This window comes from Talpa europaea (genome assembly GCF_964194135.1).
Source record: "Talpa europaea genome assembly, chromosome: 4".
NCBI classification, from domain to species: Eukaryota; Metazoa; Chordata; class Mammalia; order Eulipotyphla; family Talpidae; genus Talpa; species Talpa europaea.
In genome coordinates, this window is record NC_140070.1 from 120,358,809 (window position 1) to 120,430,897 (window position 72,089).

Consider the following 72,089-nt stretch of genomic DNA (forward strand, 5'->3'; position numbering starts at 1 on the left):
CGGGATTTGATCTGGGACACTGAATACCCAGAAATGGTTGTATGATCATTGACCTGAAACACGATCTCCTTCACCCCATGAGCATTCAATTCAGTTTTTGGTTCCTTGCTTTCTGAGTATTGCCTATCCATTTGTCCCTTACTTTTTAAGGTAGTTTCCATAAACTCTGCTTCAATTTGTTTAAATTTTACTTTGCTTCTAATTAAATCACTATCTATATTCTTATGAAATAATAAAATAATTCAAACAATTAATTTGGCTGTGATAACTCTTGAAAATAAATGTAAATGATGAAATAAGCTTGTGGTTTGTGTTTTAATGGTGGAGAGGTCCCATGGGAAGGGTGGGGACAAATCTCTCTGGACTGAGGTGAAAAATATAAAAATTGTATAAATTTTGTGCAAGGAAGTGCAAGGCTTTTTTGGCACTTGGATAAAACACAGTTCTCTGTAAAATCTCTTTGTCCTCCATCAAAGTTTCATATTTGTGTACCATTTCACTGAGTTGTCTTGTAATCAATCAATCCCTGTTACAAAGACTGGGACAGTGTGTATTAACTGAATATATCTAAAAGACCCAACATGTTAATCATGAAGTTTTAATAAATCTTCTGAAATCTTCTGTATCTGCAAAAGAATCTTTCTGGTTTCCCACTTAAAATGGAGTTTAACTCTTCTTACTTATTCCAAGACAGTTTACAGAAATAAGTTCCTTTAATCTTCAAATTTATTTTTCTTGTCGGCAATATTATATACATGCTTTAGTGAAGTACCTAAATCTCCAATAATGATGCCCTTTAAGGGTCCTAAAATAGTCAAATACTAAGAGTATCTGTATTAGAGTCCCCTGTTCACAATTCAAGACTTCTACAATAGGTAACTGATTTCATTAATGGATAGTTTTTAAAGTGATGCTGTTTTACTAGAGTATACAATGTGCACTTTTATAAAGTATTCCAATAATATGCCTAATCTAGAAAACTGTCAGTAAATTATTGCACTTTTCTGGTGTGGCACCTGGACATTTGCTAAAGCTATTTACTAGGACATTAATCATTCATTTCAAATACTGAGTAAAATATCAGATTCTATAATGATGACTAGCATTAGCCCCTATGTCTTGGGTTAATGTTTTCAAAATGTTTAAGAATGTATCCTGTGCTTAAATGCAATTTAATAAAGTTGGAGAGTGAGTCCTGACCACTTGGAAATGGAACATGATCTTAAAACAGTTTAAAGGTTCTACTTTTATTATTGAGCTATTGGATAAATAGCCTAACAAGGTAAAAAGTTCATGTTTTCTATTCCCCCATATTATAAAGTATTATTCATGAGCAAACCTCGGTAGAGGGGTTTAAGCAATCAGGAAGATACTCTAAGTTGTGTTAATTTTGGTAACTATTTCATATGATTGACACATTCTCAACTATAAAACAGGATGGAAGATGGTGGATTTATGTGAAAACATAAAGAAATAAATGGAAAGGAGATAAACTTTAATCTGTTCTCCTTAAGTAGTTAGTTATACACTAGTCATTGGTATAAATGGGATGGTGCCTGAGCCTCACCCACAGACCAAGGGAAAAGCTGACCATGCTGCTATGAACAATAAAAATTTTGGGGTGCAAAACAATGCATGACTATGGGACAGATCATGTAAATAAAGAATATATATTAATGATAGTTTCTATAATATAAATAGCCTTTAATAAAAAAAATAATCTTTTTAATAACATTAATACTCACTTCTATTTTCTGGAAAACATGCATGAAAAATGTATTCAATTGCAAAAGGAGAGAAAAAAAATCATCAACCTAATGTGACTATTGTACAATTCTGGAGCAAGAACTGTTCCTGCTCATTTTTTCTCTATGATGATGATTTCACTTTGTGGGAGCCCAGAATTTCCCTGGGAAATAAGAATCAGATTCTTGTAAATACTGTCCAGAAAAAAACCCCCAAAACACCATTTTATAATAGGTCTCATTTGTGACTGCTTCCAAAACTTTGCAGATAAGACCCCAAATCATCAAAAGGTTTGATTTATTAAAAAGGAAAGTCTCTGGTGTAATCTCAAGAGTCCCTTCCACCCCAAGCATTTTTCTTCATTAAACAAGGAGTCAAAAAACCCACTTCAAACTATAAATTGAACAGCAATGGAAAAATAAGAAATTTCATTATTTTCCAATCTTAATGTAATTTAACATCAAACTCCAGTTTGGTTGGACCTAATGCAGTAATAGACTTTGTATGTGTTGTGTCCACATTTCAAAACATAGAACACTTGCAGGACAAAAAGAGAACATCATTTTTTTTCCTTCTCCGTCATTTCTATATATTTTGGGTATTTTTTGTTTTGTTTTTTAAAAAAAGATACAAATAATCTTCAAAGTTTACCTTTTTGGACTTAAGGCATAACATGAAAATTGCGCATTATTCTAAAGCTTAATTTTGAAATGAACTAGTTTAGTGCTATCAAACCCTGTTTGCGTTTTATTTAAATTATATAGTATTTTATTTCTGTTCTTGCTGTAAATTCTAATGCTGTTCATGGATTGTGCAATTCCTATGCAATCAGTCTTTGCCTGTTGACAGTTATTAACAGTGCAGTATAGAATCCAGATATCGAGATTTCAGTTTCTCAGTTATCACTTCAGTTCAAAGCATGCTGCTTAATTGTGTGGAAGATCCAATCCATTTTTGTTGTCCAGCCACCATGATGTGCATCATTCATTTGTTTCATGAAATATTCCAAAGCCTCTTGCTCAGTTTTATCTAAAGCTAGGGTCTTTCGAATGTATGCAATATCATCAAAAGATTGTAGTTCTGGCATTCCAGAGCCAAGCATCATTGAGAAAAGATTTATGAAGAGATTGGCGTGCTGCCGAATAGCTAGATAAGCCTTGTAACACATTTCCTGAAACCTACAATTAATAAGAACAGTTTGGTCAGTATGGAGCAACTGGCATTAACACCTTCAGGTCTCTGCTCAGTAGTCACATCATTACAGGCCTTCTTGGACAAACTTAGAAAAACAGTAGTCTTCTCATTCCCCTTAGCAATACTTCTATTCCTTTTGCCCCGCACTACCAAGTTGTTCTGGGAGTCAGTAAGGACTTTATTTACTGCTTTATCACCAGCACCTGAAACAATGCCTGATATAAAAGGAATTTAGTAAGGATTTATTGAAAATACAAATTGCTCCATATTAAAGCCTTTAGGGTTTAGGCTGGGGCCAAGATACTGAGTCACAGATGAAACAAGACTTATGACAGGTTTCAAAAATACTTTAAGGTTTAGGATGCACTAATGATAAAGCATAGTGGTAAGAGAAATTATGTTTGAAAATGGTAATTATAGCTCATTGAATTCCTTAAATCGTAAAAGCAAGAAGTACTGCTTTAAGTGCTACATATTATTTGTTATTATTGTAAAGTGGTGAAGGTGGAGTCCAATTATTTAAAAACCAGTAAATAAAAACTTTTAAAGTATTATGAAGTTTAAGGATAACGTTTTAGGCCCTAGTTCACTCAATGAATTAAATTTGGTTTTGTTTCTATTTTCCTTCATAGTATTACACAATAAATAAAATAAAAATATTTAAATATTTAGTTGATGCTAACAAGTTAATATGACATCTATTATTGTAAATTGCTTCATAAATATCAATTGTCTTTGAAGAGCAGCGAGAATTCTTTATTTTGTGCCTTTGCTTTCTTAAGCTTACCTCTCAAATTCTCTAGTCTTTGTGCATTCCTGGGCTCCTTTACTAATCACTATTAAGAAATCTTGTGTCAAAACAAATGGCACACGTTCTCGTTTGTAACCAAATTTTTTCTTCTTGTGATCCAGAAAGTGTCCGAAATCTATATGAAACAGCTTTCAAAAATATGAAATTATGTCAGTTTGACAATGCAGAAATACAATAAATTAAAAAATGCAAACATTTAAAAAGGAGAAAACTATTACTTGTCCATCATCTTTAACCATGATGTTACTATTGTGACGATCTCCAATTCCCAAAATGAAGGTAGCGACACAATATCCAGCACATGAACGTGTAAATAGGTCAATGGCAGCATCATATCTACGAAGAAGAAACAAACACCATAGCCAGAGTGAACTACAGAGTGATCCAGCTTCAACTGGGACAAGATCGTCAGTTTTTATTTAAACAATGAAAACAACCACTGGATTAGAGCAGGGTGTAATTATGTTAAAAAATCTGAGGAAACTTGTGACTCTGAAGTTTCCAAGGTTTCTAAGGAAATTTCAAATATTCTCTAACCAAAGCATAATTCTTATAGTGAAAAAATTACTTATGTCATTAAAATGAATTTTTTATAATCATTTCAACAATGAATTAGAAGTAAAGTTCTGTATGTGCAATGCTAATTTTGAGAAAAAGAATAGCAATAGGAGAAAACACATTTTAGATACAAAAGTTGGAGGTACAGATTTTTCCAAGTTATAAGCAATTCTGATCATTTAAACACAATAATCTCATTTCAAAGTTGACATTTTTCGAAGCAAAGTACAATTGTTTTCTGTGATCTAACTCACAGAAGTATATATAACCATTCAAAGATTTTTCTAACAAAAATTTAGATTAACATGGGAAGTAAAGAACAATAAACTCACATTTCTCCTTTGTTCTTGTCTTTGAGCCATTGATGTAGTGTGTGGCTGTTGAACTGCAGTGCGCCTTTGAGGCCGCCTTTGCACTGAATTTGCATAATAGTGTGAGAATTTCTCACCACCTCAATAAGTCCCACACAGTCTCCAATTGACAGACAACCATAAGGTAACATTCTAAAAAAGGATCAGGACATTTGCAATTAAATAATAGGATCCTAAAATAGTAAATATTTTAATAGGCTAACATGGGGATATTCTATGTGTAAATTTGTCATCATGACCTTTACTCTCAATTTTAATTTTCTTTTATTACAGTATAACAAACATTCCTAGAAAAATCCTCAAATTATTTGCCATCATTTGCCATAACCTTCAATTAAGAAAGCACTTAATTGTACATCAGAAAACCATTAAGAAAATTATAAATTAATTATAAAATTAAAATTTTATAAACATTTTTGACTGGGTAAATTTAAAGATGCTTAATTAAAATTTAAAAAATACTTGAGGGCAGTAAATCTAAATTTTTGTTCTCAGGTCTCCTTTAGACTCCTAAAATAAAAGGATTCCAAAAACTTTTATTTATGTGAGTTGCATCTTCTGATAGTAGAAATTAAAATGGAGAAAAATATTTATCAATTCATCTTAAGATCACAAAATACATAGCATTATAAATAACACCTTTTATGAAGCAAAAATTCTAAAAGAAAACTTAGTGAGAACAGTGACATGTTTCCAGTCTTTCAAATTTCTTTAATGTCTCATTCAATACTACTGAGCTGGATTTTCATATATACTTGTTTATTCAGGGAAATGCAATGCTTTAATTGAAGTACATGAGAAAATCTGGCTTCACACAGATACGTAGTTGGAAAAAGATAGCTGCAGTTATTTTTCTTTGATATTATTCAAAAACTTGATGAGATAGTTTCTCAAGTTGCAATATGGACTCTGAAACCGTGTCAATAAACTTTTCATACTGTTACTTTAAAATTCTTTTGTCTGTCTTGCCTCTGAATGGAATTTGTGTCCATATGTGACTTTATAATATTCTGCTTTGGTCATTTGGAAGATATTAGCAATGAGTTATGGAGACTTCATTATACCAAATAAATTCGATCATAATTATTAATATCACGACTGATCTCATCAGAAATATTTAAATTTGGGGTAAGCTATTATGCTCACAGCAGTAAATATAAGGCTTTCAAAAATTTAAGTTTTTCTTTAAAGCTCAAATTTGATCACTGACAACAAATACTATCAGTTGTTTATTCTGTAAGTAAATATGGTGTTTCATGAAAAAAGCAGTAGTTCGGTTTACAACTCAAATAACCTAGAAATGCTTTTCCTTGACACAACCATCATACTTTGGTAAGCAGCAGGCAAATTTTATGGGTACTTCCCATAAAATTATCACATAGAATAGTAGAAAGGTACTCAAGGGTGGAGATGTAAGGATTTAGAGACAATGAAAAAAACCACCCAACATTCCAATTGGTACCTTAGAACCACAGAATGCTATTTTTTGCTGTTCTCTTAAGTGACTGTCCATTTTGTCACCATTCCTTTAAGTTCCTACAAGAATAATAGCCTGTACTAATTTTCATTTTCTCACTTAATTCCTAGTAACCTAACTTAGTAGCCTACCAATCTACTAAGTTACCTCTTCTTAAAGCTAACCAATGACTCATCAAATCCAAGGGCTTCCCCATAGTCTCTATGGTCTCAAACATAGCCAGAAGCACCTGAGAATTTGAACTGTGACTCTTTCCCTGTTTTGGGTTCTGTGAGTACTTATTCTGGTCCTCCTAACTCATTTTGACAATTTCTCTATTGTAATCCTTTTTCCTATCCCTTGGTAATTACAGGAATTTTTTAAGGTTGTACTCCTGCTCATTCTTACTTTACATTTTAATTTTATTGTTTAACGTTGAACATCTTCATAAAGAGTCACCCAGTCACTCAGTTCTACAAGTTATGTTGTAAAACAATAACATCCACCACCAAACATAGCTATAATAATGAATCTAAGTTTTGACAGGTGTAAATAAAAATGCTATGGTTTTAATGAAATTTACTTATTAACCTTTTAATAATTTTTTTACTTAAATTTACTTAAGTTCAAAGAAAAATATTTAGAAAATATTATAAGACTTAAAAATTTTCCAAAGATCTAACTACTTTTCTGTGACCTAACTGTGCTTTTTTTGTAGTTGCAAATTTACAATTTAAATATTTATGACTAGCAGCAATACAGTTAAATCCTTTTCTTTCCTCAGTCTAGTTCTGCATTCCTCTTATGTACTTTACTTCCCTAGGGGTTGTCGTAGTAATGGCTTGTGGGTATCTCATGAACAGGAATTACACCAAAAAAGGTGACTGACTCACATTACACTGTTTCTGGAAAGCAGTGGGGATTAAGCAAAGAATCAGAAATTAAGAACTGAAGCTGATGACTTAATTTTATGCCTTTGCAGGTTACTTAACACTCCATTTTTCTTCTTTGCAATTAAAGAACACTACTATTTGTTACCAAAACAATCTTATACATTAGCTACTCTTTTTTTTTTTTTAAATATTTATTTATTTATTTATTTATACAAGCACTGGGTAGTCAGAAGCGTGGGAGGGTGAGAGAATTCGCCAGAGCCAGAGGGGAGAGCAGAGCAGGCAGACTGACGAAATATACTGCTGAGGGGAGCAGCGGATGGCAGGAGAGGTCTGTGCGCCATGTGGGACCCTGGCCTGGCAGCCGGGGATCGAACTGGAGCTGCAGAGGCTGCGGGCAGCTTCGCAGCCCAGTGCTCAACCACTGCGCTACCAGGGAGGCCCTACATTAGCTACTCTTAATATATGAAAAGCATTCAAATAACCCCTATCTACCCTGTTATTTCAGCCAGAGTTGACTCCTAGGCCCACTTATAGATGCAAGTATTTATAGAGAGGGTGGCCTTTGTCTGAATGACTCTGGATTAGCAAAGAGATGAGTAAATCCAGGAAACACTATTAGAAAGAATGACTAGGAGAAAACAAAGCATAAAAGAAAACTTGAAGGTAATACTGATAATTGTAGAAAGTTGGGCAGAAACCAATGGGATGGCAAAAACTTTAAGATTAAAAGCTTTTATAAATTTTGTGGTAAAGTGGATTAGAAATAAAAGGATTGATTTATAAACTTTTTAAATTATTTTTTACATCATTGTTCATTTTAAACAATATTTGCCGCCCCCCCTTGCCCAGGTGTAGTCCCCATAGAATTTTCATCACCAATGCACCCATGCACCATCATCAATGAAACTTTCTTTTAAACTCTTAATTTCTGAGTGAAAACAGAGGCCTTCTGTGTGTCTTAGGTCCTGTTTCTAATAGTGACACTCCAGTTGCTGAGTCTATTAGCTTATTAGAGATAGCTCTTCTTCCCTAGCTGAATCTCATTAGCTATTCTTTTCCTTTTTAATTGAAGTAATGTTGGTTAACTTTATTGTCTATAGGTTGGAAGTATATGTCATTAGCTATACTAAGCCAAGAAAAAAGACTAATGAAAGTACCACAGTGTAATCAACTAATGTTAACTAATAGTCCATATATTTCTTCATAGGTATAAGTGGCTATATGCTTTATGTAAGTAATGTTTACTAATAGTTTACTTTTTCAGAATGATTTTCAATATACATGTTGCTTTACTGGTTACTTACCGAAGATCAAGACCTTGGTTTTGCCAGATGTTTTCCATAATGCGAATAATCTGAAGAGTTAGCATATCTTGCCGTAAATCTGAAATTCAAAAAGTATCCACCACTTAATGCCACAAATGCAAATTTTGGGTATCATGTCATCACACTGTTTTAAAATGGAAAATAAAATAAAGCTATAGTCTTTAAACCATTTCTAAAATAGCTGCATAAACAAATCTGTATATCAATGTAGATAAACTAGCATATATTTTACAAATGTTTCAAATCAAAATATTTAAAGTACAGATGGTCCCTGACTTATGGTTTGGCTTGAAATTTTTTTGACTTTGTATATTGCGAAAGTGGTCCGTGTTCAATAGAAATTGTAACTTTGAATTTTGATCATTTGCTGGCCTAGCAATAATTAGTATGATACTTTCTTTTAATGCTGGGCAGGAGCAGTTCACAGTTCCTGGTCAGCTATGCCATGTAATTCAAAAAATTACATAAGATATTTAATACTTTATTATAAAATAGACTTTGTTAAAATGATTTTGTCCAACTATAGGATAATGTAATGTTCCAAACATGTTTAAGATAGGTTAGGTTAAGCTATGATGTTTAGTATGTTAGGTCTATTAAATACATTTTCTATTTATGACAATTTTGATTTATAATAGGCTTTTAGGGGTGTAGCCCTACTGTAAGTTGCAAAAGATCTGTACTTAATTTTCTGAATCTTTGAATTTGAACGTTTATATCATAATACTAGGATAAACAGAATTCAGTGCTGAAATGTCATTTCCTAGTGGGAACCCATCTATGATCCTCCCACGTTCCCCAAGTCTGTTTTCCAGTGTGTTGGGACTTTTTCTACATGGTTCCTTTGTAGACTACATTTTTCCTTTGAACCATCATTATAATTTTATTTTTGTAAGTATCTGCTTAGGGTCTCCTTTTTTCCTTACTAGACTATAAGCTTTAAGAGTACAAAGGTTTGGTTTTACTGATTCTTAAAGCCCCATGGGCTAGCACATCAGTTATGTATGGAATGAAAGGATACTTCCACAGCTAAACAAATGATAGAACTGATTCAGGTTTTCTGATTCTAAACCTACTACTTCTTTTCTTTTTAATAATTATATGTGCACGTCGTAAAGACAGACATTTACTAAATATTATATATTTTACCACATGTATATTCCTTAAATGGTTTTCAAAGTTCATAAATATTCAGCATATAAAAAGACACCTAAATTCATGCATCACAAGTTCATTAATACTCTTCCTTACCATCACCATTTTTAAAGATGATCTCATTGTTCTGAAAGAGTAACTCTGACATGATGTCTGGGTTCTCCCAGTTCAACCACAATGGCCTTTTTGCAGAGGACATAATTCGACACTCTTCAAGCCTTTAAGACAGTTAAAAACTTTACTAGGCACCTTAGCTTTGTGAATCCTTTTACCCTCAAATTTATTAAAAATACATACAGTGTAGTTGTTTGAAGTTTTATAAAATTTAAAACTTTCTTTTCAATTATAAATCATAATTCATTTCTAAGAGAATAAAGAAAAATTAAACATTAAGCTTAAAATTTTTTTATATAACTACATGAACCTTCAATACAGTGACACATTATTAGTTTTACAGATATTATATTCCATTTCTTATCCTTTATACAGAAATTCTGGCCATAGAAAGTTTTAAAGGCTATCATTAAAGTAGTAAAAATTGATTCTGAATAAATGCAGATCTGAATTGAAAATCTAATACTCTTACTTTTCAGGTAGGAGAATGGGAGAGGTGAGCATTTATAAATGAGTATTTTAACTATAACGGACATTTTCACTTTTCCTAAGATTTTCTCCAGAAAGGTACTTGCTTAAATACATCAGTAAAACTTCCAATTAGGTACTTTACCTGAGATTTCCAAGTTGGTGAGCAGGATTCAGAGGAGACAGAAAGCCCTGCAGAGCATCCATGAAATCTGGTCGCCTCATTTGCTCAACTAAAAACTTCATTTGTACCTGATAAATAAACATACTCATGGTTAGAAACTGATTTCATAAAAGGTAAAAAAACTAACTGCTAATCTTGTTTAGACACTAGAACTTCAGTGCTGCAGAATCTTTGAATCCATACCCTGGATTGGCTGCATTCTAATTAGAGTAATACATTTCATGTTGCAAATTAATCTACTGGATCCTACCCAAACTGATACGAAAATTCCAGCTTACAAGGAATGCCTTTATTTACAAATTTAATGTCAATTTCTTTCTTACCTCAGTTATACTATAATATATGCTGTTCTTTTGAGACAGTTTAGTCTCTTATTCACAATTCTAGCATCAGAAAAAGTACAATTATTTTCTTTTTTTTTTTATTTTATTTATTTATTTTTTTATTTTATTTTTTTTTATAAATTTTATTGTTATATTCCCCATACAATTGCAGCCCCCCATTCTGACCCCAATCCCTCCCCTCCCGCCCCCGCCCCCCTAAAAGTGTCTCTGGTTCATAGTTTTTTGTTGATTTTGATTTTCACTTTCTTATAGTTATTCATTTTCCTGGTCCCTTATTTAAGTTTTCTAGATTCCTGCTATGAGTGAGACCATCCGGTATTTTTCTTTTTCTTTTTGGCTTATTTCGCTGAGCATGATCCCTTCCAGCGCCATCCATGTTGCAGCAAATTAAACTGGTCCAACCACTGTGGAAAGCTGTGTGGAGATTTCTGGACCTACTAAACATAGAGCTTCCATATGACCCAGCAATTCCACTCCTAGGTATTTACCCAAAGGACACAGAAACATCAATTCCAAAGAACACCTGCACCCCTATGTTTATAGCAGTACTGTTTACAATAGCTAAGCTTTGGAAACAACCCAAATGCCCAAAAATAGATGACTGGATCAAGAAGATGTGGTACATATATACCATGGAATATTACTCAGCATTCAAAAAAGATAAACACAATTATTTTCTATTAATCTATATTTGGATTTATATACTACCACTTCAAGAAAATCAAATCAGTCACATACAGTAAGACATTTAGATTAATACAGTAATTTTAATTTTTTTTCTTCAAGTTATATTAATGAAGATGTTGGAAAATTCATTCAGTACTGTTAATTTATAATGTACATTCTTTGGGATACCTAATAAACTTGGATTTTTTTTTCCATTTCACTATATGAAAAGAATGATCTCACTTTTTACTATTGGATGGGTGGACTGAATAAAGAATATAAAGTAGGAAAAGGTCATGAAAAATCTTTACTCATATTCTTCAGTTAGACTAAGCTGGCCTGCTATACTGCAACAATTATACTGTAGCTTAGGATGTATGATATATATTCATTGTCTAAGAGTCCATTTTAAACTTAGAAATGCAAAAACATTTCTTTCCACTTATTTTCAGGGTCATCATAAAATGATAAATGACAGAGTAAGGAAAAAATTCATTAAAAAATTTATGTTTATCTAAAACAGAAAGGAAGGGGATGAAGAGGGAACTAATATTTACTGTGTACCCTCCAAGTTGTAATGACTGTGACAGGTGCATATCTCATGTAATTTAATCCTCACAACAATCCAATGAAGAAATTCTTACTTCCATAATACAGATGAGGAAAATATCAAGAGACTAAATAATGTGTCTAAATTTACAGTGCTAAGTAGCAGTCAACGCTTTCTCAGATCCAAATCCTGATCTTGATTTTAAGGCCCATGATGTACATATGTACTGCGCTCTCAAAGAATCCACCACTGTTGCAATGAAATGTCTCAAAAACAAACTAAAGAGTCACAAACCTTTTGTGTTTCATCCTTTTTCTCTTGTTTGAGAATGTCAGTTAAGTTAATGAGCTTTTCCATAGCTTCAACTTGTCTGTTCAGGTGCTTCAGGTACATCCCACATGCACGACAATAAGACTCCAAAAGCAGGCCAAATCTCTGACTAACTGTCTTATTATGCATCTCAGATCTAAAGGAACATTGAAAGATAAAAAAATAAGTGTGCATGTACACATGTGTGTGTATGTGAGTGTGTGTATAAAATCATTTTTAAGAAAATTGTTTTCGGGCCTCCCCTGGTGGCGCAGCGCTTGAGTGCTGGGCTGCGAAGCTGCCCACAGCCTCTGCAGCGCCAGTTCTATCCTCAGCTGCTGGCAAGGGTCCCACATGGTGCGCAGACCTCTCCTGCCGCGCCCGCTGCTCCCCTCAGCAGTGTATTTTGTCAGTCTGCTTGTTCTGTTCCCCGCTCTGGCTCTGGTGAATTCTCTCACCCTCCCGCACTTCTGACTGTCCCCAGTGCTTATATAAATAAATAAATCTTTAAAAAAAAAAAAAAGAAAAGAAAATTGTTTTCTAATTCAGTGAATGTTAGAATCATGCTACTAATAAAATGATTTAAAACCTATCATTTAGAAGTAAAACAAGCAGGAGTTTAGGTACGTCCTGGAAATATCAATTTAATAAAATAGCTTTTAGGTTTATTTCAAGTACTTTTCATTTACTAAAATGAAATGTGAAAAAAAGGAAATTAGGTACAAAAACAATAAGATAAAGAGGGAGGGACTGAAGAGCTCAGTGAGTACTATTTTACTTTTCTGGCATCCTAGCCCCTTTTCTATATTCTTTCTCTTTGAATTATAGCAATTTTAAACCAAGTTTCAAGATCCAGTTTCAACTGAGTTTAACATTTAAAAATAAGATTAATTAAAAATCTGTTTCTGTGCTTCCCCTGGTGGCGCAGGCGGTTGAGTGCCGCACTGTGAAGCTGTCCACAGTCTCTGCAGCACTGGTTCGATCCCCGCTGATTGGCGAAGGTCCCACATGGCGCGCAGACCTCTCCTGACACACCCGCTGCTCCTCTCAGCAGTGTATTTCGTCAGTCTGCCTGTTCTGTTCCCCACTCTGTCTCTGGTGAATCCGCTCACCCTCCTACACATCTGGACTGTACCCCGGTTCTTGTATAAATAAATAAATCTTTAAAAAAAAAATCTGTTTCTACACATAGAAAAATGTGTATGACTTGTTGACCTCTAACATTGAGTATGAGATAGAGCATATTATTCTTTTGGCTTGTTTTCTAGCAAGAAACTTGGGATTTTGTGTTTATTGCTCTGAATTCCAAAGTAAAGACTTTTTTCTCTTTTATTTTGGCACATTTTAATCCCTTTATAGAGTAAAGCCAATGATAACATTATTTGGACCTAAAAAACTTTATTTAAGGTAGAATCAAAAAATCTTTAAAAATAATTTGGTATCACTCTTGTGTATATTTAGTTAGAATTTTACTGCTTATTTAATATTAAAGAGAAGTAGTTGAGGGGAAGCTTGTCACTGGTAGACTATACTTCTAGTATGGAAAACTTTCAGAAAGACAACAGTGTGTAAGTAATGCATATTTACCCATATGCTAAAAAAACCCAAGTAATATATAGCTGAAGAATATAACAGGAAAATAATTTGACTTACTTTAAATGCCAAAAGAAAAAGTGTCCAATCCTTTGATTAGTCAATGCTTTCTTAAGTAAAAATCTCACAAGCAGGTTATCCAAATACTGTTCATATTTCAGGACCTATGCGATTAAAAACAAATAAACATTAAAAAAAAATCCTCTATCTTAGAGTCAGTTTCTGCATGGCTGGATTTAAAGAAAGTTTCTAAGAAAGAAAGTAGATACTGATAATAAAACTAATTTGTAAAAAGAGAACATAGCCAGTAAAGTAGTATATTTTGAATTTAGAATATAACACTATTTTCTCATTACACATTACTTTACCTGTACTAGTTGAATTAGGTACTGAGAAAGTTTGTCATCTGTTAAATATTTTTCCAAGCATCGAACAGCAAAACCTCGAACCATAGGATCTGGGTAATTGCAGTCCAGCAGTTCCATAGCCTGTTCAGGTTTGATTGGAGGCCAATCCTTTACCAAGCAGTACATCTGTAAATAATAAAGAAATAAATCATATTTAAAAAGCAAAGAGTACTAAACTAACCCTTCAAGATAGCATGTCTTAATTTTTTATTTTAAAATTTGTTTAGGTAAAAGTACCCTCACCCTTATGAATTCAGTTCTTAAAATTGTCAGTTCTAATTAGTTAATCAGAGGAAGTGGTGTGAATGGTATTTTTCTTCACTATAGTACGATTATTAATCACTTTAAAACACAGTCTATTTTAGCTTTTGTATTTAGATAGACTTTGAGAGGAAACAACTTGAGCAACATTCCCAACTCTGTGCAACAGTTATTCAGTAATCTCAAACATGCATTTACCTGAGCTACTTCATCTCTAGAATTCCACTTAACGGACAAAAGCAATTTGGGTAGAATTTCAGGGATAGTTACACAATAGTGCCTGTGTGGAAAAGACAAAATAAAAAACATTCTTGCATGTTATCCAAAAGGCCCAGATATCTAAAAATTCAATTATGCAATCTTCAGAAATTTTGAAACACTTTTAAAATTTCTTACCATAACTAGCTGCCTTTAAAATCAAATGAAATCAGTGTTTAATATTATAGTGTGTAACACTATAGTTGTACATATAAATAAATATATACTCACACAATTATAATGGCAAGGAAGACAAAAGGAAAATCCAAATGGAGGACAGGTACTTAGGAAAAATACTGAACTTATTTTATAACAGTACACAACTCCCATTACTCACCTATTTATGCAACATGAATCATAAGAAGACTCACCAATTTTACTGGACAAAATTGGTGCTAATGGACAGCAACTGCTTTGTTAATAAATCAGTGTACATTTACCTAGTGATAGGCTAATGTCTTCTTATGAGAAATAAGTCATTATACTATTACTTTGAGGAAGGTCAGAAAAAATGAAAAATCAGAAGGAACTCCTAAAAATATATAGACCAACCAAAATGATCTAAAACCACTGAGGGTTTTTTTGACCTTTAACTTATTTAAAGAAATATTTTAGATTAGAAAAATGTGGACTATGTACATAATGGAATACTACTCAGCTGTAAGAAAGAAGAACTCTCGCCATGCATGACAACATGAATGGAACAGGAGGGGATTATGCTAAGCAAAATAAAGTAAGTCAGAAGGAGAAAGACATATACCCTACGGCTTTACTTATATGTGGAATCCAGGGAAACAAAACAAATGGTGAGATAAAACCAAACCAATAACAAATCCTAAAAAATTGACCGGAACTGAGGCTACAAGAGGGCACGGTGGAGGGAGGGTGGAACACAGGGCATAAGGGGCTATGGTGGAAGACTCTGTGGGTGCCTTGGTGGTGGCTGTGGAGGGAGGACTTGCCTCTGAAGAGTTTCCTATGCCTCTGGATCACACATAATATTGTAAACCAACGTTATCTCAATTATAAAAAGAAAACCCCTTTAAAAAGTCATATCAGTGATCTAAAAAAAGTGTTCAGTGTTCAAAGTTAGAACCAATGCAACATGATTTTCCAGAGATATTGATTTAAAGTTAGTTTTAAAAAGGATAATATAATAAAAAGTCATGTAAATTATGCTTTATTTAATTTAATAGATATGATAGAAATAAGACAAAACAGCCCAAGTCAGTTTTTTCTTCTATAACAGAAGAAACAGAATTTCTCTGTTAAAACTTACCTGTGGCTCCACAGAAAATCTTTCTCTTGCTCAGTGATTTCAGATAGAGGATCTCGTGTACAAATTGCTCGGAGTTGTTCTTTATCGTTTTCTCTTAATTCATTGTCTCTAGCTAGTCTGTTACTCTGTAAAATACAGTAATATTTTACATAGTTTTCTTTGCCAATATTTCCCCCCTTGTATTCATGAATGATCTACAAAAAAAGAACATTGTCAATAAATTTTACACTGCTTGTTAACCATTGTGAAACAGCTTATTCTCATAGTAAGCTTTTATTTTAAGTCAGTACTTCTAGGTCAAATACAATAACTTACTTGCTTAATATTGTTACCAATCAGAGAATGTAACTACCAAGGCAAAGGAACACACCTCTGCAGCTGCAATGTCAGGGATAAGACCAGATTGGAACCAAACAAAGACAATACAAATAAAGAAAATGTAGACCAATCTCTCTAAAGAACACAGAGGCAAGATCAGACTGGGAATCTAATAAGTATTAGTGCATAATTAACTTCTACACCTAATGAGATCTACCTAGTGTTAATAGGCCAATGTTTCTGGAATAACAAAATAATAAAGTAAAAATGCAAATTCTTTGCCTGAATATATCTATATAATCACTACAGGGCTTTCAAATTTAAGAAGTGAAAATAAATAAGGGGAAAAAAAGAGGCAAAACAGTCCCATTGAAACATCGTGCATTCAAACATTAGGAAACTAAAAAGAAACACCATAACTTTTTGTATAACTTCAAGATTCCAAGTACTGTATTTATTCCTTCAAATATGGAAATCTTACTACATAATAAATAATTACAAATGCATATTATTGTACTATAACAACAAATACATACTCCTTAGAATGGCTAAAAATGAAAGCAAACACCCATACTACTTGGTTTTTAGACATTTATAAATATTGCTAATTTATTCAATTGCATAAGGAAACTATTGGCACATATTCATTCACAAGTCTTTATTAAAAGAGGGATAATGTGCCTCTCAGTCTTACTGTTAGGTTCATAAACAGTAAAGTATCTTGCACTAATAGGGCCTCTATTATGGTGGGACATTAAACGAACAAATAAAAATAATGGAGAATGATCTACTCTGGGTGTTGTGACAAAGAATGGCTTCGTTAGGCCTATGAGAAGGTAATATTTAATTTGTGATCCGAATGTCCAGAAAGAACCATTCACCCTAAGATTAGAGAAAAACTCCTGCAGATGAAGGAAACAGTGAAAGTGCCTCAAGGAGAAAATGAATTTGGTGCAAAGGAGGAATAGGAAGAGAAACCTGAATGCCAACAGGTGAGGGACAGTACTGACAAGAGATGGCGTGTGCAGCAGTTACAACCTGCAGGTCAGGCTAGAGGTTTCGACTTTATTTTCAGTGAAATCTATTTTAAAGGTTGAATTCCAAGATTTAACTTATGCTTCACAAAGATTTTTCTGGGTGCTCTATGGAAAGCAGACCAGTTAAGAGGACATTGTAATAGTCCAGGTAAGAGATAATAAATACTTAACTTTCCACTCATCAGGAAGTTAGTAGCTTTTATCATTTGGATCCAATGGAACTCTTAATTCCTTTATATTATTTAATAATTTTGTTATATTATTTAATATAATTTGAGGAGAATAAAGTGATGGTAAAAAATAAATTTATAGACATATTAAGAATTTAAACATACAAAATCATATTCATAATCCCAAATGGGCAATAGCCTTGAGTACAACTAACTCAACTGCTAGATGCTTGCTCATCAACTGTCATGCATAAATCTGGAACATTCCATGTTACATATATTGATGCTAGATTTCAAATACAAATCAAGTAAGTTCTAGCTTGCATAGTCAAAATGCAACATTTTTGAAATTTCATGGCTCATAATTTTATTGAACAGAAGGCAGTTACTTTCTTTGCTTTATAATTATAAAACACACCTTTTTCATATTTAAGGAGCAGGTTTATTAGGAAAAGGGACAGAAGAATAAAAGACACTTGCATAGATACAAGCAGGCAGAAAGTGCTACCACCTATTTTTATACTTACAGGTATCAATCAGAATAATCAACCCAAGGAATTAAAAATTTCTTTATATCACTTTTTTCCTTTCAACTCATCTTTGTATTATGACTGCCTGCTACATTTAAGACTGAAAGATGATGTAATAGTGATGATATTTTTCATTATTGTGTCCTTCGTCCAGGCTATTTTAGCCTATTTATCATATTATTTTGGTTGGTTTTTTTTTTTTTTAAGCAGTTGGAATTGATGAGTAATGATGAAATAGTAAAATGTTTTAACATATAACAAAAATAAGATCTCATAATATATCTCAGATTTATAAAAGGTTTCAGTAGACACACTAGTAAAGAATTCTGTTACAAAAATAATAGGTTTTCCTATTTCTTTGGAAGAAAAATTTTTCCAAGGAGGGATAAAACCATACAATATCAATCCTTTAGAGAACTGCTCAAAATAGAAACTCAAAAGCTAAAAGTGACTCCAACAGACCTGGTGGAAAACTGAGTTCAGTGACTGAATATATGATTAAAATAGTAGATAAATGAGTTTTCAAATGACTTGACCTTGGTAATTCAGTTAGTTTATAAGTATAACCAAATTGGGCAGGGTTATGGATATTTCATGGGAATGCACATCAGTATTTCAATTCCAGTTCCAAACTTAAAGAATTCCAGAATGATGGAAATATGAGGCTTAATATTTATTAATTAAATAGTGACCCTAGATATATTAAATTCCTTAAGTCTATTTCCTAACTGGTAAAATAGGGACTATAATAGCACCTCCCCTCATAGAGACTACTTTTAAGTTAAATGCAAAAATTGACTGATAAGGCATTTGGTACACAATAAGCAATTGATAAATATTAGCAATATTTATCATCAAGGATTAAACTTAGAGAATAGTTGCCATATTTTAAGAGAGAGAATCCCTTTCTAATGTCTAAAAATGTACTTCTTGTATCTGACAAAATTCAATAATGATTTTAAGTAGAAAGGACATAGGCAAAAAGTTTGTACTTATTCAGTTTACAAAAGGAACTAGTAAATGCCTTCCTGAGAACACAGTTGTAAACTAATAAAGTTCCTGAATGTAGGATTCCAGACTGCCTCTGGGTGATGCTGTTATTGTTACCAGGTGAGGCATATTTCAGGATCTCTTAGCCCCATATTCACTGGTTGGTCTATTTATAACCTATAATCAGGTGAAAAAAAAAGTGATATATTTGGAAACTGGTGAAAGAGACACCAAAGAACAAAAATAGCTGCTTCTTTTAGCACCACACCTTTGCCCTTGAGAAATAAAGGAGAGTTAATGGTCCTTGAATCCAGTTATAGTGTGGTTCCAAAGTTATGACCAAGATCAGATAACTAGATCAATATTTAAATTATACACACTCACAGAGACACACACTATTTTCTAGGGGGATATGGACTATGGTAGTGAAGTTATTTCCTCCGCTTCCAAGCTCCCTACCACATACTTGTGCTTAGGTTTCAACCTCAAGGTTATTATCTCATAGAGGCTTTTTCTAAACTTAAAATATGTTACCTCTCCGCCGCCACCCCCCCCCTCAATCTTTACTCATTCTTGGCAGACTATTATTTTTTAAACTTCATGATACACCATGATTTATAATCTTTTATTTATGTTTTTACCAGTTTAATGTTTACTTTCATCATGGAACTGCATACTCAATGGAGTTTCTTTAGGTCACAATTCTATTACCTCCTAACTGTCATACATTCTATACATACTATATACAGAGAGTCAATGTTCAATAAATATTTGTTAAATGAAGGCAGGCTAGGACTCTAAATAAACTAAGAACAGAAACTGCCTCAGTAAAAGTATCAGCATATTAGTATATGGAGAATTTTACTATATTGCGATACTGGCCTAGTGACCATAGTTTCTATGCTTGTGCAACCGAAACACATAACATCTTTTCCATACAAACAGTATGTACCCGAATCTACTGATTGTGATACTTAAGTAAATGCAGTGAAGTGCCTTACCAGTACTGCATGGGAATAACTAAATCCTGCTTCTCGGGATACAGACCAATTGGCATGCTCTTCAATCACTGACATATCTGGAAACTTTACCACACTGCTGAACCAGTCAAACTCCAACTCTAAGCATGGAGTTTCCTAAGAGATGAAAGAGAAGTTACTATAAACATTGTGTTTCACTGTCAATAAAAAAATATCTAATTTATGATAGCAAAAAAAGCTCACTTTATTTGGATTTGATCCAGTAACACCAATGGGATTCAGCAAATCTTCTAATCCATGAGGTACTGGCCAAAGATTCAAAGCCATTTTTCCAGATACCAGAGTATCTGTGTAATCAAACAAGTTTATATTTCCCCAGGCCAATGGACAGTGTTCCTTTAAAAAAAGCAGAAAAATATTTACTACTTTATGGATTAAATTATAAAATATATTTCAAAACACTTATCTTCCACAGGAAGAATTGAACTATAATGATACCTATAACAAGACATTAATTTTTCAAAGTATAAGTACTTTCTTTTTTGTCATTGAAATTACATGTATTTTCTCGAGTTATAAGTAGAAAATATTTACTAAAGCAAGACATATTTGCATATAGCCATGTAATAGATAATTTGCATGTAGAGACTTTGCATGTTTCAAAATTGTATCAATATGAACTCAGAACAAACTCATCATCTTTAAATTCCAGAAGCTCTCCCAAAGCATTCTTTTAGGATACATTTATTCATTAAAATTTAAAAGATGTTTGATTAATTTTTATTAAATAAAAAATCTACTTCTTGATAAACATTTCATCAGCAGTATAGTTAGAATTTTTTAGAGGTAAATATAATTGTCCTTTCCAAAATACTTTACCTCTTTAGCACCCTTTCGGCCTTTAACAGAACAAATAGAAAGGCAAAGTCGAGCAGCACGAGGAAGATCAGGAATGTATATATCATAATTCAGCCATTCATTCCACCTATGTAGAAGTTTAAAGTAAAAAAAAAATTACCAAAAATATAAATGACTTCTACCAATCATTCAGAAGAAGATAATTCAAACAAAAAATAGGCCAGAGAGTGGCATACTTTGTAAGATCATATCCAAATTGCAAATAAATATGAAAAAATAGTCAATATTGTTTGTCATCCAGAAAACAAAATCTCATGAAAATATTACTATCTAAAAGAATGGCAAAAACGACGAAGATTGATGATATCAAGGGGTGTTAAGGATATGCAGTAATAGAAAATCTCATACACTGCTAGTGGAGGTAAAATTTGTTACAATTGGGAAAGCATAATCTTCTAATACTTAACCTATGACACAGCTCTACCTCTAAGTATAAAGCCACAAAAATGTGTGAATTTGGGCACAGAATGTTTTCTAGTTTAATGTTATATATTATTTATTTATTCACTTACATTGTCATTAATTTTTGGACAGTGTTTGATATCTCCCCTCAGATGTAGTCCCTGTAATTCTCTCACCACCTAGCACCCATTATCCATCACCACCAAATGTCCAACAGAACAGATAAATTATAGCATATTCACATAATAGAAAACTAGATAGGAAATTAATACCAGTTAATTATACTATAAATGAAATATTAAAATTTTCATAAGGAAATTCACTTTTGGATGATTCACTGCTATTTCTGGTAGTCTATAAAGTCCATCTTTAATACTAATTTGAGTTTCCTTAAAATATTATTGCTATTATATTTAGGATAAGAGTCTTATTTCCAAGTGACTCTACAGCGAAAGGAAAAGAAATAGCTAGATGGCAGCTGTTGGATAGCAAATAATAATTTAAGAGGCTCCCAATAATTTTCCTTCCCCTTAAGAAATTGATTTATTCCCAAAGACTCTTTTTTTTTTTTTTAAAGAGGCATGTATTATTTATTTATTTGTTTGTTTGTTTGTTTGTTTGTTCATACATGCACTGAGTACAGTCAGAAGCATGGGAGGGTGAGAGAATTCACCAGAGCCAGAGTAGGGAGCAGAGCAGGCAGAAGGACCGAAGTACACTGCTGAGGGGAGCAGCGGGCGGCAGGAGAGGTCTGCACGCCATGTAGGACCCTCCTCCGGTGGCCGGGGAGCAGCCGGGGATGGAACCGGCGCCGCAGAGCTCACGGGCAGCTTCGCAACCCAGCGCGCAACTGCTGCGCCACCAGGGAGGCCCTATTCCCAAAGACTCTTTATTTGAATGTCATAAATATCTATTCTTGGGAGTGATGTGAAGGAAACTGCCTCAGAGTAGCCACTGGAGTTGTTTGCAAATCATCTCAATGCAAAAGGTAATGGAGATAAGGAAGAATAAAATGCTAGGTTTATGGTTCTGATGTATCAGCACAAAATTTCTATGGTATTCTATTCTCTCTTTGATACAGCAGGAAAAGAGAATTATAACCATATTCTGTCCTCTTTTTGATACAATGGAAAGAGAAAATCAGAAAAATTCTTCTAATAAAATTTGAGAGAGAAACAATAAAGTAATCTGTGATTGCTCTGCATGTGACAGAAAGTCTTTATGTTCTATATGTAAATGTCTAGTAATTCACATGACTTGAATAAAACTAATGATGTGAAACATACCAGTTTTATAGATTACACTGCTAAACACTAGAATGACTTTTGGAAATATAAATTCATATACTTCCTTACCTGGGATTAGAACAAGGTACTCTTTGAGTGTTCACATTATCACATAATGGTTCTCCTCCATGGTAGATACCTGTTCTAACATAGATCTAAAAAAAATAAAATAAAACAAAGCATGTGTATACAATACACACACACACACAGACACATACAATAGAAACAATATTAAATAATATCAAAATAATGTAACTGATATGAGAATCAACGAAGAGTTTCCTTCAGCCATAGCTTTTCTGGTTTCCTTTCCATATATATATATTTAGTAATTTAATACTGATAATAGATTCTTTACCAAAATTTGCTGGTTTCAGCGGGTATTTAACTACTAAAAATTACATAGGCACACAATCCCTTTAGTGAGGTATATCATTCAGAGTTTTTCATGTTTTGGTACATATACTAAATGTGTACATATACTAAATATTACTTAATATTGGTACATATACTAAATATTACTTAATACTCTTAGCAGATGGAACAGCACTCCATAAAGACATTAAGCATTAATATTCCTCCAACAAAAGATGTGCATATTTACACTAAGTAGGATAAAGGTTATAAAAAAATTCATTTCAGGTTGCACCAGGTTTTGCTGCCAAATGAATTCTGTAAAACGTATGGTTTTAAAGGCTTAGGAATATGGTATTAGAATTTCTAGAATACTAGAATTACAAAGGGTTGTAAACTATGTAACAGCTAAGGTAGATGGGTGTTTTTCTAGTCATCTGAAAACATACTGCAGGTCACCAGATTATTATTAGTTCAATAAAAAAGTTTACATAAAATAATTTATATCAAATAGTAAGTATCAACATTTGGCTTTACCTTGTCAATGTCTCGAATATTTACATTCACATAGGTTGCACAAAGAATTTTTATTCTGAGTGCACTATTTATAACCCAAAGGGATTTTGTAGATGTTTCTCCATTCATATATGGTGTAGCTGTGGAGATGCGTCTGGAATAGGATGGCATTGTAAAACAGTCCATGGGCAATTGAGAGTAAAGGCTTTCTTTAGCCATCAGCATCAAATTGGGCATTCTCCCAAGCATTATACAGCTTCTTATGTACTGTAAAAGATTAAGGGGGATGATAAGCCATTTCTTATAAGATTTTTCATATCAGAAGCAACATCTTAAGAGTATTGTGAGAGGATTTACATCCTAATCTGCAAAAGTGATAAATATCAACCATTATAGACCCAAGTTCTTAGTAGCTGCCATATTTATAACATGTAAAATACAAACATTTCGGGGTTAGGTTATAGCGCAGGCTCAAACAAGGATCAGAGGCTAGTTGTTGTGACAACACTGTGTTAAATAAAAGGTAACATAATTTAATAATTTTTAAAGTAATACTGATGTTCAACCCAAGGATTATTGGCAACTTGCTCTTCTGTCCTAACATTTCCTGAGAAAAATCTGTCTTGTTGAAAAATAAAAATACCCCTCAGAATGACAAAATTTTTGGACATATAGTAAAATACATTAGTCTGAACTTTGAAATGGAAGTTTGAATAGAGATCTTTAATAGAAATATACTATGTACATATTAAAATAGCTTATTTTCTTATCATTAATCCCTACTGTACTGAAAGAAATCTGAAGTCCACAACCATGTATTAATGTGGTTGTAAATCAGTAATTGGCATATGATTGATACAAATATAGTTGCTTCTTACAGGTATTTATTTTATGAACAGAAATAGAGAGCAGGGTACTATTAATATTACAATAATATAATATTAATAATACTATTAATACAATAATTAATAATTAATAATACTATTAATACAATAATATAACATTAATAATACTATTAATATTACATCTTTAAAAAAAGATTTATTTATTTATTTATTCATACAAGCACTGGGTACAGTCAGAAGCGCGGGAGGGTGAGAGAATTCACCAGAGCCAGAATGGGGAACAGAACTGGCAGACTGATGAAGTACACTGCTGAGGGGAGCAGTGGGCGGCAGGAGAAGTCTGCGCGTCATGTGGGACCCTCACCCGGTGGCTGGGGATCGAACCTGCAGTGCAAAGGCTGCAGGCAGCTTCGCAACCCAGCGCTCAACTGCTGCACCACCGGCGAGGCCCAATATTACATGTTAATTAACAGCAAATAATGGATATTTGGAAAAGTCTGCTTTAATTCCTAGTAGTGCCATTATTTGAGAGGAGATAAAAATCATGAAATACCCCACATTTTTAGATTAGTGTTAGCTGCCAACATTTTTTTTTTTAACAAGGGGCACATTTACTTTATAGCTCATGTGGCATATCCAAAGGAATAGAATAAACTCCTTTTTAAAAAATATTAAGGTACACAACATGTCTGCTGGGCAAGTTTCATATTATTTTAAATTCTTATTGACCAATAAAAGTATTTCCACTATAGAAATGGTACTACCTAGAAAAAGCACATGATACATTTTATGCATATAGAAACCTGAAACACTATTATATCTTACCTCATGGCACAATTAAGTAATCACCAAATCATCACTGCAAAATTGTTACAACTGCGAAAATGTTATATAGCTTAGCCACAAGTATATAATTCTGTCCCCAAATTTAGTTACATAAAACCTAAAGGAAGAGAGCATCTATTCTCTCAAATTAAATCATCAGTCTCTTAAACTAAATAATTATTGTACAAAAAGAAACTAATGAATACTATTTACTAATACTTAATTTTTAAGAAGTATGCTTCAAAAATAGATACTAGTCCCCAGTGTGATTACATATTAAACTTAAACTTAATGTTTTTGAAACTGAAACTTGTTACTCACCTTATACTGACTCAGAGGGTATTTTTCTAAGAAGTATTCATCACATCCACATACTTTTAAAATATACTTGCCCTGATATTCTAAAACACAAAGTTTTAGTTGTTCAGATGACAGCAACATACTTCGAGTTTTTTTCCTGATTGCTTCAGCAATTACTTGTTCTGGTACACAGTCATGGTTGATTTTCAGAGTATACTTCTGCTTGTCATTATTTGGAGAAACTATTACCCAAATCACCACTATTATTTGTCCTATAATAGGAAAACATCATTAGACGTATTCACCATTAGATTTAATTTTTCAAGAGACAAATTTCAAAAAGTATGCACAGTCATTACTCTTAACCATAATCAGAAATGACTCATAATACTCAATCAAGTTAATACAGGTAAATATCAGGTAGAAACAGTAACTCTTCAAATCCGATAGGGCTGTTAGACCCTGTCTAAATTTCATGTCTAATGGCAAGCACACAAATTGTATGCTAATTTACATTTTAACTACGTGACATACTTCATGAAGATTTGACCCCTGTAAAGAGTGACTCATGATAGTATCAAAGGTCAACAGAACCTAAAATAGAAGAATTTTTGGTATCTCTGGGAAAGAATCCTCTATCTAAAAGAAAAACACTGAATCAAATTAATAAAAATGTTGGAGGCAGGGAAAGAAGATGCATTATCTAATTCTTTACTTTTAAAATTACTAAGCCAGGGAATTAAAAAGATGATGAAAATGAAAAGATTAAAACTGTGGTAGAGTGATCTGGGTGTTCACAATACAATTCTTTCAATTTTTCTGTATACAGGAATATTTTTATAAAGCATTAAAAAATATGCTAGAGTAGAAAAGAATTCCAGACAAAGATTTTATGTTATATTGCATTAAACTACTTTGAATAATGTTTGTGAAAGAGTAACAAGATACCTTTCAACAGAATTTTACATATAATCTTGTGAGAGTCAACCTATTTGAACTGAAACGTTTACTTTGTTATCCTCAAAAACAGGTATTTATCTGATACAATGGTATTTTTATTTCCAAATCAAAACATGTATATGTTCTTATGTTCACTTAATTTTAGAAGCTGATACATTGTCAAAAGTCAACCTATACATTATTACTCATCTTGATTTGACCTAGTTACTGCACTTAACATCATGATTAGGAACACTGTTTCCATTTATATCATATAATAACAAGAATGTATAAAGTTTTATAAATTGTTTCTATTTAATTTGGTTTTATTTATAAAAATAATCAGTTAATTCTGTAATAATGAATTTCATACTCAAAGTTCTTCAGTTTTATTTGAAGATAAATAACTGACCAAGGTATTAGCACCGTGTGCATAAAAGTGATTCAATCAATAAATATATATTGTAAACAAGCTGTATACTTGGTACTGAATTGTATACTTACCATCTAGGCAGGATAAAGATTGTACAGAAGTGTACACTGACAATTTTCTTACCTTTATCTAATTTATTATATATGTGCTTTGGCAGTTCTGGTGAAGATTCTACATTTGGAGGATAGACATACATTGCTCTACTATGAGGTGAATTGAGATCTCTAAGATCCACAGCTTCTTTACAAACATTAAGAATATTTCTTCGGAAGTCCTGTACTTCTGGATCTTTAACCATATCAAATTCACACACTGGCATGCCGATGGCAAAACCTTTAAAAAATTATATAAAGAATATATCATTTCTATTAAACATACAGTATGAACATGTTCCTTATAGGAAACTTGGCTGATTGAGAAGGTTACAATAAAGAAGTTTCTCTGGTTTAAAAAAATTTTGATGAATATATATAGTAAGAGTTGACAAGGACCCATTATTTTAATATACAAAATATAGTATATTTATTTATTGGTTTAGAGCAAAGGCAAAAACATTATCCATAATTTTTTTAAGAATAAATAAACAAACCTAGGTTATAACAAATAAATCTAAGTAGTTCTACAAATGATACTTAAAGAAAACATTATAAAACCAAGGCATTAAAAAAAAGTCTCTGAGCCCAATAATCAAAAATACTATAGATCTATAATGATTTTTATTTAGAAAACTAAGATTACAACAGGATGGAGCTAGAAGGGAATATTCTCAGTGAAATAAACCAGAAAGAAAAAGAAAACTACCTAATGGTTTCACTTAAAGAGGAATATAGGGGAATCAAAGAAGGGATCAGAAAAAAAAAAAACAAATTAAAAACCAAAATTAACAGGCAACTATAAATCAGAGACATTCTGCAGGGGGGTGCGGGGAGGGAGAGGGATCAAAACAGGAGAGGGAAGATCACAAGGGACTACGGTGATGGTGCACGGGTGAACTGGTGGTGGGAATTTTATGGAGACTACACCAGAGAGGAGAAAGCAAATATTGTACAAAAATGAACAATTATATAAAATAAAGATAAATAAATAAATCATAAAAATAAAAATAAAAGAAAGCTAAGATTACAGAGGTAATTTAACTGGTTCAAAGAAAACTATTTTAGTAATGAGATGATAAAATTTCATACTGTTTGAATTTATAAGAGGACAATGCCATTTAGTTGAAAATACCATACCAATTTCTCGATTGAGGATCTTTTCTTCACGGTTGCCTACTGGTTCAATTACTTTTAAAAAGGGTTGAAAAAGTCGAAGGTCACAAAGTCGTCTTGTTTCATCGAAAAATTCTTCCCTTTCTGCTTCTTGGGTAACACTTACGAAAATGTAAGAAGATTCATCTTGAAGAAGTTGATGGAGAGGATATTTTCTTGCCTCTTTAAATAGTTCATGCTTTATAGTTATTAATGTAGCCTCACGGAGGCATTCTAAAGTCACTATCATTCCATTTGGTAGTAAACATTCTACTAGGATTCTTGGGGGCATCAAGTGGATGCCCCACAGTTCACCTGATGATGGTCTTGGAGGCATTGTTCCAATCTTTTACAAGTTTTTCACATAAAACTACTTGAAAGAATTAGATGTGTGGCTATCCCAAAGCAGAAATCTAAAACAAAGAAGAGAAACATAGGTTATGGGAAACAGCTACATTAAGGTGCTACATGGCATTACAATTGCAAAAATTCATTTTCTATAGTTTGAATTGATTAAAGTGGTAACTGATCTTAAATATTTTGATGAAGGGTAGTGTCCCAAACCATGTTGAAAAAATTGATACCAAAGTAATTAGAAAACCACCTTATTTAAATTAAACTTAACAAAAACATTTTATTTGAATAAAGTTTTTAAGTCAGGTCTTACCAAGACAGAGCCAAAACTATGGGAAAATGAAAATTTTTAATTGAAACCAAAATCCCCAACATATATCACCTTTATTATTCTACTTTTATGTAGCAACAGAATTGGGGCTGGAAAGATTCTTTTATATTATGGATTGACTGCTCTAATTTTAAAGATGAGTGAAGGAAAAACTAGAGAAGTCAAGTCCTTTTTCTTTTTAACCCCCTATCTCTACCCTGTGGTAATGAAAAATTATAGCTTAGTCTTTTTTCTTTCTTCAATCTTAATAATTTCATCTTTTGCATTAATTATTGTCTAAGCAATATCTTAGATCATTCTGTTTTTACAGTATAATTTAGGTGCATATTTATTATAATGCAACGGATCACTAATGCATATTCTTTGAAGCACAGGAGGAATCTGCAATGATTCATCCACATTATCAATTAGCAAAGTCCTGACATTTCTGATTGAAGTAAATCAATTTACATAAAAATGAGCCCCAGTGTCAGTACAATGTACCAACCAACTGTATTAAGAATTTGTAACACTTAAAAAGAAAGTTAGAGAAATGAATCAAAAAGGCCCAGATAACTTTTTATAATTGATTAGTGCACCAGACACTCTGGGCAACACCTATACATGATACTTTGTTTATTCACCAAAAATGTACTGGTTCTGTCCCCAGGATAATGTCAGGTGCTAAAATTATGACAATGAATGACAGACACAGCCCTTGGTCTCACAAAACAGAGTGTGAAGATTATGTGTATGTTGGGTCAAAACAGATACAAAAACCGAACAAATGCTCTCATAGAAAATTGCCAGATGCTATAAAAAGCATGGAGAGTTGTCACTTAATTCATGGAAGGTCTTCCTGGTGGCACAGGGGTTAAGTCAAGCAATCACCACTGAGGCATAAGTTTGGTCTCTGGCGAGCGAGCTACCCACATGGCACAGCAGACCTCTCCTGTCTTTCCCGCTGCTCCCCTCAGCAGTGTATTTCAGTCAGTCTGCCTGTTTTGTTCCCCACTCTGTCTCTGGTGAATCTTCTCACCCCCTGCACCTCTGGCCTACACCCCCATTCTTATATGTGTAAATAAATAAATCTTTAAAAAAAAATCAATGGAGGCTGGAGCAGGAAGGTTGCCCAAAGGAGGTAATAAGTAATATACAAACTGAATTCTTTAAGGATAAGCAGGAGTTAAACAAACACACTGAGAAAAGTAAGGAGCATGATGCAGCTAATCCAGAAGCCTGTCAGCTCTACAATACTCATCAGCATCTAACCCATCAATAAACTTCATTAATTTCATCTCCTGAATCTGTCTATACTCCTTCAGTACCACTCTGAGTATAAGGCTTAGGCTGCTACTAGTTCTTGTCACTATTATACATGCCCAAATGGTCTCTTTGCCTCTAGGTTTGCCTTGTACAATCTACCTTTCTTCTTACTGCCAGTGTGACCTAAAAAGAGCAACGGCCTACTAAAGCAATTCTCAGCTATAAACAAGTGTTTATGGGATGCCTCAGAGTTAGAGGAAGGAGATGAGGGGTAGAAGCAGGAAATTTCAAACCCTCTACCCACCTCTGGAAATACTGACATTAACTGGAAAACAATAAAAAAAAGTTTAATAGTTGAAAATATTTTTTCTTCAAATTTCTAAGAGATCCATGAGAGTTACAAGATTAAAACATTATTACTGTCCTACTTCCTGTAATTTTAAAATGAAAATCTACTGGCTAGTAAAAGGACGAAATGTATTAATGTAAGTGTGTAATTATGGAATGACTTAAAGTTTTTTTAAACATACAAAAAACTTTGAAGAATGCAGGGGAAAATGCCAAATGACTACTTTTGGATGACGATCTGCCTGCATAAAAAAGTTCAAATAAGAAGAAAACCAAACCACAAGCCACACCAAAATAACAGCTGTGTTTATAGTTCTCTTTGTTGAATGATGCTAACAGGTCTATGTTATGGAATTATGGGGAAACTACTTGAAATAATGAATAACAACTCACAAAGTCTCATATGTTCCCTAAGAATTAGCAAAAGAGAAGTCCAGTACATTAGACAGATCATGGATTCTAATCCTTATTCTATTATAGTATATTTATTGGCAACTAACATTAAGTACTCAAACTATGCCCGCTCATTAAGAGAATAAATGCAATCATGGCCATAAAACATTTAGTGATCCCAGAAGGCAGGCACTGCTGGACACTATGGTAGTACTATACAGAAGACGGAGAATACTAACTTTCTTTTTTGTCGTCTTATGTTAGATCTCATGCTGTACTGACCTTCAGAGCTCATCTAACATAAGTGAAGAGGCAAATGGATCTAACATGTACTATTTAGTTTATATCATGTGCCCAGAAAGAAATAACCCTTGGTATTACTACTTGACCTATGAGAAAACCAAAGGGCAGAGGAGTGAAGTTACTGTCATAAGAAATGTTAAATACGGATTTTGAACCCAGGTCTAGATGTTTCCAAAATGCACAAAATAACCCTGCTGAAACAGTCTTTAGTTATGGTATGGTCAGATACTACTCATTGGCAGTGAATAAGAAAACAGGATCTCAATTAACTGGATTCAAATTCTGACTACTTTTGACTATAATTGTGTGGCTTGGGCAGTTTAACTCATTTCACTGAACCTCATTCCTCACCCTCTCTAGCTCTATCTCTTAAGTTGGGATAATGGCTTATTCTTCATTATATTTTTGTATTAGATGAGGTAATATATGAAAAACACAGAAGCATAGAGAGAGGTATACAGCAAATCCTCAATAAATGCTAAATATTATTAATAAACCTGTACAATATACCAGCATCTTTCAAGCTATCATGACTGGCTACAGATGGAGATGGGGAAGAGGAACTTGGTTTCTTTTACAGGGGAAGGCAAGTAAATAGGGAGTGTCATAAAAGAGTGGCAGTTTCAAGTAATGAAACCTGAAGGTAGCATTGGTAATGCAAACTTCACAGAAAAGTCTTGAATAGTACTGAGGGGCTCAACTTCTAGTTTCCAGACTCCTATAATTTCTATTTAAATGGTACACTATAGCTTAATGCCCTTTTTTGGAGAACTATTTGCTTATACCAAGCTCTAAGCCAAATATGCTATAAAAACAAAGGTAAATAAGATGCTTTCCTTTGGGATGTTGAGGGATGCAGAGTTTAATGGGAAAAAACAAGACACAGGAACAACTTTAACAATGGGTAATTGTTATAAGATAGAATGTAAGCTTTGGAAAAATCACAGGAAATCTTCAACTGTCCTCTGAGGTTAGGGAAAGCTGCAGAGAGATAAAGTCCAGATAGTATATTAGAGATTAGTAGGGATTTCACAGAGAAGAGGTGGCTTGGCTGTGGGTCTGCTAAATGAGGAGAGTATTCTAGAATGTCACAAGAGCATATGTCCAAACTCACAGACCTTGAAAGAATGCAGCCTGTTACTAGTAACGTAACTTGTTTTTTATTACTTGAGTCCAAAGTGCATAGAACTGGAAAGGGAATGTGATTGGGAAGGAAGGAAGGAGCGGTGAGAGGTAGGCTGGGGCCAAAAAGGTAGGCAGATAGCACGTTAAGGAGTTTGAATTTTATGTTGTATACAATAAGTAAAAGAGAGTCTCTAAACTGTTTGGTGCAAAAGAGTGTCTTAAATTTTTTTATGGTTTTAAAAATTCAGATTTCCTGAAAAATTGCTTTTCAAATATGCAGTATAATCAAATAAATATTAGACTGAAGTGTAAAAGCTGCATCTTCTCAATTCTCCAACTGTGTAGAAAAATCCCTAAAATTAAGAAATCAGAGTATACAACATATTTAATAAAAGGCCATTTATACTATAGAAGAAATAATGTTGATAAAAGGTGGAATTATTCAATTTTAAGTGTATTCTATTTACAAAGAACTCATTTGAAAAGTAACAGCGGGGGATAAGTCACTGTAAAAGTAAAATTTTAAATATGAATCTGTACAAAGGAAGTTTAAAAAATCATAAAAAGGTATTTGCAAAAAATAAAACTTTTGGAGTCAAGTAACTACTCTGTTGGGCTTTTGAGTTCAGAGTGTCAGGGCTAAACATCCACAAACTGACAAATCACAAGGATTCAGACTCTTAGGATATAAATTGGTTTTGCTTATCCTAGTTTTCCATGTATCTAATGATAAGTTATTTCAGTGAGGGTGGTCCTGTTTTCTCAGAAGTAATATTAATTTACAATTAACCATGTTCTTGATGAATTACAGTCTTCATTATAAAGCCAATTACTGAGTCTGAGGGTATTTTTGGCCCTAAAGTTGAAGACCCCAGATTAGTGATGGTGCTTTAAAAAAATGCTCTAATCTACTTGTTTTTTTTTTAAAACAGTTAATAGTCACTTCTCAGCTGTGGCCAGTCTGTCTGATGATAGCAGCTTGCTGCTCTTCTATTACTCACTCTAGTCACCATTTATTTATTTTTTTTGTGGGACCCTTGCTGACGGGGAACGAACCAGTGTTACACTGGGCCGGTGCTCGCGGCCCAGTGCTCAACCGCTGCGCCACCAGGGGAGGCCCCACCATTTTATAATAGTGTACAACCTAAAGGCCAAAAGACCAAATGATGATCGGAAAACCTCTACTGTCCAAGCTTAAGAGTGTGAAATACGTAACAGATACACCTTGCTGATCAGAAGTTTTTGTCAACTTCTTTCAACTAGTATTAAAATTACTGTTTGGAAAGGGTCAAAGACAAACCCTGAAAGCTGAATATAGATGTGAGGCATCCAGGAGAGATTGGGAGGGTAAAAACAGGGTGGGGGGGGAGCAGAAGGGAATATAGTGATGGAATATGGACACTTTGGTGGTGAAAGAACTATAGTGACCACACCGGAGAGAAGTCATACATTAAGGCGTTGTAAAAATAATTACTGTATTTAAAAAATTTTTAAAAATACAATTACTGTTTGTGTAGGAGATACTAAAAGTTTTTTGGATCTTAGAAGGTCTGAACCTGCATTTATTACTTTGTAAAGGTTGGGTCCGCAACAGCAGTCCAAGTGGAGCAGATGGTATTGCTCAGCAGAGGTAAAGATACCATTAAGGATAAAATAAGCAGCAGAAATGAATAGCAGAAAATAGTCTTGGACTTTTCATGGCCCCTTAGAGTGGAAAGTTTCTAAGTTCACTAGGCAAGTAAAATTTTTGAACATGATAAATATTCTTTTTTTTTTTTAATAGAGGCATGTTTTATTTATTTATTTGTTTGTTCGTTTTTGTTTTGTACATGCACTGGGTACAGTGAGAAGCGCGGGAGGGTGAGAGAATTCACCAGAGCCAGAGCGGGGAGCAGAGCAGGCAGAAGGACCGAAGTACACTGCTGAGGGGAGCAGCGGGCGGCAGGAGAGGTCTGCACACCATGTGGGACCCTCCTCTGGTGGCCTGGGAGCAGCCGGGGATCGAACCGGCGCCGCAGAGGCCGCGGGCAGCTTCTCAACCCAGTGCTCAACCGCTGCGCCACTGGGGAGGCCCACATGATACATATTCTTTCAGCACAAGATGACAATGACATTTTGACAAATTAACTTTTAATTGAAGGCCTTTTTATATTTATGTTAGAACAGTAGTTCCAGATTTCATCATTTAAGGCAAAAGTTGTTAAACTATTGCCATGGGCCAAATCACATCCACCACCTGCTTTTGTATAAATAAAGTTTAATTGGAACACAGACAATAAACTGTGTTTATACATCATCAGGAATGCTTTTGTACTCTGTGGTGCTCTAAAGACCATGTGGCCTACAATATTTACTGTCTGGTTCTTTGGCAGAAAAGTTTGCTTATCTCTAATAAGATCAGAATTACCTGGTATCAACAGGAGAATTTTCTAAATGTACATGGGTTACTAAGTCATCTCCAACCCTGCCTCTGCAACCACATCCTACCCTTTCAATCTAAGTCCTCTGGGGGGTGAAAGGAAGCATTAATTTTAAGTCCCTAAAGTTAAAAATCTTGAATTGGGGAAGTATCTCAGAAATCACTTAATTGTATATCTTCAGTGTTGGGAACTCACTATCTGATACAGAAGTTTTTATTGAGCACTTCCGAAATTACCCCTAAACACTGTTACTCCTAAACCTCTTCACTCCATAGTCCTGCTTCTCTATTCCATACTTGACAGTTAGTGTCCCGGAATCTTAACATCATCTTTTTTGCCATCTCCTGATGTCTTCTTTTGATAGTATTCATCTATCAAAAGATGGGAAAACCATCTTTTCCCATCTTTGGTGGGAAAACCAAAATCTAGTATAACACTCCTGAGGCAATATCACCACAAAAGCAGCATACAGAAAACTACCACTTAGTGATGCATTTAATAAATTCACTCTAAGAATGCAGACTTTTCTCACCTGATTACTTATAAATATATATAAAATATAATTTGTATAATATTAATTCAGGTTTCAAATTTAGAAATGTAACTTGTTCAAAACAGCTATTTGTCTATAAAAATCAACACTTCATATGCATCTGAAAGACATTAAAAATAACAGAGCTAATTTAATGTGCAGACTTGCAAATTTAGGGGATATCTATACTGATTCAACTGACAGCTTAATCATCTCAAATAGCCACAATTTGCTAAATAAGGCAGCTAGTATTCTCTATATATCTAAATTCCACAAATACAGAAGCTGTGTAAATGCTGAGTGACAAAAGGTTTCATACATGATTTCTTATTTCACTGATACATTTAACAATGTTATCTGATTTAACCAACACATTTACCCATGTGTATATTTAGAAATACAGTGAAAAAATATTTTCCGTTCTCATTCTCAGAGAGGTCAACAGAAAAATATTAACATGTAGATTTGTGGCTAACTCAGTTGCATCTCTTTATTTGCTCATTAACTAGAAAATGAACTTTCTGGTTTTTAAAAAATTACCAAATGGATCCCTAGTTTAGTCTGATTTACAACAAGAGAACAAAAACTTCCTTTGTACTTGCCTCATAAACAGAATGGTTAAAACCTGGATTAATATTATGATTACCATCCTTAAAAGACTTTAAAGTATATCTAAAGTAAATTATTCCCTTTCTTGATGTTACCCAGCCTCTTATATGTATTCCTACAATTGTACCTTAATATATTCTTATAAAAATTATCTACATCCATATGTGACTTCTTGCTAGATTATGAACTCTTCCAGGATAGGATCTCTTTTAGGGCACTAAAGTCCTAGAGCATAGATGCGTAAGTAGGAAAACTAAATTGTTGAAATTATCCCAGGGAAAATGAAATAAGGGCCTGAACAGAGGCAGCAATAGTAAGAGCAAGAAAGATATCGATGAAGATACTTTGCAATGGAAAATAAAAAGATCAAGAGATTATCTGGATTTGAGAAATAAAGTATTATACTTTTTAACAAACTTTACAGCAGTAGAATATACATAGGAAGCAAGTGTTTTTCAGTATGAATTTTCTGAGCCCCAGTTAAGGCCTCCAAAATCCTCTTCCTCTAAGAGTCACTGAGCGGTTGTTGGAGTGAGTCCAAAGAGACAGCTGTAATATACACTAGCTCCGGAAAGATGCATATTATCCATTTTTTCCAAAGCACTGTCCTTCACTGACCTTTCCAAGCTAACCACAAGAAAACAAATTTAACTCATTCTTTCAGTGATTCAGAGAGACCTTAACAGATTCAGGGTAGAAAATCACATTCTAATGTGCAATATGTAGAAAATTCAAATTCATTTTCATTGCTAAATTCATAGTGCTATGAATGTTATGAAAACACATTACTAAGAAAAGGGCTCCCTAATATGAGGTCCATAGGTGGGCTTAGCATGGGTCTTCACCAATAGATCTTTAAAAATGACAATTATGGTCTAGATCAGTTATGTTTATATCAATATACATTTCTGATTATCATAAATGTGAACGGGGACTTCATTAAATAGGTTAAAAGAATTCAGTGTAAGTGGAATAAAATGTAATAAGCAAACATAAAAGCCACCAATGAAGTGAAATAAAGACAAATACTTGATCTTAGATTATTAGGGTAAATTGTGAATTTAAATTCCATATTTTATGTACATACATAAAGAAAACCATACCAAATCTCAAAATATGCACTTGTTAATCTTCCCAATTTGGACTTTTAAACATTCAAATTATAGTGTGATAGGATAAATTAAAATTTTTTAAAGTTTAAGCTCAAAATGCAACTAAATATTAAAACGGGTAAAGGTTAGGGGAATGGAAATATAAGGAAAGTAAATACAGTCAAACAAAGTGGAAAATATGAAATACTATACAATTTAATAGGCCAAACTATCACAGGGACAGAATTTTCCAGGAATTTTTCTTTTCTCATCTTTGTGAGGGAGTTAAGACAGATTATCATTGCTTTGCATAAAAAACAAGCAGTGAGCAGTCACTAACCAGAGTGTTTTTGCTTTGGCTGAGATCATAGCCCATCATCCTCCATCCCATTGACCCTAGGGGAAACTCTGAAATTCTAAAGACTTTCTCAGGAAGCGAAGTTTCAGGCAGATTCTTTGCAAAAGATAAATGGAACTGGTTACTACCTCACAGTAAGATCATAAGAATTAAAAGAGATGATATACAATAACAAAAACAAAGAGAAACCCCACCAACTGGGAGAACATTTTTGCACCCAACACTAATGATAAAGGACTGATCACAAAAATCTGCAAAGAGCTGATGAGTCTCAACAACAACAAAGAAAATAATCCAGTCAAAAAATGGGCAGAAGAGCTTAAAAGAAACTTCTCTGAAGAGGAAATGCAAATGGCCAACAGGCATATGAAAAAATGTTCAACATCACTTGTCATCAGGGAAATGCAAATCAAAACTACCATGAGATACCATCTGACACCAGTGAGAATGGCACATATTAAAAAAACTAGCAACAACAAATGTTGGCGAGGGTGTGGAGAAAAAGGAACTCTTCTGCACTGTTGGTGGGAGTGCAAACTGGTCCAACCACTGTGGAAAGCTGTGTGGAGATTTCTGGACCTACTAAACATAGAGCTTCCATATGACCCAGCAATTCCACTCCTAGGTATTTACCCAAAGGACACAGAAACATCAATTCCAAAGAACACCTGCACCCCTATGTTTATAGCAGCACTGTTTACAATAGCTAAGCTTTGGAAACAACCCAAATGCCCAAAAATAGATGACTGGATCAAGAAGATGTGGTCCATATATACCATGGAATATTACTCAGCATTCAAAAAAGATAAACACATGCAATTTGCTGCAACATGGATGGCGCTGGAAGGGATCATGCTCAGCGAAATAAGCCAAAAAGAAAAAGAAAAATACCGGATGGTCTCACTCATAGCAGGAATCTAGAAAACTTAAATAAGGGACCAGGAAAATGAATAACTATAAGAAAGTGAAAATCAAAATCAACAAAAAACTATGAACCAGAGACACTTTTAGGGGGGCGGGGGCGGGAGGGGAGGGATTGGGGTCAGAATGGGGGGCTGCAATTGTATGGGGAATATAACAATAAAATTTATAAAAAAAAAATAAAATAAAATACTATTTAAAAAAATAAATTAAATAAATAAATAAATAAATAAATAAAATAAGCCTGATGAATTAAAGGTAAAAAAAAAAAAAATAAGATAAGGACAGCTTCACAGCGCTGCGTTCAACCTGCTGCGCCACCAGGGAGGCCCTAACTTATTTACTTTTTAATTTTTTCATTTCCTTATTTAAAAAATCAAGTTGTGAAAATAAATTAATTAAAAACTACATTCTCATCTAAAAAAAAATAAAAAATAAAAGAGATGATATATGTAAAATCCCTAGCACAGTGCTTAATTGCATGGAAATTCATTCCTTCTCACTTACCTATTGGAGCAATGCTATCTAGATCAATGTATCCAGAAAGGGGTCAGGACTTTGTTTCAGGAGTTGGTAGATATGATTTTTAAAACTATTTTTAGAAAGATATGTTTTTTGATGGAGAATGTCTTATGTATTTTATATCCCTGTTGTCATTGTTACATTTGTCTCTGGATTCTTATTCAAGCAGTAAAATTCCTAACAGGGGGAGGCTTGTATTTGTTTAAATCAGTTTGTACACTCTTAGCAGAGCAAAAGCATTAAATGGACATCTGACCTATGTTGATAACGACAAAATGCAAGAGAAAACAATCAAATACAGTTTTACAAAAAAAATAAGAAAAACGCTGATGGAAATACATACAAAAATTCTTATTTTAGAGTTATGCTATACATAGATTACAAAAACTACTTCTTTAGAGATATTGCTTTCACTATTTAAAAAGGAAGGGAAAGGCAATGAGTAATAGAAGAAAGTGTTAAGCCATGTAAAGAATATTTTTGGCTCTTGGACTGAAAAAAATATTGACCAGTGAAAAAAACAAGATGTGAAGGGGAAAGAAATAGGCCAGAACACTGATTTTCCATTAGTATTAAAAATAGGCACTTTACTTTGGTGGCAGGAGAACTATGGTGACCACACCAGAGGAGAGAAATCCCAAGTTGTCCCCCAATTTTTTTTTGTTTGTTTTTGTGGGACCCTCGCTGGTGGCCGGGGAACGAACGGGTGCTGCAGAGGCTGCAGGCAGCCTCGCAGCCCAGTGCTCAACCGCTGCGCCACCAGGGGAGGCCCGCCCCAAAATTTAATAACCAAAAAAAATGCCTTTTATTTATATTTAGATTGATTGGAAACAGCAGGGATGATTCTTTTGTGTTAAAAACAAACAATAGCTTATTTCCTACATCTTGTAAGATTCTTAGTTAACTGAAGCAACACTTAAGGGAAATTTGGTAAAATGTGGAGAGTCATCATTTTAATGTGAAAAGATACTTTCCTTGTAAAATGACTACAAAACAGTATCTTTTATATTACACTTGATGGAGGAGAGTATACTTCAAAACACAATGAAAACAGAAGCCTGCTTATACATCTGCTTGCTTCCATGAAGATGTAACCTATATGAGGTCAATTACAGACTAGCCAGCAAGGACACAGCCTACTGTAAGGAAAATACAAAATATGGAGGGATGCTTGAAATATTAGTCTGATTTCCTGCCAGGGGGAGATTTTAGCTTCCATGAAACAGAAGAAAAGGTTTGGGAAGCTTAACCTTTTACAAGTGAGAGTTTATAAACAAACTTATTAGTGATGATAACCAAAAACAGAACTCAAAATCCTTTGCAATTTCTCTTTACAAATGAAACTCATATCCCATAGACTTCAGGAAGAAAATCTTACTATTACTCAGAATTACACAGATGACGCTAATCACATATTGTTCCTTTCTATAGGAGTATAAAATTGGTATTGAAACTAACTCTCCTCTCCTTTCTTTCAAAAATATTGAGGGGTTTCACCAAAAATAATTTAACTCTTGCCCCAATGAAGTGAACACCATCCTGGACGTGGCTAATTTGTCAAATAGTTATTTCTTGGCTGCCAGCGATCTAAAAACAAAGAGATAAAAAGACTGTGGAGCTAGGCAATCTTAAAGTTTAAGAATACCTAGATAGATTAAACATTTGAAATTAAGAACATCATGCAAAAGGTAACACCAGCAACACTTCTAGTTCATTTGATTATTTTAAAGAACTGTTTTAGACAAGCTGAAGCAAGATCTTTCCATAAGCCATAGGGAATGTGAACTTCTCTCTGAAACTTATCAAATGACTTTTATTTTTTAACAATATCTTATTATCTTATTTATTGTATGATAATATCTTTTATTTTTGTTTCTTTCTGCTGTAGCATAATGCCTTCAAAAGCCTTTCCATGACACTGAAAATCTCTACAGTTCCTGTCAAGTCTTCCTGATGTAATGTGTGAAGGTGAAGGAACTTTTGAAAAACACCTGCTTCACACTGTTCCCCATTCGTATTTTTCTCTCTTCATCAAGAATGGAGACATCTTATTTCCTGTGGTATAGGATGAAGATATGATTTAGGCACCAAATGAACTTTTAGTGAGGTGCTATTCCTTCTGGTAGTATGCCTCTGGTGTCTCAATGCATTAACACTTGCCTGTACTCCACTGACTAGCCTTATGGTCTTTTTTGACAATGGTGAAAAGATGAATCTTACACATAATTTATATTGACATTATAAACAAAGCAAAGGTTGGGTGAGCTACTGGTTTCTCAGCAGAATTAGTTGCTCTATTTTACTTATATATCAGAACAGGTAGATTCTGGGAAAGAAAAAAAAATAAACCTTAAAAAGGCCAAGAATAGATTTTCTATTTAGTTTGGTAGACTCGTCTGACAGAAATGGATCTAGCAACTTTGATTGGGGCTACTAGCAGACACAGAATATATTCACCAAATTGCATCTAGATATTTCACAGAAGGTCTCTTTGTTTTGGAGTATTATTTTCACTTCTGACCAACGCAACATTCCAGACTTAATGGATTTGTACTATATCCCATCCCATAAAGTCAAACTGATGTCAGGAGAATCAGGGACCAAGTAAGACTCTATCATGGTTTATGGTACCTATTTTTTGAAGCCAGGGGCATAAAACTTGGCCTGGTGTGATATCTGTGCCTATAATACGCACCCCCCCCCACACACACAAATAATGAACAAAGCAGATAATTTGTATACATCATTGCTATAATTGGCTATTATAAGGACACTATTTTCAAAATTGAATGACAAGGTCTGGACTGTGCTGCAAGTGATCACAGTGGTGATTCTGCCAATACTGATAGGCTAAGGAGGACATATAAATGAACTCCACTAATTTGCTTTGCAGCAAGAAAACAGTTTCTGGTAAGTGAATCAAATACAAACAGTAGCTTAAAAATATGGAGTATTTCTTGAATATGTGAATAAATTCACTATGCCAGTCTTCTGTTGTCATTCCACTTTTAGTAGTATGTTCTATGAAACAGGTATTATCAATGAACTTTTACCAAAAATACTAGGAGGGCCTTGCTTTTGGTCTCATTCATCCCAAAGCATAGTCTGTAACAGCTAAATTACATAACTAAGCATCAATGTGATACAATATCATGAAAACATTGTAGTTTACCAAATATTTAATATACAGCCATGATTAGAGATTAGACTGGAAAAATCTGGCTAAAGATGTATTGTGTATCCTGGGGTATCATATCACTAGTTAGACCCCTGAAACTTTGTCTAGTGATTATCTAGCTGAGCTATTATCCTTTTGCCTCAATATCACAAACTCAGCCTTTGTCCTTGGACAGGTTTCCTCTTGGAGGACATTACTGTAATTTCTTCAAGTATTCTTTTTTTCTTATACACTATCCATTGATGTATTACTAGTATTCTTACAGACACTAGACAACTAGACAAAATTTCACTTAGGCTGATCATTTAATGTCTATATTCTTTTTTTTTTTTCCCCATACAATTCCAACCCCCTTATTTTGACCCCAAACCCTCCTTTCCCCCCCCCCCCCCATAGTGTGTCTCTGGTTCATAGTTGTTTGTTGATTTTGATTTTTTCTTTCTTATAGCTATTCTTATTCCTGGTCCCTTATTTAGGTTTTCTAGATTCCTGCTATAAGTGAGACCATCCGGTATTTTTCTTTTTCTTTCTGGCTTATTTCTGGCTTATTTCGCTGAGCATGATCCCTTCCAGCTCCATCCATGTTGCTGCAAATTGCCTGTGTTTATCTTTTTGATTTCTGAGTAGTATTCCATTGTGTATATATATATATATATATATATTTTATTTATCAGAGTTCTCTCTCTCTCTCTCACTCTCTGAATATACACTTAATGGAAATACAGTTAGTTTTCTATGAGTGTGCTGGTAAATTATCTGGCATTATAGAAAAGAAGGAAAAAAAATCCATGTAAATACATTCACTGTGGCCAATTTCCAGTGACCAATGTGGTGTCACTAAAGAAGAATTGGGAAAATATAGTCAATATCAATATTGGCACTGCCTTTAGCACACTGCTGGGCCTAACTACATACAATCACCTACATTGCTAAAGAATGCTTTCTAGAGCACATAGTAAGACAGAAAACAATAAGCAGAAGTTCACTATCAACTGATTACTATTAGCAGTTTGGACACTACTCATTATTGGTGATCATATATTCTATTTTGATTATTTTAATTTTTTTTTTATAAATTTTATTGTTATATTCCCCATACAATTGCAGCCCCCCCATTCTGACCCCAATCCCTCCCCTCCCGCCCCCGCCCCCCTAAAAGTGTCTCTGGTTCATAGTTTTTTTGTTGATTTTGATTTTCACTTTCTTATAGTATATATTGTCTATATTCTTAACCAGCTCATTTCACATGCCAAGTTTATAGGCCAAAACAAGTATTACCCAGTTTTACTTGACTTAATCAGAAAAACACATAAAGAGCTACTTGCAAATATGTTCCATGTTTACCAAACTGTATTCCTATGATGTAAGATATTTTATTCTTCGTTCAGTGAATACTACCCAAGTACGTCTTCAGGTTAAAATACATTTCAAGAGAGATGCTACAACAATGGATCAAATACATGAAATATGGCAGAAACTTGATTTAAGAAATTGTTTTTTCAATGATGAAAGCCACATAACATTATACTGTGATGTAATCACTTGTCATATGTTCCATTTTCTGACATTAACTAATAGAATACTTTAGTATTACATTAGTAATGGCGAAAGACTCCACTGCAAGCAATTACTGATCAACTTTAAAAGTGATTTATTGTCCTTCAGTATTTGCTCTCTGGTTAAAGGGCTATTTCCCTGAAGTAAAATTCTAAGTAATGCACGATAGTTATTTGGCAAGCAAAGGAACACACATGTCCCAGAAGTGCAATCAAAGAGGGTAGCTTCATTTCAGTTCAACCATCATCTAGCCAAGATGTGTAGAGAAGCAGTTTTATGAAAAAATAAATCATTTTAGCCAATACAACATAGACAAGGTACTTCAGAATTAATTTGATGATGGAAGAGAAATAGCAGTGGATGGTCTCTGCCCTTTCAAACATTTACTGCTCACTTATACTTGATATAGTTACAATGTACGGAGTATGTGGGAGATTACACCTAAAATGACAGCAATGAGAATGGCAAACTGCAATGGACATAATGTGTAAAAACCGACACAGGTAATCAGTAAGTAAAATATTTCCATTTTTACTCACTGATGCTCAAATGTCATCAGTTGATTACCCAAGACATACAGTTAATAATAAATTATGTATTATATAGTACTTATATATAATTATATATTATAAAAATTCAGTATATAATTATATTGTAATAATTCAGTAAGTTTGAAAGTGCTTCCTTATAACATACATCAACTGACAAGAACTTTGAAGCTAGTTATTTAACATTAGTCATTAAAATGGTCTATGGCTGCAACAACTTCTTCACACATTATGATTCATTAGCTGATTTTGATGAAATTAAAATAAAGGTACAGAGGGAAACATAAGAAAGTTTGAAAGAGAAAAGGTTTGAGCACCAAAACTTCCACTAGGGAGTAGTGGAAAGGGGATGACTGCAAGGTTAAAGTGAAGAGGTAAGTTGGAGAAAGTGTGGGGCACATCAGCAGATACCTTTGTGTTCATGCCCCACACCAGTTATTATTATAGGGAAGGAAAAGTGATGGACAATCCTGTTGGGGTGAAAATCGAAGTGAGAGCATCTATCATGGTATAAAAAGTGCACATTAAAGTCTCTATTTCTAGGGCCTCCCCTGGTGGTGCAGCGGTTGAGCGCTGGGCTGCGAAGCTGCCCACAGCCTCTGCAGTGCAGGTTGGATCCCCGGCTGCCGGGGAGGGTCCCACAGGCACACAGACCTCTCCTGCTGCCCGCTGCTCCCCTCAGCAGTGTATTTCGTCAGTCTGCCTGTTCTGTTCTCTACTCTGGCTCTGGTGAATTCTCTCACCCTCCCATGCTTCTGACTGTACCCAGTGCTTGTATAAATAAATAAATAAATAAATCTTAAAAAAAAAAAAATAAAGTCTATTTCTAAATTGCAAGATCAAAGATAAACTAAAACTGGAACACAAACTTTAATTTTATTTAGTCAATACTAATAATCTATTTATGTAAGTTCTCTACCAATTATGCGGGAAATAAAATAGGCACAGAAAAAATTGAAAGTTATTTCCACAGTCAACTTTGAAAATTAGAAATTTACCCTCTGAGGCAAAGTCCTCAAAATGATGCATTTAAAAAAAGATGAAAGTATGGGTTCGATTTTAATAGTATTGGCAAAATCACAATAATTAGCTTATTAATTAAAAAATCTATTCTCATGTCATTTAGAATCATCTAATTAAAAACTGTATTTGGATATTTTGTTGTAATTGGCTTTACCATACTAGTGCTCTTCTTCATCACTAATCTACTCACAACAATATTAGTTCTAAGATTTGAGTAAAAGTTCTGTATTTATGACTATGTTTTAGTTTCCATAAAAGCAAAATTCTGAGAAAGCATGATTCATTATCCCAAGGGCAAAAAAATAATGTTGCTTTGGTTAAAATATGAAACTTATTACTTAAACCAGTAATTTAGCCTAGAAATTCTTTTTCTGAATAAAAGGAACAGAATGTTTCTTTTCTCCATCTGAACACACCAAAACTAGTAGAATTGTCCATCTGTCTTGCTTTTACTACTCTCCATATCTGGTATGTGATGACAGAAAAACAACCTTTAGTCTAACTATTTTCAACATTGCTCTTTTGTTCTTTTGTCCTGTCAGGATGTCATTTACCCACGATCACACACACACAAACACATACACACACACCCCTCCCCTTACCACTTGAGTATCTATTACAAAGTCACTGTAATATATGGGGTGGGAGGAAGAGGGAAAAGATTCTAAAAGTGACTATTTCCATAATGTTAAAAAGTTCTCAGGTTCCTCACACTAATGTATTGAACAGCATCTTAATTAAAAGATAAAAGTTACAAAGGCAAGGAACTATTGATGCTATAAATGCTTCCATTAGTTTCTCCTCAAATTTATCCAGAAAAAAGCCAAAATGATCTTTCTCTATTTCCTGGTCTCCAATCGCTTCTTTTGTTGGTACATCTTACTATGCCTGTTACTCATATTTGGGCATTTTTTTTCATTGACATCACTATTTTCTCAATCTCCAAGGTAAGAACCTTTGGAGTTCTCAACTCCTCTTGCATGATGTCACTTCCACTCATTAAATTTCCCTCAAATCATCACTTTTTTGGGCCCTCTTCTCTATCGCTAGTAGCCCCTAATGAGGTGTCATACAGAACACTAGTTTGTCTTTAATTCAACAAGAAATCATTACACATTGCTAGCTTGTCACAGGCAATTAAAGCAAAGGGATAGGTGATGAAAAAGGAAAAACATCATTCATATATATGTGACATTTGACCTCTGTCACCAGGTAATATATAAAACAGAATGTAGTAATTCCATAAAGTGTGAGGGTGTGGATGTTTTGCTTAAAGGAAAGGCACTAGTTAAAGAAAAGGATTTCTGACGGGTACAGAATGAGGAGGAAGGCCGAAGAGGTTAAGTGGGCAGTATGAACTCAGGCAAAAAGCCCTGAAAGCGTACGCTGCAATTTTTCTCCACCTCAATTCATTATCCAAGGTGTCATAGAACTGACCACTAAATACACATATCTAATCTACTCAATTAAAATAATATGGTGAATCTCTAGCACCTATGAAATACAGATTTCAAACTCAAAGCCTCACTAATCATTACAACTAATTCTGCCCTTACTCCCTCCCCTCCTTGCCTACCCCTCACCCTAGCTCTAATCTTACTGGATTAATCTTCTCCCTTTCCCTTTTGTTTGCCTTTGAAAACAGGTTCCACTCAGTGTATACTCTTGTGTTTGGCTTCCCTCAATTCCCAGTCATTGTCATTTCAAACATACCTACCCTTCAAATACAATTCAAATGCCTTCCCTATAGTCTCTTCAGAGCCTTATTAAATTGACTTTTAATCCCAGATGAACTTTAGAATCATTTTGTTAAATTCAAAAACAAAGATCAAAGTCAAACTTGGTGTTTTGATTAAGAACACTTTGATTTATACTTAGGGAGTACTGATATTTTTACAAAATATTCTTCCAATCCAAGTATGTATTTCCATTTATCTAAGTCTATTTTTCAACACAGTCAAGTAATTTAATTGAATTACAATTAATATACAATGAACTACACACATCTTAAGTGTTGTTTGGTGATGTCTGCCAACTTTTTACATCCATGCAACCACCACACAAAACAAGATACAGAACATTTTTATTATACCAGAATGTTCCTTCGTGCTCTTTTTCAATTAACTCTTCTTTGTGCTCCCAGAAATCACATTTTGAATTCTGCAATTATATTTGTTTTGCTGGTTCTTGACTTCATAAAAATTCAGTCACTTGGTGTATATTCTTTTATTTGACTTCTTTTGCTTAACATATTACTTTTGAGATCTATCCATGTTGTTAATGCATCAGCAACTAGGTCTTTTTAATAGACAGGTAATATTCCAAAATGTGTTATAATTTATTTGTTCATTCTCTAGTTGTTGAATATATGAGATGTTTCTAAGTTTGGCTATGAACATTCTTATATCTGTTTTGTTGTTGGTGGTGGCTTAGAGAATATACTTTTATTTCTCTTGGTAAAACTTAGGCATGAAGTACAGACTGGCTGCTCACTCTTAAAAAAGAACTGTTTGCAAAGTTGGCCCTTGATTGGAGTCTGGGAACTTAGATTGTCAGAGGAATTCTACCCCGTAACTGATAAGAGTGGCTCACACTGCCTACACTATTTATGAAAACAATGTAGTTTATACTGACTACCTGTATTTCTTCTGGAATTTTGGTATGTGTTGACCAGAGGGATGAGCCTTGAATAAAATACCGTCACTGAATCACTAATAAGCTTTCCTGTTTGGCTGTATTTTACACACACTGTCAGAATTCCTTGCTAGGGTAATTAAGTATATCTTATGTGATCCTTAGGAGCTTGTATCTAGTCTCTCCCGAATTTGTTCTCAGGCAGTTTTACTGTTTGACTGCTTTGCGTCCTTTTGCTGTAATAAATCATAGAGGACTATGACAACACGCAGTCCTGTGACTCCTCGCAAACCTTGAACCTGAGAGTAGTTGTGGTAAGCTCTCAACACATAAGGTAAATGTTATGTTTAACTTTGTAAGAACCCACCTACCAGCTCTCCAAAGTGGTTGACCATTTTGCATTCCCACCTACAATAAATTAGAGTTCCAGATGATCTACATCTTCATGACTATTTAGTGGTATCAGATTTTAACTTTTAGCTATTCCAGTAGGTAATAGTATCTCTACAAATTAAAACATTCTGCTTTTAATTTTCATTTACTGATGATACTGACTTTTTTTATGTGCTTATAGGCAATTTGTATATCTTTTGTGAAATGGTTTTTATAAATTTTTATATTAGATGGTTGATTTAAAAAAAATCTTGATTTTAGAGATTCTTCACATATTTTCGATATAAATCTCTTGTGAGGTATAAGTACCAAGAATATTTTTTTCTCATTCTGTGGCTAATCCATTCTCCTGAGCTATTTCTTTGATGAGCAAAAATTTTTTTTATAAAGTTCCATCTAGCTAATGTTCTTTTATTACTAGCGCTTTTTTGTGCAAGAAATCTCTGGCTTCTCAGTAGAGTTTCAAAAGATTTATTCATGTATATTTTGCTATGTCTTAAGTTTATCTCTAAATAAGTGATCTTTTTGTTAATTTTGTGAATGGATTACTCTCTTCAATGATATAATTGATTATTGTTGAGATAAAAAAACTATGGTTTATTTGTACACTAATGCTTTCATACTGAGACACTATACAAAAAAGATAAATATGATTAAATAAAGTCAAAGATTTTGGTTTGGCTAACGTGCCATAAATTAAATTATAGCTAAGAATCAAGTCAATTCCCCAAGACCTTCAGAAAGGTTTGGGACTAGGAGATATGTAGAACTATTAGAATTATAGGTCTCCAAGTCCATATAGTATATTCAATGACGTCACAATTCTGCAGAAATCAGAAGATAAGAGTTTCTGGGAAAAATAAACCCAAGAGACTTTGGGCTTATATAGACACAGAAGTAAGAGTAAAATTGTGACTAAAACTAGACAATTATGTGAAAGTCTAGTGCAACCTGAAGACTCTTTCTTTAGTACCGCTCTAGAACAGAGGCAGCCCCACACAGGAGACTGTACATTTTCTCCAGAAAAGGACCCAGAACTGAATAACTTAGAGGAAGGGCATGATGCGCAGTGATTTTCTACAGCACAATCCACCAACAGACAAGAACTCTGCCCTAAAACCCAGAGCTTTCCATGAGCTTTTTAATACTTCTAAATATGAATTGCAGACCAAGTTCTTTATGCATTTGAAGAAAATCTCCAATATAAAAGACAGAGCTCAAAACAAAACAGGGATGCTAAGAAACAGAAGAAAATGTCAAAGAAACTAATTAAAATGCTCTAAAATGAGAAAATATTGCAGCATTAACAAGAATAGCAACCAATAAAAAGCACCAAAAGAGAAGATGGAAATCAATGAAAAGTATAAAGTTGCAGTCAATGCAATATTCCAGAAGGCAGAAAAAGGGAAAGATGAGTACCAGGAGGAAAGGTAAAAAATTAGAAAAGCAATCCAGGAAGTCTGATCTTTGACTAGTAAGAAATTTAGACTAGTAGGAATAACAATAAAACTAGAGGACATAAAATATCAAAAATTAAAGTAAAATTTTTTCCAAGAGCGCAGAGCAAAAAAAAAAAAGAAGGAAAAAAAGAGAAAAGATCCATAATAAGGCATGGCACCAATGTCACTTCCAAAGAGAAAAAGAATAAAAACCAAAATAAAAGGTCAGGAAACAGAGTGGCACTGTAAAAATTGTAAGGTAGACAATGATAGAATATACTTCAACAATTCTAAGTAAAAATGTTTTTAACCTCGAATTCTACAATCACCTAAAATAGTACATATTTGTAGGAGTAGAAGATGACATATTCAGGTATGAAAAATCTCCAAGATTTTACCTCTTAGTTATCCCTTTTCAGAGAGCCATAGGAGGAGATGCTCCTGTAAACAAGGGAGTAAATTAAGTCATATGGGCCATAGGAAAACAAGGTGCCAACACAGGAAGCAGTTGGAAGGAATTTCTAGGATCAGAGCAAAAAGAAGTCTTACAAAAAGAAGTCTTATTGTGAAAGACTTAGGAAGCCATCGAGATTAAATCAGAAAAACTGAATGAAGGCTTTAAGGAAGGATACCTCAGGAAAACAACCAAACACTATAATCTCACAGGTGAGAGTTATTACAAAGATGGATTGAAGTCCATGGGAAGACAAACTGAGATGCAATGGCTGCTACTAAACATTTTAAAAATGAGGCAATTCCTCATTTAAAACCACAAAGTTGTACCAGAAAAGATACAATTCCATGCACTACTTGCTTCACTACTTAACAATAAGTATATGATCATGATAATAAAAACACTAAGATGATAAGGTGAAGGAAGGCATTGAGAAAGTTAGGTTGTTACTAAATTGGATGTCAAATATTGGTGGATCAAGAGGCAGCTGTACACCATTATTGTAAGGTGGCAAGTATGTGCAGCAGCTAAAATAGTTGAAAGTTGTCTTCCTTAAGAATGACATAGGGGAACCAAATAAGACATCAGGGGAAAAAATAGTAACAATAGACAACACAACACAACACAACAAAAAAAAACCAGACAATTATAAACCACAGACATCCTGCAGGGGAGGAGGAAGAGAGGGAGGAACACTAGGGACTGTGGTGATGGTGCACGGGTGAACTGGTGAAGGAAATTCTACGGTGACTACACCTGAGGGTAGGGGGCGTGGGGGGGGGCAGGAATCAAACATTGTTAAAAATGATCAGTGATGTAAAATATATATAAAAAAGAATGACAGAGAGGCCTCCCTAGTGGCGCAAGGGGTTAAGCACAGCACTATGAAGCTATCCACAGCCTCTGCAGCAAGAGTTTGATCCTGGCCGGCCAGGGAGCAACCCACATGGCGAAGCAGACCTCTCCTGTCTCTCCCGCTGCTCCCCTCAGAAGTGCATTTTGTCAATCTGCCTGTTCTGTTCCCCACTCGGTCTCTGGTGAATCCTTCCACCCCCCCCCCCACACTTCTGGCCTGTACCGCAGCTCTTATATGCATAAATAAATAAAATCTTTAAAAAAATGTACGACATAGGACAAGTTGACATAGGAGAGAATGGGAGGAAGACGGGGTAGTAAACTGCTGTCTTTATTAACATTTGTAGTTATTTAAAACTACATGATTGTATAGTTTTCATTTCAGCTTTGAGATATAATTTAAAATACATTTCAATTAGTCTTGGTAAATGTAAACAGTTATGAAAGCTACTGCTGTAACCAAGTTTAAAACACTTCAATTACTCACCCCTGAAATTTTTTTCCCATTGCAGTTAATCCCCTCTACAAAGCCTAGTTAATGACTAATCTGGTTTCTATCACTGTAGTTCTGCTTATTCTAGCATTTAATGTAAATGGAATCGTAAGTATGGAATCTTCTGTGTCTGGCTTTTACCTAGCATGATGTTTTTGATGCTTATGTTTAGGTTTAGGATCCATTTTTAATTTTGGGATTGTTGTAAAGGATCTTTTTATATTCTTTTATATTCTTCCATATGGATATCTTGTTATTCTAGCACCATAAAAATGATATTCTTTCTTCCTTGAATTCTTTCTTATTTGGCACCTTTGCAAAAATTTCAATTTCATATTAAGTATATTTCTATTTCTAGACTCTCAAGTTTCTTCCATTCACTTATATGTCTACCCTTATGCTAATATACTGTTTTGACTACTGTAGCAAATCTAAAAATGAAGTACTGTGAATTCTCAGATTTTGTCCTTAATTTTTTTTTTTGCTACTTTATGTCTTTGCACTTCCATATAACTGTTAGAGTCAGTCAATTCCTGTAAATTACCATCCTAATAATATTCAGTTTTCCAATTCAAGAACATGATGTATCTCTCAACTAATTTAGGTCATCTTCAATTTCTGTCAGTAGTATTTTATGATTTTCAGTGTCCGGTTCTCACACATCTTTAGTTAATTATATTTCTAAATAATTACATAATTAGAAAAAATTTCAATTTTGGGCCTTCCCGGTGGCGCAAGGGGTTAAGACAAAACCTATGAAGATGGGCCTCCCCTGGTGGTGCAGGTGGTTGAGCAACGCGCTGTGAAGCTATCCGCAGCCTCTGTAGCGCCGGTTCGATCCTGGCTGGCCGACGAGAGTCCCACATGGCACAGCAGACCTCTCCTGTCATGCCTGCTTCTCCCCTCAGCAGTATATTTCGTCAGTCTTCCTGTTCTGTTGCCCGCTCTGTCTGGTGAATCCTCTCACCCTCCCGCGCATCTGTCCTGTACCCCAGTTCTTGTATAAAATAAGTAAATAAATCTTTTAAAAAAACCAAAAAAACCTACGAAGCTATCCGCAGTCACTACAGCATGAATTTGATCCCCGGCCGGCCAGAGAGCTACCCACATGGCGTAGATCTCTCTTGACTTGCCTGCTGCTCCCCTCAGCAGTGTATTTCAGTCAATCCGCCTGTTCTGTTCCCCACTCTGTCTCTGGTGAATCCTCTCACCTCTCACACCTCTGGCCTGTACCCCAGTTCTTGTATGCATAAATAAATCTTTTCAAAAAATTTCAATTTTGGATTGTTGCTAGTATACAAAATTACAATTAATTCGTTTATTATCTTGTATTCTACAACCTTGATAAATGAATCTTTTTTTCAGATTCCTTAGAACTGTCTGTATAAATATCAACCATGAAGTTTTACTCCTCCCTTTCTATTTTGTATGTTCTTTCACTCTCATCATCTTATGCATTGGTTATATGATCTTCATATAAGGTCGAACAGTAGTGAGCAAACATCATTACCTTATTCTTGATTTTAAGTAAAAAAGCATAAAATCATGCACTATGAAGTATGAAGTTGGTTCTTTTTTCACATTCTTGACCAGGTTGAGGAAGTTACCATAAATGCTTGTTTTGCTGAGAGTATTTATTATGGGTTTGTGTTGAATTTTGTCATATACTTTTGTTCTGCATTGATCGAGATGATTATAGATGGTTTTTCAATTTTATCTTATTAGCATGGTGTAATACACTGAATTACTGCAAGTTAAACCAGTCTTGCATTACTGGGATAATTCCCATGTGGCCGTGATGTACTCTTTTTTTATGTATCACTAGATTTAATATGCCAATATTTTGTGAAGGAAGTTTGTGACTGTTTATGAGGAATACTAGCTGTCAGTTTTCTTTTCTTGTGGTGTCTTTTGTGGCTTTGGTATCCAGATAATACTGACCTAATACAATGAGTTATATTCATTTTACTCCTGTGCTTTCTGAAAATTTGGGTAGCACTGGTTATTATTCATTCCTGCAGTGTTTAATAGAATTAGCCAGCTATGGCATCGGGGCCTGAGTTTTCTTAGTTGGAAGGATTTTAATTACTAAGTGAATTTCATTTTCTATTTCTTCTTGGGTCAATTTTGGTTGTATCTTTCAAAGAATTTGTCCATTTCATCTAAGTTGTAAATAAATTGGTAAAAAGTTGTTCATAATATTTATTTTTTAATTACCTGTAATAATATCCAATCTTCATTCCTAATATTGATAATTTATATCTTTTTGTCCCTTAATCATTCTAGTTAAAGGTTAAAGGTTTATCAATTTTATTGAGCTTTTTAAAGAACCAGCTTTTCATTTCATTGATTTTTCTCTATTTTTCTAAATTTCTGGCCTGATTTTTATTATTTCCTTTCTTCTATTTACTTTAGATTTAATTTGCTTTCTTTCCTAGCTTCTGAAGACAGCAGCATAATTGGTTTCAAACCTTTCTTCTATTAAAAGGTATAACTTTCTTATACTGTTTTAGTTACATACTCAATATTTGACATGCTGCATTTTTATTTTCATTAAATATTTCATTAAAATATTTTCTAATTTCCTGTTTATTCTTCTTTCACCCCATGGGTTACTTAGAAATACATCATTTAATTTCCAGACAGTAGGGTACTTCCCTTGTATTTTTTTTATATTAACTTTTAATGTAATTTCTTTTTGGTTGCAGAAAAAATTTATAATTTCAATCTTACCAACACATATTAGTGCCACTATATGGCTCCTCCGGATGAATGTTTCAAATGCACTTTGAATGTGTTATTGGTTGTGGTATTCTATAGATGTCAATTAAGTTGAATTGGCTGATTGTCATTCAATTCTATTATAGTTGTTTTTCTGTCTACATATTCTACTCACTCTTGAAAGAAGAGTACTGAGATCACTATCCTTAAACCTAAATTTCTATTTCTCCTTTCAATTCTGCGCCTCTGTTAAGTGCATATTTATAATTTATAATTTTCCATTCCCTTATATGTTACATTGTCCCTCCTTTGTCTCTAGTATCACTCTTCATTTTAAAATCTATTTTGGATGATATTTATATACTAACAAAAACATTCTTATGATTTTTTTCTATGCAGGGGACTCACTCAACCTCACACTGTGATTACTAGAAGATACATTTTATTTTGATGATGAAAATTAAATACAAGTTTTGAAGGGGAGATATAATGGTAGTTCTTTGAACTTTAGGAACACATGTAAACCCTGATAACATAAATAGTATAATTTAATACTTTATAACTAAAGTATAGATTGCAACAAACTGTAGTGATTTTATTAGAGAATGGTTTATAATTCACATAGTCTAAAACAGAGATAAAATGACTCACCAGAATTTCCAGATAACTCAGAACTTTGGAATCATTCTAATTATTATTTATTGTTCATAATGCTCTGATGTTTTTCTAATGCTTTTAAAAAAATTTTTAATTTTTGGAGTTACATTTTTGCTCTTCCTTAGATGCACATGTTCTATGTTGACCCTCCCCAAACCACTTGTGCCAATATCCCATCTACCTCCCTCCTCCATCTCCCTCTCCTTTTCCCATTTTCTCTAGTAACCATATATTCCTTACTGAGTTCAAAATTTATTCCTGTTGTATTTTGCTTGTGTATAATTTTTGGTTATTGCACAGGCAAGTGAAACCATCTGTTATCTGTCTTTCACATTTTGACTTATTTCAGTTAACATAATCATCTCAGGCGCCATCCATTTTGTCTCAAATGCCACTATTTCATCTTTTTTTGACTGTGTAGTAATCCATTACATTTATCCCACAATTTCTTTGTCCATTGTCTATTGAAAGGCATTTAGATTGGTTCCATGACTAGGCAATTGTGTATAGAGCTGCTATATACATAGGAATAAATATTTTCATATTATTTGGAAAAATATCTAATAGAGGAATTACTGGATCATATAGAATCTTCATTTTTATTTCTTAAAGAAATATCCCTGCCATTTTCCACAGGGGCTACACCAACTTGCATCCCACCAACAGTGGATGAGAGTTCCTTTTTTTGCCGCAACCATGTCAACATTTGTTGATTCCATTCTTTAAAATAGATTTCTATCCTTATTTATTAAGGTTTTGTTTGCGTGTGTGTGTGTGCTTGTGCACATGAACAAACTATTATATCTGTTAACTAATACTTTATTTAGGATAACTAAGTCTTGAAGTGCTATGTTTAGTTTTCTTTGTGAATGTCAACCTCCAAAGCAGTGTAAGAAGTTTTTTTTTTTTTAATAGAGGCATGTTTTATTTATTTATTTATTTGTTTGTTTGTTTGTTTTTGTTTATACAAGCACTGGGTACAGTCAGAAGCGCGGGAGGGTGAGAGAATTCTCCAGAGCCAGAGCAGGGAGCAGAGCAGGCAGAAGGACCGAAGTACACTGCTGAGGGGAGCAGCGGGCGGCAGGAGAGGTCTGCGCGCCATGTGGGACCCTCCTCCGGTGGCCGGGGAGCAGCCGGGGATGGAACTGGTGCCGCAGAGGCCGCGGGCAGCTTCACAACCCAGCGCTCAACCGCTGTGCCACTGGGGAGGCCCTGTAAGAAGTTTTATAATAGCATTTAATATACTGAGTATTTGAAGGCATGAGAAGAAATTATAATAACATACCTACATATGTACACATGTATGTTTATGAATACGTATATAAACACAATCCTAGGAGTGTTACTCAACCATTAGAACATGATAAGCCCAAATTAGAATACGAAAACTGTGTGACCCAAGTAAAAAGTATACAGGAGTAAGTATACAACAAGTAAGCAACAGATAAAAGAATTGAGAAGTCATGCATTATTAATGACATGTTGAAGAATGTATATATTTTTTGCACTATAGGGAAAAAGGCAATTGGAAACTTCAGGAAAAATACAATAAAAATATAATAAAATCATGCTGAGTATATGAAACAAAACAGCATAAATTTCTAGCAATATGTGGAGTATTTGAAAACAGGAACCAAGAAACCTAAATGCTAGGAGTAATCTTTGTGTAGTTCAAAATGTTCAACATCTAGGGCCTCCCCGGTGGCGCAGCGGTTGAGCGCTGGGTTGCGAAGCTGCCCGCGGCCTCTGCGGCACCGGTTCGATCCCCGGCTGCTCCCCGGCCACCAGCGAGGGTCCCACATGGTGCGCAGACCTCTCCTGCCGCCCACTGCTCCCCTCAGCAGTGTACTTCGGTTCTTGTGTCTGCTCTGCTCCCCCGCTCTGGCTCTGGTGAATTCTCTCACCCTCCTGGCTTCTGACTGTACCCAGTGCATGTATAAACAAAACAAACAAACAAACAAACAAATAAAATATACCTCTATAAAAAAAAAAAATAAAGTCATACAAAGTATATTTTAAAAAAAAAAACAAAAAAAAAACAAAATGTTCAACATCTAGGGAAATAAATCAATCCAACGCTCTGCTTGGTTAAGAGAAAAACATTTTTACATAATCATATTAATAAAAATGTTATTAGTTTCAACTATCAAAATTTACTCATAGTCAAGGATTTAAGCATGGTTACAGAATAAACTGTAAATGCTATAACTGTCAATGTAAAAACTACTCATATAACATACTGTGGATGGGTGGAAGAATTCTGGGAAAAAACAGGGTACTGTTAGAATTGCCTTAACATGCTGGAGAATCATTTTATATGAAAAATGGAGATTTGAGTATACTTAAAAGTAGAAAGATAACACAAGTTAAAAAAGGGATAAGGATAATAAGATGCTAAATTAATAGCAGAAAATTTAAAAAATAGAATGCTCAAATTTACTTTAATAATCTTTAAGTCCAGTGGCTACTAATATAGCCAATTCTTCAATTTCTCAAATGCTGCTGTTATTTCCTAGTGTATATATTTCATCTTAATACGGGAATACTAGAGAGAATTGTTAATTTATATAGAAATCTTTTGAGACAATGAGAAACTCTATTTGGAAACCTTTATAATGTATACATTTTTCAAGTATTCAGTGTATTTGAAATTGTGGTACCCTAATTTCCATTTTCTTGATTTACTGGCAGAAAAAGTAAAGAGCTGACAGCTGGGTATAAGGATATTACAAGATGACTTTAATTATCTAAAATGTTTCTTTTAAAAGAACAGTTGCTACTAAATATTTCATTGCCAACATTTGGTTTAAGCCATAGCTACATGGATCCTACTGCATGCTGGATGTGAACTTTGCAGCTGGTGGTTGACTTCCATCAACACCTTAAGACTGAAGTCGATAGCAAGGCTAAAGTCATCTAAACTTTGCAAACAGAACTTTAAAAATACATTTCAAACCCACCAGAATACTTATACATATATAACTTTGTCTTAAATGTTACAGAATATAATGTTACCTATATAAATGTCAGCTCAATTCAATTAGTATTTGTAAACACTCCATTAGGTACTATAATATGTTTTCTGTAAGGATACAAATAAGCAGAGAAGGCAGTTGAATGTGAGACTGAGAGGCAAATAGCTTAACATCAGCAACTGGTTCTTGCTCTGGAGGAACAGGTATTTTATAAAGTATGATAAAAAAAAGTTTATTAAAACATCTTCTCCCCCACATATAAGAAAAATCACAATGTGAGCATGGGGTATGTGTGTAAAAAGGAGTATGCATGTAATATTCCCAATAGGCTACCCTTCCTGTACGGATCAAAACCACAAGCTATATAGATAACATTGAGTGCAAATCTCAAGTCTATATAAACAGCTGGGGAAGTGTATACTCAAGACCTCATTTTCCTTATTGAAATGTTGGATTAAACACTCCTTCCCTGCCTATATTTATTGGATTGTTAATCTTATGACAAACATTTACGTGCCAGGCTTATGGTAGAGGTACAAGATAAATGACACCCCTGACCTCAAGAGGTTCACAGTCTACTGAGGAAGGCAGCTGTAAATAAGTAAGAAACCCTAGTATGTGTGCATTGTGATACAGGCTATGGAAATACAAAGAAGGGTGAGAGTGTCTCTGTCCAGTAAAGTGAGTCTGGGAATTCTTTACACAAATTACACAGAAGTGGAAGATAATGTGCCAGGTTGATAATACTGAGTGGGAAGAGCAACAGCAAAGGAGCGCTGAGCAGCAGGAGCAGCATGAACAAACACCGGAGTCAAGAAAGGCCAATGTGAGTTTTAGGCAATTAATAATCGTTAGACAGGGGCCTCCCTGGTGGCACAAGAGGTTAAATCTCAGCATTATGAAGCTATAGGCAGCCACTGCAGCATGAGTTCGATACCAGGCCAGAGAGCTACGCATATGGCACAGCAGACCTCTCCTCTCTCACCTGCTACTCCCCTCAGCAGTGTATTTCAGTCAATCAGCCTGTTCTGCTCCCCACTCTGTCTCTGGTGAATACTCTCACCCCACCCCTCACACTTCTGGCCTACACACTAGCTCTTGTATGCGTAAATAAAATAAATCTTAAAAATAATAATGGCTAGATAAACTCAACAACTAGCCCTTGAAAGCTGATTTTCAGAAATGAGGCATTCAGAGTGGGGGGAGTGAAGGAAAGGAGCTACAACAAAATTGGGGAGGGAGCACAATGGTCTATGGATGTTAGCACTAAGCTAACATTACTGGAAGGGAGATCCTATACCGCTAAAATAGAAACAATGAGGTAAACCAATGTCAACTCAAAAAAGCAAAAAAAAACCAAAAAACAAAAAGCCTCTATATTAGAAGGTATTCAGTGAGGGGAAGTACAGGAAATACATATAGAAAAGTGGATTGATGCCAAATTGTGAGAATTATAGATAAATTAGTGAGACTGCATTTGATACCCAGGTCAGTGTTCCCCAGAATCTTGTTCCGGGATCAACAGCATGCTAATCAAGAGAGGAGTTTCATTAAAATGCATGCTCCCAGGCCTGCTGAAGCAGAATTTCTAGGGTCTGCATAATTTACATATTAACATGTTCCAGAGGTAATTCTTACATACCCAAAAGTTGAGAAGCAGCAGTGCAGGTCACAAAGGAGTTAATAAACTTTAAGCAGATCAATTTTGCATTTCAGGGTGATACTTAGTAGTGTGGAAGAGTGTCAATCTCATCCCTTCTCTCTACATCAAACCTATTTGGCAGAACACATACATGAAATCCTGCTAATTTATTTACATCTCTGGAAATTCTGGCAGCAGTTTGTAAAGTAAAGGAGAGAAAGTAATACAGCACATGACTAAACTAAGGCAGAGATTATGAAAAAAGATGGAGATGCTATCAAGAGACATTTTCGAGAACACCCAAGATTTTGTGATCGGTGAATTTGGCACGTCAGAGAAGAGAGAGTCGAGGATAGAATTAACAGAAATTTCTGACTTAGTCAAGTAATGATGTTATTAATAGAAATTTGAAAACTGGTAATCTAAGTGTAAGATATCATTAATCAGATTCCTTTCTAGAGTGCTTCCCACATTTTTCTTATATAGAGACTGTATCCATATTTTTCTCAGTAAAAATAACTCATATTTATTGTAGAAATTAACTCACTTAAATACTAACTAAAGTTATCTATTAAGGTCCTGGGGTCTGGGGTCTATACCTACTTGAAATCAGTAGTGTACAGATGAGTAAAGAAACAAAACAATAACAAAAGGGATGGTCTTTTTGATTTCTTCTTCTTCAGATTTATTGTTTGTGTATAGGAAGGCTACTGACTTTTGCGTGTTGATTTTGTATCCTGCCACTTTACTGAACTGATTGATGAGTTGAATTAGCTTTTCTGTGGAGTTTTTGGGGTTCTCTATGTATAATATCATATCGTCTGCAAATAGTGATAGTTTGACTTCTTCTTTTCCTATTTGGATTCCTTGGATGTCTTTCTCTTGTCTTATTGCCCTGGCTAGGACTTCCAGTATTATATTGAAAAGCAATGGTGAGAGTGGACATCCTTGTCTTGTTCCAGATCTTAATGGAATTGCTTTCAGCTTTTCACCATTGAGAATGATACTGGCTGTTGGCTTGTCATAGATGGCCTTTATGATGTTGAGGTATGTTCCTTGTATCCCCAGAATTTCAAGGGCTTTTATCATGAATGGGTGTTGCACTTTGTCGAAAGCTTTCTCAGCATCTATTGATATTATCATATGGTTTTTATATTTCTTTTTGTTGATGTGTTGGATAACGTTGATTGATTTTCGGATGTTAAACCATCCTTGTGCCCCTGGAATGAATCCAACTTGGTCGTGGTGAATTATCTTATGGATACATTGTTGGATTCTGATAGCTAAAATTTTATTGAGGATTTTTGCATCAGTGTTCATTAGGGAGATTGGCCTGTAGTTTTCCTTTTTTGTGTTGTCCTTGTTCGGTTTTGGTATTAGTGTAATGTTGGCTTCATAAAACGTGTTTGGTATTGTCCCTTCCTTCTCAATTTTTTGGAAGAGTTTGTGAAGGATAGGCACTAATTCGTCTCTGAATGTTTGGTAGAATTCATTTGTAAATCCATCAGGTCCTGGGCTTTTGTTTTTGGGGAGGTTTTTTATTACCATTTCAATTTCGCTAATTGTAATTGGTCTGTTTAGGTGTTCTATTTCTTTTTATCTAGCTTTGGGTGATTGTAGAGTTGTAGGAATTTGTCCATCTCCTCTAGATTGTTAAACTTGTTTCCATATAACTGTTCATAGTAGTTACTGATTATTCCTTTGATTTCTGCTGTGTCCGTTGTGATTTCTCCTCTTTCATTGATGATCCTGTTTATTTGTGCTTTCTCCCTTTTTTCCTTTGTGAGCCTGGTTAGGGGTTTGTCTATTCTATTGATTTTTTCAAAAAACCAGCTCTTGGTTTCATTGATCTTTTGGATTGTTTTTTTTAGTTTCAATTTCATTTATTTCTGCTTTGGTTTTTATTATTTCTTTTCTTCTACTGGTTTTGGGGTTTTTTTGTTGTTCTTTTTCTAGATCTTTGAGCTTCAAGATGAAATCAAATATTTGGGAATAAATCTAACAAAAGAGGTAAAGGACCTATACAAAGAAAACTATAAAACACTGTTAAAAGAAATAGAAGAAGACACAAAGAAATGGAGAGACATCCCCTGCTCATGGATTGGAAGAATAAACATTGTTAAAATGGCCATCCTTCCAAAAGCAATATACAGATTCAATGCTATTCCAATCAAAATTTCAATGTCATTCTTCAAAGAAATAGAACAATTATTGATGAAATTCATATGGAATCACAAAAAACCCCGAATAGCCAAAGCTCTCCTAAAAAAAAAAGAAGGGAATGGAGGCATCACACTCACAGACTTCAAACTATACTACAAAGCCATAATCATCAAAACTGCATGGTATTGGAACAAGAACAGACATACAGACCAATGGAATCGAATAGAAAATCCAGAAATAAACCCACAGATTTATGGTCAACTAATCTTTGACAAAGGAGCAAAGACTATGCATTGGAGCAAAGAAAGTTTGTTCAATAAATGGTGCTGGGAAAACTGGGTCGCTACATGCAAAAGAACGAAGCTTGACCACCACCTCACACCATACACAAAAATCAACTCAAAATGGATTAAAGAACTAGACATAAGACCTGAAACCATAAAATATATAGAAGGAAATATAGGCGAAACACTACGTGATTTGCACATCAAAGACATCTTTACAGACACATCACCCAAAGCAGTGATAGTGAAGGCAAAGATAAACAGCTGGGACTATATCAAATTAAAGAGCTTTTGCACAGCAAAAGAGACAATAACAAAAACAAAGAGAAACCCCACCAACTGGGAGAACATTTTTGCACCCAACACTAATGATAAAGGACTGATCACAAAAATCTGCAAAGAGCTGATGAGACTCAACAACAACAAAGAAAATAATCCAGTCAAAAAATGGGCAGAAGAGCTTAAAAGAAACTTCTCTGAAAAGGAAATGCAAATGGCCAACAGGCATATGAAAAAATGTTCAACATCACTTGTCATCAGGGAAATGCAAATCAAAACTACCATGAGATACCATCTTACACCAGTGAGAATGGCACATATTAAAAAAACTAGCAACAACAAATGTTGGCGAGGGTGTGGAGAAAAAGGAACTCTTCTGCACTGTTGGTGGGAGTGCAAACTGGTCCAACCACTGTGGAAAGCTGTATGGAGATTTCTGGACCTACTAAACATAGAGCTTCCATATGATCCAGCAATTCCACTCCTAGGTATTCCACTCCTAGGTACCCAAAGGACACAGAAACATCAATTCCAAAGAACACCTGCACCCCTATGTTTATAGCAGCACTGTTTACAATAGCTAAGCTTTGGAAACAACCCAAATGCCCAAAAATAGATGACTGGATCAAGAAGATGTGGTACATATATACCATGGAATATTACTCAGCATTCAAAAAAGATAAACACATGCAATTTGCAGCAACATGGATGGCGCTGGAAGGGATCATGCTCAGCGAAATAAGCCAAAAAGAAAAAGAAAAATACCGGATGGTCCCACTCATAGCAGGAATCTAGAAAACTTAAATAAGGGACCAGGAAAATGAATAACTATAAGAAAGTGAAAATCAAAATCAACAAAAAACTATGAACCAGAGACACTTTTAGGGGGGCGGGGGTGTGAGGGGAGGGATTGGGGTCAGAATGGGGGGGCTGCAATTGTATGGGGAATATAACAATAAAATTTATTAAAAAAAAAAGACATATGCAGATAAAAATTGAGAAAATATGGCCACCAGAAAACCATCAAGAGGGGAATTTTCAAGAGGTGTATTTTGGGCAGAAGTTCAGTGATTCCAAAGGCAGAGACTGAGGCAGGATGGTAAGAATAAGAAAGAAAGTGGAAAATATATGGGGAATTTAAATGGATATTTATTTCAAAAAAGTAATTGTGATACTTTGAAATAAAAAGATGACTTTAAAAACTGGCAAAAATAAACCATAATTTGAGAGGTGGACACATTGAGTAAATGGAGTTAAAACATTTTAAATAAGTTTGCATCTGAAAGGACAAAAAAGAAGGGATTTTCTGGGTGATGAAATATTCTATAACTTGATCTGGGTGGTGACCGCATTGTTGAATCCAATCACTGAAAGCCATTTTGTGTATTTTATTGTATTTAATTTATATCTCAATTAAAACAAATAAACAAGATATTATACTGGAAAAAAAAAAGAAACAAAACACCTGAAGCAACTAGTCTCTTAAAGCTTTTTCTATGTATATTTTAAAAGTTTGTTTCTTTGGTTTATATAATTGTGCTCATGTAATATAGTAATTTTGTATCTTGCTTTTTTCATTTTAGAAACATTTCCTCTAATTATTGTAAATTCTTCATACACAAAAATCTTTGCCTGCCTATTACAATGGGAGATACAGCAAGGCTTACTTGTCGACTAAAGCTATTTTAAAATTTTCATTATATAATTCTGCAATTGGAATTATAGGGCCAAAACATGTTAATGTTAAAAGTACTTTAACCTTGCTGACTTGCTTTCCAAAAAGGTTGAATTAACTTAGACTGACAATAAAAACACATGATACAAGCACATTTCATGACACTTTCACCAGCAACAACATGGAAAAGAAAATACTTGCTAACTCAAAAAGAAAAAAAACATATCATTGCATCATGAAGTTTTACTTCCTTGATTATGTTAAGGCAAAACATTTTCCCATGTGCTTGTAATTCCTCTGTAGTAAATGAACCTATTTTCTCAAGTTCTTTGCTCATTCACATACATGCAAATATCTAATCCCACTCTGTAGAGCTTTTAATTCTTTCATTTGTATTGTGGGGGATATGAGGTGGGAGAAAGAAAGAGAATAAATGTCAATGAATGTAATGAAATGTCCCCTTTCTTGAGTCCTTTCAATTCTTTCAAATTTGGAATATATTTCCCCATCCACTGACTATTCTCCTTAAATGAGACTAACACATCTTTTATTTCACCTATGTCTTTTTCTACAGATATCTAATGACTTTCATTATATTTATTTCTGGTATCTCTATGCCCTTTTACCAACTTTACTATCAATGTCAGCATCCAACTCTTATTTACTATAATTTTATAATATATTTCAATATCGGATAGGGCTATAAGGTTAACTTTTTGTCACTGTTGTAGGTTTTTAAATTAAAAGTTATTTCACTTTTATCTGTTTAGTTTCTTGGAAAAAATTTAAGGTCTCTCATTAATTTCTCAAATACATTTTTAAAAATTAAAATTATGTTAAACCTATAAATTAACTTGTTATTTAAAAGAGTTGGGCTTTCATTCAGGAACATAAAATTCCTCTCCCGGCGCCACCACTCTGACTTTGCCCAGAAACTAATAAGGTTTTTAGCTTTTTTTACATGAACTCACATATTTCTTATTTTTTATCTTTTTAAAAATTTTTTGAGGTACATTTGTTTACAGCACTGTATAGGTTCACACCTCCTGATGTATATCACCACACCCTCACCCACCACTACCACTATTTTGTATTTTCTGTTGTTATGGGCAATTACGATTTCCACCACATTTTCTAAACAATTACTACCATGGAGAATTAGCTGATTTTAAATTATTTGTCATATTTAGATATTCTATATTCATATTATTTCTAATAATTTCTTAGTGGACTTTGGGTTTTCCTAGGAATGCAATAATACCACATCGAAAGAATTCTGCAGCTTTCTTTCTTTCTTTAGCATTTACTCCTTTTCCAATTCATGTCTTCTTGTATTGGTCAGAAATTCTAGAACAATATCATATAGTAATACAGGAATAATGGCTACTTTTAATACTGGCTACTTCTCTAGAGTTTCATTATCACCTGTTATTTTAGCTTTTAGTCTAATGTATTTTGCTAATGAAATTTCTCTTCATTCCTGATTTTTAAAGAAACAAAAGAAAAATTATGATTTTCCTTTCCACGTATGCTCTTTATTTCCCTCTTAGATGTACACACTTATGCATTATGAAATTTCATATTAAGGCATCTTTGTATGGACTTTATATACTGTAGAATTATTTTTGGTCCCATTTTATTTAGCATTACTATTTTGAGTTCTGCATTTTTAAAATCTATTTGCACAAACGCATTTCTGGAATATAATATCTTGAAAACACCTTACAGTTACTAGCCATCCAACAAGAATTTTTTCAGGCTCATGAAACACAAGTGGCTTATTCAGTGTCATGTAGTTAGCATGCAGGAGATATTCTGGTTCTGACCTAGAATTATAAGCAAACATCCCATTTCACTGCATTAAATATTTCCTTCTCCAATGTAAAAGAGATCATGTCTTGGTGGTCTGGCAATCATGGTCAGATAGAAAGAATGGCATGTAATCATAGTTCATGGTAGACTTATTTTTCTTCCCAAGATTCTGGAGTAAATTTTATTTCCCTACCTAGATCAGATTTTAAAAAGTGGGTATTTGCACAATGGGAATGAATGGTACATAAGTAGATTAAATTAGATATGTCACCTGGGCCTCCCCGGTGGCGCAGCAGTTGAGCGCTGGGTTGCGAAGCTGCCTGCAGCCTCTGAGGCGCCGGTTCGATCCCCAGCTGCTCCCCGGCCACCGGATGAGGGTCCCACATGGTGCGCAGACCTCTCCTGCCGCCCGCTGCTCCCCTCAGCAGTGTACTTCTGTCCTTCTACCTGCTCTGCTCCCCGCTCTGGCTCTGGTGAATTCTCTCACCCTCCTGCACTTCTGACTGTACCCAGTGCATGTATAAACAAAACAAATGAATAAATAAATAAAAACACATGCCTCTTTAAAAAAAAATTAGATATGTCACCTTATTTATAATTTCTATTTTCTAGTCTTGCCACTTGTCCAGACAAAAGTTAGCAGAAACCCAGAGAGTTTTTATGACATAAATTCTGCCATGTATTCTTGAATTTCCTTTACCAAATGAATACAACACATGCGAAAGAACAGATGAGAGAGAGGAAACAAAGGATGCAAAGTCAGTCCAGTGGTCACATCTCCTTTATGGTAGCAAAAATTGTGGTGAAACAGCTGTAATTTCTAATATTATATTCCTATATTGTTCAATATGATTTAAAGAGTAATTCATCTGGGGGCATGAAGCAGATTTTCAAAAGTGCCTTCAAAATTTGGGCTGAGAAAATATGATCACTGTATGTAAATTTATTTTAAAAAGTAAGTATCTGAGCTAAACTAAACATTTGCATCCACTTAACTCAATAAATCCCATACTTGGCAATGTGCTAGGTCCTGGGTATACAGTAGCAGCAAAGGAACACAGTCAACATTTTCCTTGAAAAAATTTCTTAAATTTTCTTTAACAAGCACAATGTACATGCTTTTTTTGTGTACTACCTTGTACAGAAATGTTTTGTATAAAGATACATATGTTTATAATATATATACACATACATATATAGCCATCTAGAATACACAAAAATTATAAATGCAATCTCTAAAATATATGGAGTATATAAATAGTATGGGTTTATGCATGTGCATGTCTGTATTAGAGAGAATGTACAGGCATAAATGATAGTTTATTGTGGCCTTATCTGTAGTCCACTTTGGAAATCAATGCAACTGCTCAGCAAGTCTAAAAAAGCAGTATCTCTTCCAGCATTGGAACAAATTGTAGTTTCTATGGTTGAAGACTAGAGGCTTGGTATTAGAGGTTATGAATACGAAGAATGCACATGTCTGAATGAATATATATCCACACACTGAGACCAGATGTGGTGAAGGCAAACTCACACCTTGAACCTCATATCTACTTTAAAGCAAAAATTCAATATTAGGATGTGACTGCAATGTTTTCTTCCCTGCTTCCACCTCCCCTGAGACTGTAATATTTAAATGATTACTTTTGTCACTTTTACCTTTGGTTGATGATATACCTGGATTCAATGCAAACTACATGTAACCCATGTAAATTAAATCAGTATACCACTGGAGTGATTAGACATGGAACTTCAGTTTCCTAATCTGTGAAAAAGGAGAGACCTCATGTCTGACCACTGAAGAGCTATTGTGAGAATTAAGGGGCGTACTGTAGTACTTCCCTTTTCCATATTCATGATACTGAGTTTTGGGTTTGAGGTAACTCAAAATATACATATTAATATGTACACTTAGGAAATGAAGTAAATTCCTCCCACGGGTTATCAGCTATACTTCTTTGTGACCGCATTTAAAAAGAAGATTTCACTTTTAAGTGTAATATAGGAACAGATAAAACAAACTAAAACAAAGCCTGGATATCTGACTGTAGAACTGAGGTCAAGAAAGGTTAGAGGTGCTGAGTAAAGAGGGAGAGCAACCAATGGACTGTGGTGGAGAATTTTGGGTGCTCTGGTGGTAAGTGTGGTATGGTAACATACATCTGAAGATGTGTGAACCTATACCCCTAAATCATATTCAGCATTGTAAACCAATGTTACCCCAAAAAAAAAAAAAAAAGTTTATTTTTAACTTCAATGCCTAGCTTAGTCATAACCACACAGAATGATAGCAAACTTTGGCAGGTACAAAAGCAGTCTACTGGAGTTTTTTTTGCTTTTTTTTCATTGTGTATAGGCCACCACCACTATTCCCCACCCCCAAGTGACTAAATTCTAAAGTTTTACATGCATAAAAAAATGTTAGGAACCCTACTTCATAATTCCGTAAAAGCAAACAACAATGAAAATTTTTGAATAGCTATGCCAAAAGTTATTTCTAAAACACTCTGTATATAAATTAATAATTATGATAGATACAGTGGTTTTTTTCAAGTGTGTCAGTTTTTTTATTACTAACCTGGGATATTAGAGATATAGACCATAGCATAATCAACTTAAGGAAGACTAAGTTATTTTGTGTGACATGAGCATCAAAACTACCAAAAAAAATAAGAAGTGAGAAAACATGAACACACATGTATTTACCAAAACCTAAATATGAACTAACAGTCTTATTTATAGAAGGTGAAAACAGTACCAAAACCAAAAGGTTGATATAGAACCGTGTACCAATTATGCCAGAACTTTAGCGAGCAAAGTGATTAAAGGCAAAGACAAAGAAGCTTAACTGATGGAAATAATGAAAACACATGGCTGCTTTCCTTATTTTCATATAATGAATGTCAAGTCAATATAAACTAGGTAACAGAACGATATACAGAAGAGTTAAATACTATGTCCAGAGAAAGGCTTTATAGCAAGCATAATGGGCAAGTAAAACACAAGCATTTAAAACATGACATGAGAATTCTATAGACACCACGTAACATATAAACTATGTGAGAATATGACACAACTATTATCTTTAGTGCTGAAGAAAGGGGAAGGAAATACCTAATAGCACAAAACGAATATTGCTTCAATGACTGAGTATGATTAAGATACCTGCCAAAAATTCTGAGATTTCTGAGATTCTAGGTAAGGACAGGAAAAAATCCACAGGATGCTCAGATAGATTGTGAAAAGAAATGTACATTCAATCCATTAACCTGTTCATTAATCCTTTATTCTTGTCAAGCTAAATCTCCATATACTGACCTGTCCTTTAGGATTAGGTATGAAATAGAATTCAGATTCCTTAAGCTAGAATGAAACTTCAAAGGTATAACAAAAACAAGTAGTAATGTCAAGAAACTTGTCAGAAGGCAACTTAATGTTTACAGATATGAATCCCAGGTAAATCCTCAGAAAGGACAGAATCCAATTCACTATATATTGTTAAAGTTTCCAAATAAATTGATGCCTATGACAAAGTTCATGATCTAAAGGAGCATACAGGGCCTCCCGGTGGCGCAGCGGTTGAGCGCTGGGTTGCGAAGCTGCCCGCAGCCTCTGTAGCGTCGGTTCGATCCCCGGCTGCTCCCCGGCCACCGGAGGAGGGTCCCACATGGTGCTCAGACCTCTCCTGCCGCCCGCTGCTCCCCTCAGCAGTGTACTTCGGTCCTTCTGCCTGCTCTGCTCCCCGCTCTGGTGAATTCTCTCACCCTCCCGCGCTTCTGACTGTACCCAGTGCTTGTATAAATAAAATAAATAAATAAATAAATAAATAATTTAAAAAATAAAATAAAATAAAGGCGCATACATATATCTATCCTGAGTGCTTACTACATTCAAGGCACTGTTCTAAATGTTTTCCATCAGTAATTTAAACCTCTTTATAATACTATAAGAGCACTGTTGTTATTCCTCTTTTACAAATATTAACCCAGAGAATTTTTAACCCAGACAAGTTACAAAATTAGTAATCTAGATGGTTTTGCTCCAGAGCACATGCTCTTAACTATTCTGACTTACATGTAAGAGGACAGGGAAACTGGAGAAGCCTAACAACCTGACCATAATTTTGTGGGTTTTCTGTCTGTCCCAACTTCAGAGAGTCTTTTCTGTTGTCAAATTATTTAGAGTTATTTTGTCCCAATTTTGGTTGCGGAAAAATTATTCAAACTGATTTTGAGGAAATCTGAAGTCCTACAATAGAATAGCAATAAGAATGTTGAAAACTGGTCATTTCCACTGAAGAGAAAACAAAGCAACAACCAGTTTCTGCAGTATATATTACTGATATTCTAAACTGCTGTTTTACTACCACTGTAATTACAAGCCCAAAAATTGCTTTCAAAAAGTTATATTCAAATTCACAACTGGTATGGTTAGAGAAATATAACACAGATATCTCTTTCATAAATACTTTAAGACCTTGCCTTTTAAGAGCCACTGGATTTTAAAGAAAATCTTTATAAGGGAAATAACTTCAAAGTGATGTTACTGTTAATATTTTTCAATAAAAAATGCATTTAAAAAAAGTCTTCCCTTTTCTTGCTGTCATATATGGCTTGATTTCAGATTGAACTTCATAGTAGTACCTAATTTCAATTTTTCCCCCATCAGTTTGTCCCATGAACGCTGTTTCACATTTGATATTTTCCATAAAACTATATTAACAGAATAGCAGCTTTTTAGCACTAAAAAACCCCAAACCTCCAAGGTTTTTGTAGATGCCAAGAAGTTAAACTCCAAAAGAAAAAAAAATTAATTCATTCACTTTAGGCACAAGGTAGTCAAATGTTTCAAAATGCAATAGTACTTTCAGGTCTAGACCTGCCATAAGTCCACCAGAAAAGCATTTGGAAAAGCAAATTTCAAAGTAAAACAAGCCACAAAAATCTGCTTAGTTTGTTGAAAAATGAGTACACACTCAAAATAACTGTAAATAATATCTCATTACCCAAGCAGTTTGTTGGCTAAAAAAAATTCAAAAGCTGAAGGTAATTTGAACTTTTATAGAAATAATGAATCAATAGCACTTCCAATCAAGAATAAAGATTTTGTCACCTTTCATATATTTGCACAGCAGAGAGTACATCTGGAAAAAAAAAAAGGTGCTTACTATCCCTCTGGAATTATGTTTCTAAGATTAGAATGTCATCTTTTTTCAAACCACCTAGTGGGATGGGTTACTAAAGGGAAATCATGGAAATATATTTTCCTAGAAGTCATAAACAAGTAAGGATGGTGGCCAGGGGTTATTAAGGATGCTGTCACAGATCTGCTGGCTTTCATATAACCCTGGCAACTGAAGTGCAATGGATGAACTACTCTCAATGTCTGTCATTCACTTAGCCATTCTCAGTGCCAGTAATCAAAATAACTATGCCTGAAGTAAGTTTGATTTTCCAAAATGACTGAGATTTCAGAAAGGAAAAAAAAAATCTTTCTTTTCTGATGGCAGCTTTTCTCTGTCACAATTTTTCACACAAGGGCCTTAAAATATGTGCAAATGTATAAACAAGTAGACAAAAAGATTTTAGTTTCTGAAAACATAACACTCTGAGATAAATTGTCCTCTCTTGATGGAGTGACTTACTGACTGTTGCTGACAATCAGAAATAGACTTTGAAAGACAAAGAATCACACAGAATTTTGGAACTGTAAAGAATCTCAGAAATTTTGCATGCGAAGAAACAAATACTGAAAGGCCAAGACCTTAGCTAGTTCATAGTTCAGTGTAGAAGCCAGATTTTCAGATTCCTGATTTAATGCAGGATACACAGCATACAGCCGCTCCTTAATCTATCAAAATGTCTCTATCAGGAGAAACATGCTACTAGTTAACATACAGAAGAATGTCTCTTATATACTTTAAATTTACATTCGATAAATGATCAACTAAAATTGACACATAATAATTTACCTACTTTTTAGTTTAAAGTATATAACTACTAGTTGATAGAAGATAAAGGTATTTTGACTCCCAATTATGATTCTACTGCAAAAATAACAATGCTTATTGGTCTCTTACATTTTTTAGGCTCTATGCTAGGTGCTGAAGATACAAGACCAAACACAAATATGGTTTCCGTTAAAAAATTTTTTTCCTTAAAATTATTTTCATTATATTGTCTTAAATGTATTTAGTACTTCATAAGATGCACTTTCCCAGAGTCTTTCCAGTGAGTTATACAAGAAAGTTATGATTAGAGCAGAATGATTCCTGCCTAATGGAGCTTTTTTCGCATCACAGAATTGACTTCTTTGGCTACGACTACTCGAGTATTTAAAATCTGAAGTGAGCCAGTAAGTATTTTGTTAGAATTGTTACAAGTACTTTTTAAATGTCACATTTATTTCAAATAGCAATGCTGGCCCTGCTACAAAGACTCCTTTGTAACAGTTTTAACGATATGTTAAAATTTACTAAAACTTAACTTCATATAAATGAGTGTAATTTAGATAAATTATCAAGCTAGCTGCTAAAATGATACTGAGGAAATGAATATTAATTGTCAGGACAAATCTGAAACAAATAAATTTAAAATAAGGATTAGTATGTGTATGTTTCCCCTTAAACACTTCTATACACTCTGGGACCATTTAAATTATCTCAATTATATGTTACTTAGCAAGGAATATATTATAATTTTCAACCATCTAACGAGAGTG

General features: G+C 34.2%; 1 protein-coding gene across 1 annotated transcript; it reads right to left on the reverse strand.

Annotated features, from left to right (window-relative positions):
- Positions 1-2,653: 2,653 nt before the first annotated feature.
- On the reverse strand, positions 2,654-28,372 carry PIK3CA (phosphatidylinositol-4,5-bisphosphate 3-kinase catalytic subunit alpha; the record flags this gene model as incomplete). Its single annotated transcript, XM_084231816.1, has 20 exons — positions 2,654-2,924; positions 3,728-3,879; positions 3,970-4,087; positions 4,642-4,812; positions 8,337-8,415; positions 9,609-9,730; positions 10,240-10,346; positions 12,133-12,304; positions 13,801-13,904; positions 14,109-14,273; positions 14,607-14,688; positions 15,946-16,070; positions 19,992-20,126; positions 20,214-20,366; positions 20,850-20,955; positions 22,646-22,731; positions 23,468-23,713; positions 25,438-25,688; positions 26,912-27,121; positions 28,021-28,372. The coding sequence occupies 20 exons, from the start codon at positions 28,370-28,372 to the stop codon at positions 2,654-2,656; spliced, it is 3,207 nt and encodes a 1,068-aa protein (XP_084087942.1).
- Between the last annotated feature and the right edge of the window lie 43,717 nt (positions 28,373-72,089).